General features: G+C 32.0%; 3 protein-coding genes and 3 long non-coding RNA genes across 7 annotated transcripts; 3 read left to right on the top strand and 3 right to left on the bottom strand.

Moving 5' to 3' along the window:
• Positions 1–1129: 1129 nt before the first annotated feature.
• On the bottom strand, positions 1130–3954 carry LOC129313339 (uncharacterized). Its single transcript, XR_008593894.1, has 3 exons — positions 3820–3954; positions 2785–2854; positions 1130–1374 (listed from the first exon to the last, which is right to left on the bottom strand). It is a non-coding gene; the product is annotated as an uncharacterized LOC129313339 (long non-coding RNA).
• An 8009-nt stretch (positions 3955–11963) lies between these two features.
• Positions 11964–14133, top strand: LOC129313338 (uncharacterized). Its single transcript, XR_008593893.1, has 2 exons — positions 11964–12611; positions 13948–14133. It is a non-coding gene; the product is annotated as an uncharacterized LOC129313338 (long non-coding RNA).
• Positions 14134–22855: 8722 nt separating this feature from the next.
• On the top strand, positions 22856–28413 carry LOC129313337 (8-hydroxygeraniol oxidoreductase-like). 2 transcript variants are annotated; one of them, XM_054956333.1, is made up of 7 exons: positions 22856–22989; positions 23177–23319; positions 24340–24377; positions 25449–25854; positions 26817–27059; positions 27198–27353; positions 28200–28413. In XM_054956333.1, exons 1-7 carry the CDS (start codon positions 22956–22958, stop codon positions 28308–28310), a joined length of 1131 nt encoding a protein of 376 aa, XP_054812308.1. In that variant the 5' UTR covers positions 22856–22955; the 3' UTR covers positions 28311–28413. The 2 variants fall into 2 exon arrangements, with proteins under 2 accessions (XP_054812308.1, XP_054812309.1); XM_054956334.1 differs by having other exon boundaries at positions 22863–22989; positions 23163–23319.
• Positions 28414–29011: 598 nt separating this feature from the next.
• Positions 29012–33387, bottom strand: LOC129313885 (uncharacterized). The gene is made up of 5 exons (XM_054957283.1): positions 33153–33387; positions 32670–32825; positions 31464–31562; positions 30452–30738; positions 29012–29623 (listed from the first exon to the last, which is right to left on the bottom strand). Exons 1-5 carry the CDS (start codon positions 33385–33387, stop codon positions 29012–29014), a joined length of 1389 nt encoding a protein of 462 aa, XP_054813258.1.
• A 7530-nt stretch (positions 33388–40917) lies between these two features.
• Positions 40918–42743, bottom strand: LOC129313884 (uncharacterized). Its single transcript, XM_054957282.1, has 3 exons — positions 42522–42743; positions 41598–41796; positions 40918–41210 (listed from the first exon to the last, which is right to left on the bottom strand). Exons 1-3 carry the CDS (start codon positions 42741–42743, stop codon positions 40918–40920), a joined length of 714 nt encoding a protein of 237 aa, XP_054813257.1.
• A 375-nt stretch (positions 42744–43118) lies between these two features.
• On the top strand, positions 43119–45460 carry LOC129313032 (uncharacterized). The gene is made up of 3 exons (XR_008593832.1): positions 43119–43247; positions 43397–43470; positions 45372–45460. It is a non-coding gene; the product is annotated as an uncharacterized LOC129313032 (long non-coding RNA).
• Positions 45461–56911: the final 11451 nt, after the last annotated feature.

Raw genomic sequence — 56911 nt, 5'->3', positions numbered from 1 at the left:
GCCAAGGGGTCATGAGTTTTATACCCACCTTGGCTACCTTTAGATAATTTAATTCTTCATAATTCTCCAACCACCACTGGCTGTGGTCCAGTCGACAATTGGAGCTCTATGGATGGAGGTCTAACGGCTATTGTCACCAGTGAGGCTTTGGTCACTGATGGTGGTGCTCCAGTGATAGTGGCTGGTGGTTTTTTTTTTTAATATGTGAAATGAGGGTATTTTCATTTTTTTTACATTCAACTTATTTTCAATTTAATCTTTGAGGACTGAACTAAAGTTTTCAAATCCTTACGGACCCACTAGAAAATATGTTTATTCCCAGGTCCTTAAATGAAATCCTCCCTCTAATTTTTGTGAGCTCTGTTTTATTCATATGTCTTGTACCTAAATCTGTTTGGTGGCTTCAACTATGTCTGATTAGTTATCCTCATGGACTGTGTGTCCACATCCGTTTTGTAGCTTCAACCACCTCTGGTTAATTACTGACGTGGACTATATATCTACGTTTGTCTTTATGAAATAAGTCGTATTCAGTTATTTATCCTTATGGACTGTGTGTTTATTATTATTACCTATTTTGTTAAGTCATAAAATTTTAAATTTTTAATTAACTTGTATATTTGAAATTTTAATTGTTTCAATTAGTAAGTGTATTATTTTGATTTACATATCAATAACTTGTTTTCTTCAAACATGATAGAATAAAACAATTTCAGTTCACTCTCATTTTATGGATAGTATTAAAATTCATACATTTATTAAGTTTATTATATTAAATTATCACCTTGTCAATTATTGTACATAATTATTTTAGTTTATTATTTTTACTCTTTTAAATTTTATTTTAGGGGTGCTATTCACTTAAAAATGTTTTGATCTCAAATTTATTTATAATAATCCAAAAATTTTAAATAAAATTAAAATATATAATAATATATTTTAATTGTAATTATATTATTTTTGAAAACATATTTAGTGAGAAGAAGAGTTGGTTTAGTGGCTATTATCTAAGAGTCCCATGCATGTACGTACGTATGTATGTATATAGTAAGGGAGAGCAGAAACACAGGAATTCGGTTCTCATTTTCTTAATTCCCTTCTCTCGCTCAGTTTAGAAAATTCCAGATTCAAGCTAGAGGGAGAGTGCTCATTCTCTAGCCCTTTCCATTCAAATCGCCGACGATGCTAGCAGGAGCGGTGGTCCAAGTCGTGAGTCTGGGGTCCTCACTCCATCATTGATTTGTGCATCTTTCTTCACTGCCATCTGATCTCTGCTCCGTCTTCCTCTGTTCTGCACGCCTCTGGTTGAAATTCATCATCTTGTTCCTTGTTCAGTAGCAGCATTTCATTCTCTTAGGTTCCAGCATTGTTGATCTGTCACACCCCCAAAAATAAGGTGGGACTGGCAAGGGATATGGGTACAAAACTCACATTTCTTAAGCCGTGATCAGAGAAACTCTAAAATTAATACATTAAACACACTAATAGGGTAATTAAAAATAATTACATTATTAAATCAGATATTAAATTTTAAAAGAAGTGTGAAGATCCTACCTGTAGTCTATGTGAAACACCTAAGGCTAGGTTCCAACGTAAGTATAAAGTTCAAATTTTCATCAACCTAGAATTTGACTAAGATAATTTTTCCGCTTTCATTCAACAATAAAACTCCTCAATGAATGCCTTGAGTTACAAGTTCCGCTATACCATCTGAGACCCAAATATATTTTTTTTTCAGTGAATAACGTCCCAACAATAAATAATTTAGCATGAATAAAAGGAAAGTTTGAAACAATCATGCAATTTAAAGAGGCAACGGTTTTCATAAAAATTTAATAAACTTCGAAAGTAAAAGGATTCTATAAAGTTTTAAATAAAATCTTTAACTATTAAAATATCATATGAAATATTATCGTCACTTGATTGCAAAGATGCAAATAAATAATTGTAAATAATTTACTACTTAAAGCCAATGGAATATAAAATCATCAATTTCATATTATAGGGACTTATCAAAACAATTAACAAACATGGACACAGTCCACGAGAGTAAATAACCAAACGTGGCTCTTGCCACGAAGACAAACGTGGACACACAGTCCACTGGGATCAATAACCAAATGCAGCCAAAGTCACGAAACAAACGTGAACACACAGTTCACGAGGGTAAGTAACCAAACACGGCTGAAGCCACGAAACAGACGTGAGTACGATGCTCACGAATAACCATCCCTCCGTTCCACGTGTGTTGGCCATCGCACGGGGCTAGCACCTCCTATAAACACCCTGCTAGCTAGGTGTACCATGGCGCGCCAAGGGCTAACGGAACTGCCGTTAGCAACTAGTGTTCTGTATAAAGTTTCTTTTTAAAATTATTTTCAAACATGCGAGAAAATCATCACTTTTAAGATACAGTTCTCATTCTCAAAATCAAACTCGCATAAATACTTTTAAGCATTAAAACTTGCCAGAATCAAATTTCATATCCGATGCTCATGCTTGCATTTATTGAAAAAAAATTTCAATGTCAAACTCGCATGAATCATTCTCTGTATTAATCTAATATTTGATAAAATAAAAATCTCATAATCAAAGTTCAAACTTGACTTAATTGATCAAATAACATTTCGAATTTGGTAAAGTAAATTTCTCAAAATAAAGCAATATTAATCAACAATTATTCAATAATCACATTAATGCTATTAAAATGATTTTCAAAAAAACATAAATTTTAGTAAAGGAAATTTTAATAGAAAAAAATTAGTTGGGACGCTATCCACTTACCTGATATGTTCTCAAACGTAAAATTTACTCCTACTCGACAATCTTGCGTCAATGCTTGATCTTTAAGTTCCTAATATCCAATTAATATCATTATCATTTTCTTATACATGCCTCATCATCTAAAATCTTCAATCCAGAAGTGATTAAAAACAAAAGATAAAACCTTCAACTTCAAACTTTCTCAGACATCACACCAAACACTTCACAATATTCCAAAGATGCATATATATAAATAATTTGGTCTTGAATTACCAACAAAGTCTCTTTTTCTAAAATCTCTAATTTCAAATCTTTCATTGTAAAAAAATATGTGTCTTCCATATTCATAACTTTTTATCGAAACAGCAATTGCGCATAAATTCCAAATGCCTCAACAAGGCTTTTCAACATTCAAATGTTTTATCTGACAATTTCTTACCAATCATATCAACATTATATTTATGAGCAGATTTTTATAAAATACTAAGCTCAATTCACAAGTCAATAACATCCAACTCACTTAGGTCTCTTAAGGAATTCAAAGAAATTTTGTAAAATACCCAATCAAGCAAATTCATCTCACTGGCATTTTATCAAGCATTTCATGGGCACCATTCTACAAGCTTCAAGTCTAAGTTCTTTTATCCAAATCTTATCTTGACCAATTCTTCAATGTCAACCAATCCAAACAAATTAATTTAACTCAAAAATTCTAACCTATACTTATCATAATTTTGCTCTCACCACATAAGTTCAGCTTAAACTCTTCTCTCTCTCTTTTTTTTTTTTTTTTTTAACAGTCACGAACAACAGCAGCAAAATTCAAGAGAAAATTGGCAACTTCAACTTTATCACATTTTACACTTACACGCACGGATTATTCGAAGAGAAGGAGGAGAGATATAAGTTTCTAACATTAGTTGAATTAACACACACAAACAGGGGAGGAAGAGAAAGTTTCGTGTGCACAGGGAATAAAGGTTGCTGCTGAGCACAATAAAATGAGTAGATGGATGACTGATAAAGGAAATAAAGAAAGCAAGCCATTTAACTCACCCATATACTCGTACCAATAATGAGGAAATACAGCCTCGTCGATCTGAAATAGAGGAGCAGAAGAGAAACAGAAGGCACGAGTTAGACGAACCAGCGGTGACTCAATCCCCCACAACAGCCGACGACGTAGAAGAAGAGAAGAGTAGCAGGCAGCAACGGTAGCAACAAGAACAGTCAACAGTAAGGTGTAGGGGAGCAATCGACTCAGCGAAGGGAAGGAAATTTTTGGGCACTCCATCACTCTCTCTCCCCCCATTCACATGCTCTGTTTTTGTTTTTAAATGGCAGGGGGATAAGAACAAAGGGTAAGTCGGTGACTAAGGGCACACACAACAATGAAAAATCGCCTGAAGCTTCGAGATGCACGTTGGGAGACAGAAATGGTGAACCGGATTGAGAGTTAAAGGATCCAATTTTTTTTTTTGTTTTTCCCTGACGTGTGCGTATGACCGAGAGAAGAGATATGAACATTAAGGAAATTGGGAATTTTACAAGAAAAGGCACAAAGAAAATTACAAAAAAGATACAAATGTTTTTCTTATTTTATTTATTTATTTTTTAAAATTTATGGTCATTTCATGTACAGTAGAATCTGAACTTTAGACCTTAAAAATATTATTAGCAGGAGTTTCAATAATTAACCACTCCCCATTTATTATAATACTAATTTAAAATTTAAGATCATTACATGATCAGATGTAAGGGTTCTCAAATATCTTCCTTCTCTGTTCTGTGTGTGTATATGTCGAAGGAGTTGTTGCTGTGATGGTGTGGGACTTCAAAATCTCTGTCTCAAAATCTCTGTCTTGTTGAGCCTATGCGAGTGGATGTGTGACTTGATGATTAAAGTTGCAAAATTTTCTCTTCCACTGCTGCTGTCCGTGACATATATGTGTGTATAGGAAAGGGAAGTTTGATATAAGCTGAAATAAGTGGTTAAAAAGAGAGAGGAGATGATGGTGTGGTTGAGATTTAATTGAATTTGATTGGATTATTAACTACAATACTGATATAGTAAAATTTTTGGGAGAAGGAATCGAAGAGAAAGAAGTTTAGTCTGAGTTAATTAATTAATGCACAAAAGGCACTTGAGAAAATAGGTAAAAGAAGCATGATAAATTTAATTATGGTCTTTGAAAATTATGCATGATAAACAATAGCAAGACCGCCATCATGCAGCCCTCCCTTAGCCCAAAAACACACTACAACCAAAACCAAATTTGGATATGACAATAAGGGATCCATTAAGGTTTTCGGTGTTCAAAAGACTAATAGCATGTTTGTTCAACTAGAATATCTTTCATTAATCTACATGTGTTGGTTTCCCGTTAATCTGTGAGTAAATGGAAGATTTAATAAGGTCAGAGCACTCCTTCACATTTCCACCAGCCACAAATCTTCCATTTGCCTGCAAATCAAAGAGACCCAACCTGGATAGAGGGTTAATGAATGATATTTTAGTAAACAATGTGGCATTGGGTCTTCAACCTACAAAAAACAGGCTGAACAGATAACTCAATTGTAGAATATTTTTCATGTGTGGCATGTTTATGAGTTTCTTAGAGGGGTAAGGACCCAAGGTTTTAATTAGTAAAGAATGAAACGTATGTGCTAATTTGGATTTCTGTCAATTATAGTTGTTGAATTAGAGGCGACTTATCATGATGTCATATATCTTCACTTTCATTAAACTTCCTACTAGGGGAGAAAAGGTACGTTTATATGCTTCTGAAACTAGTTTAGGGCAAAAGGAGATCAGAAAGAAATAATAGCAACACAATGGGAAAACAAGAGCACCAAACCACCACGAGAAAGTCTACATTTCAAATCCACATGAACGAAGGACTACAATTGTTGAATTTACAATCGCTTGTACTATACAATTGAACGTTGACAAGGACACAGGGAACAGAATATTTTACCGTCAATGAAAGAGTTTATAATTTACCACTGTAAGCTTACTTGATTTCTTGGAATTTTGCAGTAACGCACTATCACCTCCGTGCTTGTTAGGATGCCATTTCTACAACATTCCAAGCCCAATCAAGGATAAGTGAGAACTCAAACTTCCAAAATAAAGAAATTTCGTAATGAAAAAGCATAGAGGGAACCACTCCAGGAGCTACTAATGGAGGATAGCTAACCAACCAGTGCAAGCCTTCGATAATTGAATTTGATATTTTCATCAGTTGCATCATAATCAACCTCCAACACTTCACGAAAATCCTTGAAACAATGTAAAGTTCCACATAAAGAGCTCATCATGAATAAAACACTTGAAACAACACTGGCATGAGAAACATGGAATTTTAACTTTAAGGCACAAAGACTATCTACCTCAAAAGACCAAACATAAAGTTTGAAATAGCAAATTATTATTTACATGACAATTTCAACTAAATATAAAGTTTATGATGATAATAATTCAAGCTGTCAAGATATGATATGAATCTAAAAAAGTTAACTATCTAATGCAGAGATTATTTGCTAAAAAGTAATTAAGCTCATCATACATCAGCTAGAATGCTGATCCGTGCATTGCACAGGTGTATTTTAGACCACTAGCTTGTGTGATGCACAAATCTCCTAGATTCTTGACTTGTGAAATCCCACAGCCATGGGTTTCATTGATATAACAAATTACAATTACCAATAAAATATATATTTCAAAAAACTATTATAGACAAATAAAGTACGCAGCTCAAAACGAATCATATCCATCCAATCCTACTACCATTCATAAGCCACTAGCTTCCTACAAAAATTTTATAATGATTGATTTACTGTATTCTGCATATTCATGTTGGTTTACCAGAAAAATTGACCTTTCCAATGAGAAGATTTAATTTAAATCCTAAAATTTCGTATAAGATCATCATTCTTGACTTCTTTCTTCGCTATCAGTTAGCTTGTTTTAGCCACACAAAAAAAAAAAAAAACCTAATGATTAAAAACTCAATCCAAATTGATCAATCTCGGTACTTCATTGTTCAAACTAGCAGTGAAAATAAGGATGGAAATCATCCCTTTGATCTAAAGTTAAATGCACTATCACAGACATGGCCAACAGATGGTTAGAGAGAACTATAAGGGTGCCGGGGTTTGTGAAAATTTAACCCAAAAAAACCCACACACACAGTACAGAGACTCAGAAATGTCTGTTTTGAATGTGTGTGAGAGAAGGGGGGGTTTCAAGAAGCAATGTCCGGCCACCAAAACAACTGCTTTAACACACACAGTCTGTGGATGGGGCAAAATTAATCTCTTTTATACTTTCAACTAGTCTTCACACATGGACTCAATACATCTTCTCAAGTTGGTGCTTTCAACTGTGCAGTTTAAAAAGATAGGCATACGTCAAACGTAAATTTTAAAAAGCTATGCATGATCAAATGTATCTTCATATTCCCTGGAGAAATGAGAAAATAAATAAAAAAAAATTGCAGCAGTTATATATCACTTTAATTGTCAAAAAGTTCCCTTCAAAAGAATAAATTATGAAACTATACGTGTTCTTGGACGCTGTAAGTCTCCACTGAAAAACAGTTTCATTATTTTTTTCCAGTAAACGGCCACAAATGATAAAAGAGATATATTTCCTTTCCAAATTTATAATCAGAAATTAGCTATCAGAATTTTACACTTATTATATTTTGAATGAGAAAAACTGTATTTCTCTAGTGTTTTTGGATTCAGAAACAGTTGTATATTATTAGTGAAAAAAAGAAGAATTTAAAATGACAGCAGCTTTCACATTTATTAAAACAGGATATGAATAAAGGTATGCAGATGAAAAGGGGGAAGCAAATTTCTTCTCTGCTGGAAAAAAAAAATGTTCCACGTTGTTTTGTCTTAAAAAAAAAAAAGTGACAGAAAAAGTTCCACGCTGGCACATTTACATGAGTAATTGAAACTGCTACCATCTGGGATCTGGACTGGATCGTGGTTAATAAATGTTATGTTCCATATGGTATGAACTATTGAATTCCACATGACGACACTTTAAGAAAAGAAAGAAAGCCATATTTTTAGCTGTCATAGTAGAAATGATAACAATGTCACACCCTAAAAATAGAAGGTGATTGATACGAGTATGAATTACCTCACACATTCTCATAAACCTCATTCATTTCATTTTTAAAAATAAATAATCAAAAAATATGAAAAATTTAACATTTCTAATATTAATTGTCATAATAAAGTTTCAACATTTTTGTAAAAATTTTTATAAAATTTTTCCTATAATTAAGATCTTCTGAAAATTCTACAATACAAAAATTTTACAGATTAAAGTATAAATTAGGAGCGCAGTTCTTTCCAGCCAGCAACCAGCATACAAATTAAAATAAAGTTTATCAACAGTCTCTATGGAACTATTAATCTTTCTTTTAAATTAAAATACCTAAGGTTTAAATATTTATATCAAAAAGTAACAGTACCAAACAAAATTTTTACCCAATATAGCTATATTATCCTTCAAAAGTTGGTGGTGGGATCAGCGTCAGCTAATAAATTTGAGATCAAAATAAATATTTTGTCAGTGAATAGCATTCCCAAAGTAGAATTTAAAAGAATTAAAAATAATAATCTCAAATAATAGTGTAAAATAATTGAAAAGATGGTAATTCAACATAAGAAACTTATAAGTCTGTAAATAACAATCATAACTATAAAATGAGAGTAAATTAGAAGTAATTTATTTTATCGTGTTAAAAGAAAATAATTTATTCATGCATAAATCAAAGTGATATACTTGATAACAAAAACCATGGAAATTTTGAAAATACATATTAGTCAACATTTAGAATTCTGAGAACTCAATACAATAGGTAGCAAATGTGGATACACAGTTTACAAGGATAAATAACCAAACGTGACTTATGCCAAGAAAACAAATGTGGACACACAGCCTATGAGGATAAGTAACCAAATGCAGCCGAAGTTATAAAAATAAATATGGACACATAGTCCATAAGGATAATACTAACTAAACGCGACTCAAGTCATAAAATCAAATGCAAATACAAAGCCCACGAATAACAAACATGAGCATAAAACCCACAAGACAAACTAGTTAGTTTTTAACCATAACGCACTATGAGCTAACAAAACTGCCAATAGCAGCAATGTTTTGTTTAGAGTTCTCTTAAAAATCACGTTTCAGACATACGAAAAAAATAATTATTGTTGTAATGAAATTATCATTCTCAACGCCAAACTCGCATGAATTGTTTCAAATCTCAAAATTTGCCAAAATCATACTTTATAACTAATATACCAAACTTGTATTAATTGAGTAGCCAATAAATTTCAAAGTTTAATAACCATACAAGAATGCTTTCATTAATCTTCGAAATATATTCTTGGGAATAAATAAATGCACCTATCATAATTTGTTTATCCTTCATCAATATTCCATAATTTTTAAAATTAATGCAATTTATAAGAATCAAATATTTCAGTAAAACGCTATTAAAAATAAATTAAATGAAATGTTATTCACTTATACGTTGGAATTTAAAATTCTTAAAGGTATCGTCCCTTTAATTCTTGTCAAGGTATCGTTTTTTCTCACACCCTATCAGAATATAAATAAATAAAATTTTAATAGATTTTCAATCTTAAACACAATTTCAAATTGCCCATCATCATCTAAAATTCAAAGCTAAATTTATGATTTAAAATTACTCCAAACATTATTATTCATCTTTATAACTTTCTTTATAAAGCTTTAGCCATACCATTTCATTTCTTTAAGGTAAAATTTTTTATTAGACAATTTATCAAACATTATATAGGCATAATATATCAAGTTAATATTAATATTTTTCTCTTAAATTTCAGCTTCTCTAAACCTTAAAATATTACTAATGCAATCATTTTCAAATAGAGCCCCAATCTGCAACCTAATCATCCTTTCTTGTACAACTACCATTCCCCTTTAAATTAAATTTCTTCTTCGTATGCACGCACGTGCAGCCACAGAGAGCAATAGGGGAGCTAAATTTATGCCAACTTCAACTCTCAAATCACATATATTCCTACCAAGAAGCAATTAAAACTTGAGGCTTCCTCATCTAAGACCTTCATGGCAGAAAACAAAGAGGAGAGGATAAAATAAGCAACTAAACACACGCTACCTTCTGCAAATATAATGTACACACACAGCAGCCCCCACTCTCATGTACAGCAACAGAAAACCACACTTACAAGGACAGCTGAACTGATAATAAAAAGGGATTGAAACTCCTCACCTAAACCCAACCAAAACTGAACGGGGAAGCAAGATGAAACACAGCTCTGTGTAACGAGCTGAGAGGAGGAAAGAAGAGAGAAGATCTGCTGCACGACACCAACGCGAGAAGATCAAGAGAACTCCTGCGAACTCACAGCCACCTGAAGCGGACGAAAGAAAAACGACGAGAAAGCTTGGAGTGTTTGCACAGTTTCACGGACAGCAAGATAAGGGAGAATGACACGAAAACAGGGGAGAACAACCGGTCAATGAATGTCTCCCCACGATGGAATTTCCGGCGTTCTCAAAGTCACCAGCGATCAGTTGAATGGCAAGGATGGCGATAAAGGACGAAAGGCTGGATGAAGAGGGTTCGAAGTTTCTGGTGAAATCTACAACTCTCTTGACCCACACGCTCTGCTGGAGAAAAAGAAAACAGGAGGAAAAAATCATAATGGTGAGAAGGGCAATTTGGTAATTTCGCACAGAAAAAGGGCAAAAAATTAACTCCCCCTCTGGCCTTCATCAGATTCAAACTTGAAATCTGATAAATAAACACTTACTCAGCTGCCACTACATCAACTCTATAACTTATCATATTAATCTCAAAAATTAATATAAAGTATAAACACATTTTAAATAAATTAACTTATATATTTATTTAAAAAAATTATCTAGTTTATTACAAACAACATGAAAGGTGCATCTACTGCCTTTTCCGTCACTATATTTCAGTCTATTTTTCCCGAAATAAACATTTACCATGAGAATATCATAAGGCATAATAAAAAATGCAGTCAAATACAGTGTAGTTAAAGGTGGCACTGCGGCAAGGTGCTGAAGAAGCCCAGTGCCTCTCATCCTCACACCATAAGAGGTGCTGGCTTCAACTAGGCACGTTGGTGATGGTACGTTTGGCACTTCTTGCTGCTGTCAAGGAGAGCACCTCATTCATCTCAATGTATTTGATGTTAAAAGGGATGGGGCAGCTCAGAAGCCCAGGGCATCAATTTTAAAACAGTTATTGGATAAAATAGGAAACAACCCAACCTTAGAAGTCCCACCCACCCTTAATTAGATGTTTAAGAAAAGGGTAAAATAATTGTTCTTATTTTAAATTATTATTCAGGCTATTTATTTTTCGAGTTTGCAAAACAACAATAAATATGATAGTTGTTGTCGTTATTGCAAAATAACAATAAAATGAGGCCACCCCAAGGAACCATATCCAAAGAAATATGATTATTTATGTTTAACTAGTGATATAAGTGACTTATTAGTGCATTTGATGATTATTATGTTTGGATAGATAATTTATATGTCAAACACTGTTTGAAATTTATATTTATCTATTTTTGTTTGTATAGCATACTTATAACATTTTTCTTACCCTAGTCCCATGCTTCACTAGACATGTACAGTTTGAGCGCTTCTTGCCTAAAGCATTTTAGAATCTAGTGCTACTAGGACACCTTTCACCTTTGACTACCTTGGTTACGTAAGAAGTTCGACAGTGCAAATCATCTTAATAAAGGAGAATATTCAAATGGTGACCACGACAATCTCTATTCATGTAAACTCATAAAGGATGAAAGCTTAAACAAACATTTAGTTGGAGGAAAGCCAGTGAATTATAATAAGTAGCTTTAGACATGAATGCAACAAAAGTGTTCCGTTCATCATGAATATGTTGCTAATTGCTGTAGTAATGACATTATGTGTAATAACCTTGATAAAAAAGAAGAGGAAGAAAAAAGAGAATAAATATTTTGGCTAAAGTGTATTTTTATTAATGTTTGGAACAATCATGTGTGGTCAAAATGTCCCGAGTTCGAATCTGTTGAGATCAAAAAGGGAGTTTATTCATTTTTTCCAGCCCGTGAAATTACCAAAACACCCTCACCCTCACCAGATTTATTTTCTCTTTCTTCTCTTCCTTATTCCAGTCTCGGTTTTACAGAGTGCGAGGAAGAGAAAATTCTAGAAGCTGTGTGCGATCTGATATCCGTTTCCTCTGCCATCTCCGACCTCTTCTCTTCCTTCTTTATTCTTTGCTGTCGCCGATGAGAGAGCTGAGATGCCGTGCGTTCGCCGTTGCTGGTCCACCATTCTCACAGCCCGTGTCTGCTCTGCTTCTTGATCCTGAACATCTTTATTCCTCCGTTCTTTCCGCTCGTGAATGATAAGCAAGGAAAAGAGCTGATTTGAAGTTGTAAGAGAACTGATTTATGGGTTGGAGGTTGAATTGATGATGTCTTCTTCTTCCCCTCTTCAGTGGTAGGTTCTGCTCTTCTCTTCCCTGAGCGTGTGTCATCGGCCACTTGAGGTGAGAAGCATTTTTCCTTCTTTCTTCTGCCAGCTGTGAATCATATAGAGCTGGGAAATTGATTTTCTTTAGGTATAAAAAACGTAATTGTGTTAAAGCACTAAAATCTGGAAAGCTGAATTGTTTTAAATATGGATATTAGGAAGTTTGGGGAATGAAATTTGAAGAAAGAAAGTTTGGTAGTAGTCAAGAAATTCATGCGTGCAAGATGCTCGATGAAATGCTTAAGAGGTACGGGTTGTTGGATGATGAATGTTAAATGTGATGATTGTATTATTGGAAATTTAAGTGTTATGGAAGCCAATTTATCTACACAAATTGGATGTAGAGATGCTTGGGAAGAGTATTTTGATTGCTAAATTTGGGGCTAATTTTCTATTTATGTATGTATTCTGGCCTTTGAGGTATTTATAAAAATTTTGATGTACTAACGCAAAAGAAAAAAAAAATTATGGAAGTTGAGGTTTATTTGTGTTATTTTTTTTAAATTTGAAATTGAAGTTTCCAATATTTAGGACTGTTTGTTAAAGGAAATAACAATAGTGTTACTTGGACATCAAGAGTATTGACTACTAGAAGAATAGTTTGAAAGCGAGTTATATATTAAAACTTTTTAAATAAATGGACAGTGTTTTAATTAATTTTTCAATCAAAATTTATCTTTGCAAAAATATTATATTTTTATGTAAACCATTTTATACTAAAATGTGAGTATTGACTATTTTGATAATTAAATCACCTTATTTTGTGAAATTCTCTTTATGCAATTTGATAATTTTAATTAATTTATAAAGGCAAGATTGGACTTTTATTATGAGATTTCATTCCGATAAATATTGAATTGATACAAAAAAATAATTTGCGAGTTTGACGTTGATTTTTTTATTTTTGCTTTGATATGGATGTTTTTCGCATGTTTGAAATTGAACTTAAAAGGAGCTCTATACAAGACATTGGTTGTTAACGATAATTCCGTTAGCCCTTAACGCCTTGGTTAATGACTAACTAGTTTGTTTTCGTGAGCTTTATTCTCACATTTGTTATTTGTGGGATAAACACTTGTGTTTTTTTTTTCATGGCTTCAAATTATATTTGGTTAGTATTACCATCGTGAACTATATATCCACATTTATTTCATAACTTCAGCTATATTTAGTTATTTACCTTCACAAACTGTGTATCCACATTTATTTTCGTGGCATAAGCTACGTTTGATTATTTATCCTCATTGCCTGTGTGTCCATGTTTGTTAATTATTTTGATAAGTCTCTATAATTATAATATGATTATTTGGTGCTTTTATATTCCATTAGTTTTTATTTCGTAAGTTATTTATAAGTATTTATTTCATTTATATACTTTCTTGAAATCAAGTGATAATAACATTTGCTATGATTGTTCAATATTATTTAAAATTTTATAGAGCCATTTTATTTCAAAATTTATTAAATTTTTATGAAAATTATTGTTTCTTTAACTTATATAATTATTTCAAACTTTCCTTTTGATTCATGTTCAATTATTTATTATTGAGACGTTATTCATTAAAAATTATTTTTGATTTCAGATATTTTAGCTAACGCTGCTGACCCCTGAGGACTTTTAGACGTGCTAGGTGAAAAATTTATTGAGATCCCTCCTTTTGATGTAATTACAAACACTTATGTATTTTATTTTAGAAATTATGATTAGATGCTCAACGTTGCCAATAGCTAGGTTTCTATTTTAATATATGTTGTCTGTTAATTAGAAAGATTTGAGCTCCTGATTGATATTATATTTTTTTGTAAAATATGGTATTATAAAATTTTTGGGAGATTCTATTTAGAGGAGAGATTTTGCTGAAATTTTTATAAAAATATTAAAAATTTTATTATAATAATTTTTATTAAGTGTGTCATAATTTTCAGTTCAAATTTAATTATGTTTTAAAATGAAAAAATTTCTTAATTTAAAGCTTAAAGGATATGTAATATAATGTATCTCTTGTGTTGGTCACTCTGGAGGCCGTGACATTATCAAAGTATTGTAGTTACAAACTCCAAAATAGAAGTTGGACATTATTCTGAGCGCCCCCCACCCCAAAAAACAAAAAACAAAACAAAACAAAAAGGAAGGAAATAAAAGTCATTTAAATAAGCTGTATCCATACAAATCAACGTGAACCCCTGTCAAAATTAACTAAGTTGTATGTACACTGGTCAATTAAATGGAACACGATGCGTTACCAATACATCTCCATTTGCACATTCAGCAACTTAGTTAAGATTTACAAGTTACAACAACCTGCCAGAAGCCTAACTGGATTATTCCGTTTACAAGGAATGATGACGTTAGTGTAAGTTTCCTGAAATTCTATTTGCTAAACCCAAATTATTCTACTCCACTAGAAGAATTTCCTTTCAACAAGTCCACACCTGAGCTTCCTTACTCGAAAGAAAGCAGCCAAAAAAAAAAAAATGGCGAACTAGAAAAACTCGTGAATCAAAACATTATATTGTCTAATTTTAATGGAGGCGAAAAGCAGTAACTCAAATGAAAATTAAAGTACACTTTCAACTCAACAGGAAATCGCAGAGCAAGGTTGCAAAAAAAGTAATACCTTTGATTTGGGATCGTCACCGCTTTCCATCTACTAATAATAAGGGTTCGACAAGCGCAGCTTCATTGACATGACTCATCGGATAGAAAAGAAAACCCAGAACGCTAAAGTTGGAACTGTACAAATACAATGCCTCAACCACCAAAACACATGGTGGTTTGAAATAGAAGGAATAATTCCAAATAAAAATGAGAAAGAAACAGGCAAAATGACTACGACGATGAAGAATTAGAAATTGTGCGGTGGAATATTTGATTCCGAGAAGTGAAGAGAAGCAGATTACGCCACAATTTGGCTTTGGGATTGAATTTCACGGGATTTTTGCCTGGAAATATGTTTGGCTGTTCGTATTTATTCGTTGTACCTGTCCGCCACTGCAATTTTGAACCGTAGTTTGGGAAAATATATTAAATCACAGGGGAAAGATAACCGTAGTATTCTTATCATCTTCCATAATGTGTTGTTCTTTTTTTTTTGGGGGGGGGGGGAGGAATCGAACTAATGCCCCAGAAAAAAGAAAATAGCAATTAAGACACGATAAAATTTGAATTGATTCTACAGGTCCAAAGGCAGATGCAAATATGTTTTTAGTGAAAAGACTCATTTGCTCTTAATGATGTGGACCTTGGCTTTTGATTCCTCACTGTACAGTCCCTCCTCTTTTGCAACTCATAGCGGCGGCGCCCCTGCCGACGTGGCCTTCGGAAAGGGTGGAGGAAGTGAGGTTTTTGATTTGTTGAAGGAAGGAGTAGGAGACGTGGTAGTCAATGGCAGGGTCAATGAGGACTGTGGAAGAGGAAGCAGTTGGAGAAATGAGAGCGAGCGTAGTCGGAGAAGTGAAAAATCGATATGCCAGAAACTAACATTTAATTTTTACTAGAATCAAATAGCTATAATCAAAAAAGCAAAGCGAGTATCCTCCGATCGTATATAATGCTTCTGAGTTTGGGTTTTTGTCTTTGTAGGAAAAGATTGTCCAGCTTTCTTATGCGGTAAACGTTCAATGAGAGAATCATCATCATCAACAATTCCGAATTCTCTCTCTCTTTGTAGAGAGAGGAGGGAGAGCGGAACATGCAACGACAGAAGAAAGCAGAGATGCACAGAGAGAGAGAGAGAGAGAGAGAGAGAGGGAGGGAGAGAGAGAGAGAATTCGGGCCCAACAACGGACGTTTACTCTAAAATAATGGTAGGGGGAGTATAGGTGTCAAAATACACTCATCAAAATAAATTTAGGATTCAGATTACCCTTGCCTCGCCTGCAATTTGGAATTCAAATTGTGATTTAACTTTTTATTTAAAAAAATTAATCATTTAATTTTTATAATTTTAATTATTTTTAACTCAATTTCTCAACTTTAACTTATTATAATTTAGTCTTAAAAGTTTTAAATCAATTTTAAATCTTGAACTTATCTTTTATAAATTAGTTTCTAAAATTTTAATCTCTTAAATATTGATTCTTATATTTTAAATAATAAAATTATAAAGATTAATTTTTTAAAATTTTAAAATTTATAATATTTATAAAGGTTAAAAGGGTTTGATAATCTAAAATATTAGTAATAAATTTTAAAATATTTTTAATCTTTAAAATTTTATTTTTTTAAAATATAAGGATTAATATTTAAAAAATTAAAAATTTAAAAATTAAATTATAAAAAATAAAGTTTAAAAATTAATTTAAAATTAAATTAAAAGTTTTAAAATTAAATTATAATTAAATTAAAATTATAAAGATTAAATGATTAATTTTTTTTAATTTAACCTGAAAAGTTATCAACTCTTTAAAAAGGTAATGTTATATAACTGTTATATGAATGAGGTTGAGAATATTTTCAGGTGATGAGGCCCACTTATATGATGATATATGATGATGTGTCTTTCATATATGATTGGCCTGTTCTTCTCTACCCTTTTTCTCTCATCACGGACGATTCATCATTCCTCTCGTCATTGGTTGATCAATCCCCTCTTCTTCCTTTCTTTTTTTTTTTTTTTTAAAAACAACCAGCCCCCTCTTCTTCCCTTTCCTCCAATTCTTTGAAAAACAGTAAAGTAACATGCGTCCTTTCTTCGACCAAACACATCCCACAGTGTGGAGCATGGCCGCTATCCCTTCTTCAACTTTTTCACATAAAAATGTAAATTAAGTTCAATGTTTCATTTTTGTGTATGACACAGGATTTGTTACCACAGCACAGTGCTAGTTCACTAATAAAAAAATTGAATTAGTGAGTAAAGGATTATCTATCTTTTTAAAATGTCAAATTAATGAAAAAATTAGTGAGTTAGTGAGGAAGGCAATGAGAAAATGTCAATCTCTCTTTAAAATAAAATAATTAATGAAAAAAATAGTAAGTGACTATCAATTCTTTTAAAAAATAAGATAATTAATAAAAAAGATAGTGAGAAACTATCATCCCTCTCTAAAATTAAATAATTAGTGAGGGATTAGCAAGGAATTATGTCCCTAACTAATTATTACAAAAAAATGACTTTTAACTAATTATATATTTAATTATTTTTATTTAAAAAATAGAAATCAAATTTAAAAATTATCTAAAACATTCATAATAAAATTATTTAATATTTAATATTTTTTTTTATTTTAAGTAATTTTCCTTATAAAAATATTATTTTTATTAAAAAATATAATATAAAGAGTCATATAAATACAAATATAAATATTTTCAACATATTAATAATTTAAAATAAAATATAATATACATGTGTATTTTTATAATATATTATTTGATATATTTGTATAATTAAATAATATATATTTAATTTCTTACATAATGATTGTAGATGTATTTTAATTCAACTGACAAAGAAGGAAAATATAAAGCTTGAGAAAGGCAAAAGATCAAGGGTTCAAGTTTTGACATTGGTATAAATATAACGAATATATGACATGGCATAAGTCATCACATATGTGGCAGGTGATGAGGCATGAAATGATAGATGACATGACATCAATAGACCAACACATGGTTCGTGATAAGGCACCAGTAATGTGGCATTAGATGACTATTTTTAAATATAAACATATTTAGTGAGATGTTATCATTAAGTTTAGCAATACTGTTTCTTACAATGAAATTAGTGAGGGACATCCCTCACTAAATTTCGCAAGAGATTTATACCATTTAGCTAGGGATTTATTTGTTACTAAATCAATTTTTTTGTAGTGCTTTTGACAAACTACACAACTGGTAAATTTAGTGATTGATATCATCATCGATCTCATCCAACAATGACTTCAACCAGATTGCTTCTGCCATAGCATCGGCCAGCCTGTGATGCTTTTGTTGATGACCTTGTCACAATTTTTTGTCTTCTAGTGGTACAGGTCATTGTGGGATTAGACCCAAGAAACATGCAAAATCCATCAATTGATTTCCTGTTTGGTTTAATGCAAGTCCAATCAAAATCAAGTCCCCAATTAGAGTCAGCAAATTCTTGTAAAGTGAGGTGAGTAATGGGCTTCATTAGAATCCCTTGATTTACTTAATCTGCTAAGTATAAAAAAAACCCCCTGTACACACTCCCAATATGCAAGTAAGGGCGTGTGCAACACATTGTTAAGGGGTTGTTAGGTTTTGACATGTGGTGATTAAAAAATATCCTTAAAGTAAAAATAACTTACTGCATTTTAGTTGGTAATTTGAATTGTCCCATTTAATTATTTACATTTGGACTTCATCTGAAGCTATTTTGACTTATTTTAACTCTTTTATAAAACAATTTGAAAATCAATGGTGTGCACGCGCAAAGAGAAAGAGAGAAACAAACTTCATAAATTCTTTTTAATTAATCACTACTCTCTTGCCAATGGCTAGTTGCCTCTGTGGCAATGGCACCTTCGTGCAAGTGTAAGGTCTTGAGTTTGAACCCTGCTTTGGTACTTGGGTATGTGAGTTATGTTATTGTTAATATAAAAAAAAATTAATCACTCTCTTCTCCACAAGTAGTACATTACTAAAGAAGATTAAATTTCTTTAAAGTATTTTTGCATAGGTAATTGTATGTTATTGTCATATAGAATACACTTCTACATGCATCTTTAATTTGGCAAGTGTAAATTACACGTTGCACCTCAACCTTAAGTAATTGAATTTTTATTTTTGCTTGATAAAGAAGAGAGCAAAGCCCTAGAGATCAAAAGAAATTACACAAGGGGGGATTGAGACCCCAAACTATCAAAGCAACTAAGCTCCTCAAAAAATTCGGAGCCACCTCAAACAAAGAAGAATAGGAAATTCCATCTTTTGCCAGCTAATCAGCAACTTGATCCAGCTTCCTGTCAACATACTGTAGCTTGACTTCCCACTTCCAGTGTAACATAAGTAATTGAATTTGGCAAACGAAGCAATCACCCACGAGTGCGTCGTGTTCTCGGGCCTAAAGCCCATGGTATTTCAACCCATTGAGCTTATGTTGACATTACAGGCTTGGCCCATAAAATATGGAATGCTGGATTCATGCTTATGTGACAAGATAAATTATTGGGCTTCCAAGAAGCTCCAATGAAATCTCTATTCACCCATTTCGCTCTTCTAAAATCTTAATTACTGACGGGCTTTAAATAGTAAAAAGAGCTAGTCTCGTAAAACGTGGTGATTTAAAAATTGAATCGTCTTCAGGAAGATACCTGTAAGCAACTAAAGAAAATAAAATCTTAATTAATCTTATTGACAGCATAAGTATTTTCTTCTTTCAACTATTTGTGCCCCACCCACACACACACACACACACACACACACACACACACACACACACACACACAGTATTTAACTGTTGCAAAATGCAAGGACTAGCTCTAAACCATTAAAGGTTATATATAGATGATTTTAAAACAAATTAACTTATTAGGACAAATTAAAAATTCAGGTAAATTAGTTTATGAAAATATTATAAATTATAGGAACAAAAAAAAAATCTTCAATAAAGGTTCACATGACAAGAATTTAAAATGATTTTTTAATTGCATAATGGAAATTGATATGTTTGATTTATCCATTTTGTCCTTGACTTTCCTAGCATGGTAATTTCAACCTGCATTTGAGTCATCACATTCAGTTTTTTCGTCCGCCTCTCAAAGTTTGAATTCCCTCGAGTTCTTAGTGATGACCAAATCTTTTTAAGATTTACTTCTTTCGTGATATTTTTAATCAAATTTCATAAATTAATAAAAATTAATTATTTAATTAAAAGTAATGTAACATTTCAATTTTGCTTTTAATTATTATAAATAAAAAATAAATATTTTTTAAAATAAATTAATGTGAGTACTTATCTTTTTTTTTCAATTTAATAAGGTATAATGGTCTATTTATTAAAAATATATTAACAACCTCTTATATTTAAGAACAAAAAAATTTATATACATAGAGGCAAAGGGAGTAAGTATAAAAGAAAAATATATATTAAAAGTAGCTCTATAAATTCGGACCCACAGTCACCCCATATTTGAAGGATTCATTTGGATGTATTATGATGTTTAAACGTGAGTAAATTTAAGTTAATATGATAAGATTAGATTTAATCAATAGTATATAATAAAGTAGAAAGATTCATAAATTCAAATATTGAGTTTTTAAGATAAGATATGATATTCTTTAATTTCTTTTCACCCATTTGTTATTTTTCCTTGTTAACAAAGGATATGAATCGATTCGCTCAAGTGCACATAAATCTAAACCAAAAGTTCATCCAAATTACTTCGAGCGTCCAACTAGATCAGAAATCCAACCAAACAACAACTTAAACAAAATCTAGATCTAGCACTCGACATGTCCAACAACATTATTACAACAATAATGATTCATAAAATTTGCAACAGTTCATACATAACATAGAAAATCAGAAACCAAAACAACGATTAATTAACATTAGGAGAATTGCACTAACCCTCAAGAATGAGAAGAAAATAAGGAAGAGAAAAAACTAGGAGAACAAATTATAAGAAGAAGATATTTTCTTGAATAAAAGAATAAATTGACTCCTAAACCATAGATTTAGAAATATCTATGACCATATATAAACTTATTTTTTATGTAACGTTCCATTTAATTTTTAAAAATAGTATAATTTAGCCTCTATCGTTAGTTAAAAATGATTTAAAAGAATATTAAAAATTATAGAAAAATAATTTCAGTAAATGATTCAACAAATATAGTTATGAACCTAAAAAAATTATAGAAAATGATTAAAAAATTTTATTGGTACTTTTTATAATTTTTGAAGTCTTTTTCAGTCATTTTATCTGATCTCTCCATGAGACACACATACATTATATATATATATATATATACTGGTAGGACAAATTTTATCAATTATTTTTATGAAATATAATATTTAAGTATATATGCCACGCTATCCGACCAAGAGTCTTAAATATTGCTGAAGTTATTCTATGGGCCAAAAGATTCGGACATACGCTCAAGATGGTCAAAGTTACATCATTGAAAAATTATGGATATATTTAATTAATTGTTGATTCAACAAGTCATTACGTACAATGGAATTGTTCTTATAAAAATATATATGACTTCAAAGATCAGGAAAAGATATATTATTGTTTCCTCTTGATTAAGTTGCATTCCTAGCTTTTTGATTCTGTTTCTGATAATTTGGAATGACATGTAAGGAAAAGATATTTACTATTATTCAACTTTTTTATAGAAAAAAAAAAGGTGAGTTGGGTGTTGGAGCTCATGAGTCTAAGTAAAAGTATATTTCTAAGCTTAAAGAGCATTTACAAAGATACTTATAAATTTAATAAGATTCTTACATTGACAATAAAATTTGATCTCATAACATTATAAGTCATAAATTAAATCTTTATTAATTAGATCAATTTTATGAAGTTAAACGGGTATGTTGAAAGTCATTTGCCTTAAAATCGTTGTGAAAGCTACGATCGATCTCCCAACAATTAAATAACCGGTTCTTTTCATTGCGTACATACATCGATATGACAATTTATACGCAAATTCAATAAAATAAAATGAACAATAACTTAATAAATTGTATAACGACAATCTCTTTTACCTTGTTAAAATATATTAATCAGGCAATCATGGTTAGGCCAACTAAGGCTTACAACGATATCAGACAAACTGCTACTATTAGATTGAGTTTAACTATAAATAGAAATAATTTTTTTTTCGTATATTACAGGGAGATATTTAATTTTCATTAGAAGAAATATAAAACTTAAAAAAGTGCACAATGTCTATCTATGCATTCGAAAAAATCATGTCAATGAGTAATTATTGATGATTAATTTTAAATTCAGGGGGAACATCCATTTTAAATAATTATGGAATTATCATTTTGTTTAAGCGTAGGCCTAATTAACAATGATGATGAAAACCATGCATGTTTAATCCCTACGTGTTACATGACTATTTTGACCGTTGTCAAGAACGCTGCAATATTTTATCTTTTTCCCGCGCGCCCTTCAGAGGAAAAAAAAAAAACGAAAACATAACAATTATTCTTTTAAAATTAAAATTTATTTCGAAATTTTATAGTGTTAGAAACAATAAAAACACATCTCTAAATTATTTCACCTTCTCAAGTAAAATAAAACAGACATTAGCATTAGTGATGATAATCTATTACATATATCATTCCAAAAACAATATTTAAAAATTTGCTTCATCTTGGGATGACATGTGAAAACGATTGCATCATTAGAAAAATGAAGCCAAGTCAAATTCAGCTACATTTAATTATGGAAATAGCAGCCGGACTCCAACTTGTAAATAATTATATATATTTCGTCCAAAAAAATAAATAATTATATATATAAATATAAAATAACGCTATTCATAATTATATATATAAAGGATTTGGATTTCTTCATTGTGGCACCAGTTCCTTCTCTCCTTATATTCTCTTCTGATTAATCAGGTTCTGCGTTCTTCTTTGGTTAACAAATCGTCGCAGAGACACGGCCAATGAGTGCCTCATCGAAGGTTATAACCTGCAAAGGTATCAACTTTATATTCATGTATTTCATTGTATAGTTCAGATAGCCAATTTTAGTTAATGAGATAAGACTTTTTGTTATTATTGTTTATTGTTGTCTGGACCTTATGATATCTACTTTTGCTTATGGAATTACACATCTGATCTGGACTGTTTAAATTAAATTTACTTGTCAGATTTTGGCTTGTAGGTGCAGTATGTTGGGGAATAGGAGAGGGAGTGAAGGTAGAGGAGATACAAGTAGACCCTCCTAGGGCTTCTGAAATTCGTGTTAAGATGCTTTGTGCAAGTGTTTGCCACACAGACCTCTTCGCCACTATGGGATTCGTACATGTCAGTCACCTGATACCTTTCTTGAACTCTATTATTAACAGTTGAGGTTCCTCTAAGAATATTATTTACATATAAGGATCCTAAAATTTTAAAATTTTCAAAAAAGATTATAGTCCTTAATTGAAATTAAATAATATTTTTTGAGTTAATTTTTTCAATACTCATCTTCCATATTTTCAGTACACATGTATCTTTATCATTTTTAGTATTCATTTTTTTAGTAGTTTTTTTTTTAATATTTTTAGTACTCATCTTTCATATTTTTAGTATTAAGAAACACTTGTTTTAATTCTTTTCTGTATTGAAAGTCTGAAACCAAGAAAGATAAGTATTGAAAATATTTAAGGTGACTATTCAAAAAAAAAATTGAGTACTAAAAATGTTAAAGATAATATAGATGAGTATTGAAAAAAATTTAATCAGAAAAACTTTAATCTCAACTTAAGACGATGGTTTTTTTTTCCTGAAATTTTATGATTTTAAGGTCTTTAATTGTAATTAATATTCCTAAAACGTCCTTAAATGTCATTTCCATTTTTAAATCTATGCAGATTTTTTTCCCATCTATTTAGAGCGTACTTTTAATTTAAGGGAATGGTAACTCGAGAAGTATTTTTCTAATTTAAGAGTTTGCGGATCTCTTAAGAGTTTCAAAAGTTCAAATTGATTAAAGTATAAAAGATAAGGCGTGGCAAAAAGTTGGTATAGATTTTTAAATTTGATTTGAAGTCTACATAATTTTACTAAAATTTAAGAAAATCTAGTAATTTCATATTATTAAAATTAATTTTATATATATGCACACACACATATATCATTCATTTTAAGTTTGAGTTTAATGTAGCCTAGTAGCATGGGAACTCTCTTGTAAGTGAGAAGTTGCGGGTTCAATCTTGCTTGTAACCTCAGGTCGTTAGTACCTGTCCTTATAAAAAAAAAAAAAAAAAGATCAATCATACATCATGCTTTTGTTATTTTCACTAATAATGAGGGTCTGTGCAATTAAATATTGGTGCACAGGCTAATTATCCTCAAGTACTCGGCCACGAAGGCATTGGGTAAGCTCTATGAACTGCTGGTTATTAATTTTAAGTTAAATTTGATTGTTTGCATGTAATTATATATGCAGCTTCCTGTTCACACACACACACACGCACGCACACACACACTATTTTCCTGTTAATTAAATTTCATCTCCTTTATGAAATTAATTAATTTCACTTTTGTCTCTTTATTTTCAAAATAATGTCATCAGAAAAAGTTTCCTAGTCAATTTAGGTGAGAATAATGACAACCAACATGATTTGGCGTGTCATCATGGGTCACACTATTCTTTTCTATCCCAATACACACGCAAGCTTATATATATATATATATATATATATAAGGGGCGAATCTTGCACCTGAAAAGGGGAGGCAGGCTTGACTTTTCTAATAAGGATAAGCTTCAATTTTGTTCAATGGACACTTAGAAAATGAAGTTCAATGGGTTAATATTATGTATCTTAATTTAATGTATAAATTACTCTCCTAATAAAAAATACTAATATTAGATGGGATATTTTATTTATTTTTTAAAAATATAGTTTTATTGTATTAGATAAAAATTTCGTTAGTCTAACTTTATTTGGAATTAAAAAAAGTTTCTGTTAGAACTGGTTTGACCAAAACATTTATTTATTCATTAAATTATGTCATGTATAAGAACTTAACTATATATTTAATGAGATTAAATTTATCATATTCAAATCATAATCCTTCAGAATATTTTGGCCAAGTCTTGCTCTTAATGTAATTTATATACTTTTAGAATTGAGCTAATATATAATTTTCAAAAAATATCCCAGGGTAGGATTCATATATAGTATACTAATATTTGTTTAATTCATCTAGTGTGACAATGCAACATAAACCTAAAGTTCAAAATGATATTTTTTCACTATTAGTACCATGGATGATGTGACATGACAACACTTAACAAATTAATAACGTGAATAAAATATTACATTTTGCTCATAACTTTATAGCTTAGTGGCATGTTAGCTCCGTTGTAAGTGGGAGGTTGTTGGTTCAATTCTACTTGTAACTTTAATTTATAATGATGGTGATGATGTATTAATTGAATGTAGTGTTGTGGAGAGCATTGGGGAGGAAGTGAAGAACGTAAAGGTAGGGGATGTAGTGATTCCATTGTACTTAGGAGAGTGTCAAGAATGTGAGGAATGCATAAAAGGGAAGACCAACCTATGTAGGACATATCCTATAAGGTTGACTGGGTTGATGCCAGACAATACTTCTAGAATGTCTGTGAGAGGTCACAAGGCATATCATCTAATGAGTTGTGCCACATGGTGTGAGTACATGGTGGTTGATGCTAACTATGTTCTCAAAGTCGACCCAACAACCATTGATGCTGCTCATGGCAGCTTCATCTCTTGTGGCTTCTCTACTGGTTTTGGAGCTGCTTGGAAAGAAGCCATGGTTGAACAAGGATCGAGTGTTGCTGTTTTTGGTCTTGGTGCTGTGGGGTTAGGGGTATGCATCTCTCTCTCTATACTCTCTCTCCTCCCTTCTTGATCTTTTTGATCTATTGGTACTAGATAAGTTCTTTGATGAGTAAAAATTTATGAGATAATGGGAGTTAGGTCTCGAAACTTTAATTATTAATAACAATCAGGTCATTGATAAATTATTTTGAAAAATGAGCTGCAAGTATTGATTTAAACAAGTGCAAATTCATGAGTTCCAATTATAGATAAAACATTTAAATTTTAAATTTAACTCTCAAATTGTATCTATAATTCCTGTTTGTAATTGTCTGAATTAATATTTGTAACTCATTTTTTAAAAAAATTTGGTCAAGATTAGATGAGAACTAATTAATTCAAAATTTTGGTACAACTATTTATTGGTAACTCATTAATTCAAAATTTTGGGACCTAATGGTCATTCTCCCAAAATTTATTTGGTACAACTATTTGGCATGTAGTATTAGATGAGAACTTGTTTTACAAGGTCGCTTTATACTAAGTGAATTTATTTAGGGAGAATAACAAATAAAGATCTTTGAAAAATATCAATGACCTTTTATATCTGAAAAATTCAAAATTTACAACTAAATATTCGATATTTACAATTTAATTATCTTTTATTAGCAAGGTTTAATTTGAACCTATGGCCTCATTTAAGAGATATCAAATCCATGCTATTCAACCTACCATTATTCTCACTTTCTGACATAAGAGCATCTATAATATTGTAGGTTATAACCAAACAATTCAAACATATATATACATCTCCTCACTTAGAGACATATGTTGTTACTTGGGTAAAATTTGTGCCTATATGGAAAATTAGTACTCGCAGGGAGATGATAGATTTATAAGAAAAAGTGTGACATCTTTACAGTTGATAATGAAGTTTAAGTGAATTGACGCTAAGTTCGTAGCATATACTCTCTTGATAATGGATATGAGCAGTAATAACAATATATGCAGGCTGTAAGTGGAGCGAAATTGATGGGAGCAACAAAGATAATTGGGATTGACAAAAATGAGAAGAAGAGAGAAAAAGGAGAAGCTTTTGGGATGACAGAGTTTATAAATCCTGACAAGTTATTATCAGATCAAACTGTATCTCAAGCAGTCAAAGAACTAAGTGGTGGAATGGGTGTGGATTATTCCATTGAGTGCACTGGAGCTCCTCTTTTGCTCAATCAAGCCATGGAATCCACTAAAGTGGTATACAAATTAATTTCATAATCCTCCATTTTTCTCAGTTAAATATAATTATATATAGGACTACATAATAGCATTATTTTTCTTATTTAAGTAATTTAGTTTTTTTAAAATGAGTTCATATATTAAAAATATTTACAGGGAGTGGGCAAGACAGTGGTAGTAGGTACAGGAGCTGAATCTGTGCAGCTAAATTGTCGTACCTTTATGTATGGAAGATCATTGAAGGGTTCTGTATTTGGAGGCATCAAACCCATTTCTGATCTTCCTTTTATAGCGCACAAGTGTCACACAAAGGTTAGTATATCAAAAATAAATTCTGGATAAATTCTCCGTATTTATGGTTGATATAGTGACTAAAATATAGAATGAATAGTAAATAAATTTCTTTTGTTTAATTTTGTAGATATTATATGGATTATTTTTTATTTCCAAAAAGACACATGGATTTTTTTTAAAAAATTAATTATGCTAAGAGCTAGCCATGGATTAAAAGTTACACAGACATCTCTTAAAACTAAACGAAAAATTATAAACAAAACTTTCTTGAGTTTTACTAATATACACTCTCATTTCTATTTTTTAAACTTATACAAACTTGTTTTGAAAATAAATAATAAATTATAAAGACCTCCCGTAAGTTTTTCTGGAAATTATACAAACTTCTTATATATCTATTTTGAAGAGAGCATTGTATATATTTTGAAAACGAAAGAATATCTATGTAATTTCAGCAAAACTTGGATATTTTATGTGATTTAATATTTATATTAAAAACATTTGCTTAAGTTTTTTAAAAAAGAGAGGGTGCATATGATTGCATAAGTTTGACAAATAATTCATGAAAAAATTATGTTTGTTTTGAAAATAGATCTGAGAAAAGATCAGTGTAATATATTCTCAAAAATAATCACTGGCTGTACTAAAAAAAAAAAAACCACTGGCCTGGACTTGTCAAAATGGTATTTTTTTTCCAAGGATTACGTGACGTCTTCTTGGAACAGCTTTTGTTATTTAATCAGAAAATTTTCTAAATGAATTATGCCGACTGAAAAGCTTCTACAGTATCAACATTCAGATGCACAAAGTGATTCTGTATTTGTTAAATATAAAACTACTAATAGACTGATTTTCTTATTACAGGAAATTCCAATTCATGAACTTTTTACCCATGAGGTCCACTTGGAAGATATAGGCAAAGCATTTGAGCTAATGAGACATCCAGACTGTGTCAAAGTTGTGATCAAGATGTGATATGATCGATCATGTGTTGTTTTAAGAAGCCAAATTCTATTGTAATTTTTTAACAACTTAAGTTTCAAATAAAGAATGACATGTGGGAATGAGATTGTGACCATGTGTAATTTGTCATTTTACAATAATTATATCATATTGATTTGTACGACAATGTACTCCATATTAAAATTTTACAATCTTCCGACTCTTAGAGGGACCACAATCCTCACCACATCTAAAAGGAGTTTAAAACTGAAATTATCTAATGTTATGTTGAGTACAGTCTGTCTTAAAAGACTAGTCAATATGCTAGGTGGAAGAGCCATTGATATTTGAGTATTTAAATTTCACTTTTATTATGACATTCCTCCACATGGGATTCATATCAGTCACTTTTCAAATAGCAAGGTTGATCCTGTGCTCTATATTAATTAGCTGCATCTTAACAGAATCTTGACTAAAATAGTTTATTAGTTAGCTGCAATTCTCGCAAGAGCTGGGAGAGTAAGTCAAGCTGCATTTCAAATACAATATATATATATATATATATATAAACAGTAGAAATTTAGCCACTGTATTTCTGCAAATAATTTGAATCTGATCTTACAAGGATAGTAATAATAATTACTTTATTCCTTAATTATCACATCAATGTAGCTAACAGGAAACATCACATTTTTTTCAAAAAGGAAAACTGGGATATCAATTACAAATACATTTCATGGCCATGGCTTCACTTTCCTGCTGAAGATACTCCCATAGGTAGAAACAGCAGCGTGAAGAAGAAGCGGGAATTGAGAAAGAACAAAGAGGAAGACTGGAACACTTGCAAGTATAATAATGGGAAGGAGACCCCATGAGTAGTTTGTATGCTTGAGCATGAGACGAATGGTGGAAAGAAAGGCGATCATCATGCTTAAAATTGAGATGAAGAGAAAAGAGAGACCCAAAATCAATTTCGTAGGCAAGGATTTGAGGAATTTTTCTTCAGAGTATTGAGAGGTAAGGATTGCAAGAAACATTAGAACCGAAGTTGATGAAGACAAGAGTGATAATATGGTTGAGAATATGAAAAGCTTGAAAAATGGTTGTTTGATGAATAATGGGTATCCAAAATTTTGGTCATTTCCTCCTGACACCGTAAAAGCCGCAGCAAACATAATGGTCACAATTAGTGCTCCGACAACCGAACAAGAAGATGCTGTGGCCTTTATCCATTTCTCTCCTGCTTTCATCAAATTCTTGTGACTTTCTCTGAATAATTCTTCGGCTGTCATGCCATGCTTGTTTCGAAGTCCCCTAAAAACTGGAGTTATGATAGTCTCCACCTCCTGCATTTATTTCAAACAGTGTTGTGTGTTTCACATTCTTATAAAAACCAGACTAGTATTGTAGCTAGTTCAAGGGTGATGTGGACAATGGTTTGGCCCCATAACACTTAGGATTTTTTTTTTGGGGGGGGGGGTGGGGAAGGTCAAAAAGGAAGTAGCCTCATGAGATTTAATTTCTTTGTAATGCCATTGAATAATTCCAACAATAGATCCATATGCTTCAATTGCATTTTATTTGCAGTCTCTATAGTTTTATTTCATTATTCCAAGTATTTTAATGGTTTGATTAGTCTACAACATTAGTTCTTGTAGTTTTGAAATGCACATAAAGATCATGAGTTGCCACTAACAGAGTTATTTCGTTGTAACTCTTACCAATCATTTTATTGACACGGTAAACATGTGTCAAAATGTATGGAAATAAATTGACTAGGTATGATTAAACATAAAAAATAAAAGGGGAAAATTTTCTTTTAGATTTGGCTTAAATTAAATTCACATCAGCAAAGAGGTTAATAGAGTTATGTACCCGTATATAAGCAACGTTAATTTTGTTGGTGTCAATTCCTTATATTTATTTTTGAAACTATAATTAAGGACTAATACTGGAAACAAATCAAATTAAAGAAATGAGAACAACAGAACAAAACTATATATAGTGACTAAAAGTAAAATGCAATCGAAGTATTTTTCCCATTCTAGAATCTAGAACAAATCGATGTGCCGGTATACGTTGTGAGATGCTTGCATGTAGACAAACTGTAATTAATAATAGATTCTTTCTTATGAAATATTATGACACAAATTAATGCATGGCTTTTTCCTAACCTTGAACCATTGCAGTTCTCTTTGCATTTGCAGTGTTGGTGCGTAGATTCGATTGAGAACGTGATCTGGAGCCTTCGTAGCTACCATATGTAGCAAGGTATTTTCTTCATCATCAAGTCCTGACATTACCAGGACACTCTTGAAACGAAGGCCATGGCTAAGGTTGAAAACCCTAGCTTGTCGAAACTTAACAGCATCTTGGAAACCCGCAGTCACTATTGGATTGAGGAGAATCTGTGGGATTGCTTTTGATATTTGAAAAACGAAGTCAACATTCCCTTCTTTAGCTGCCAGACATAGAGCCTCTTTTAAAACTCCATTTTCCCATGCTTTTTTTTGCTTTCATACAAACTAGGCAAATAAGGTCATCCGCTTGGGCATGCAGCAACTTGAGCTCTTGTAACTGCTTAATTCCTAGATCATAAGTAACACATACACATGCATGCGTGCATCTTTTTATTAGTTTAATTTATGAGCTTGAATGGGTAGAGACGTGTAGGTTAGCATACAAACCTATAAAATTACCAGTGGAGGTGATGAGCTTTTGTAGTAAACCATGCCCTGTTGCAACTTGCAAGAAAAGTTTTAATTAAGATCAAATCTTTTATTCAAACAATTTTTTATATACTGCATAAATGTATTATCCTATTAAAGACAATCTTGTTTAAGACATATTTGAATATTAAATGTGAGTGCCTCTCCCAGTTAATGAAGAGATAACATACTGATAATTAAAGGGAAGAGTTTCACTTATTGTTGAGTAAATTTTCCTATCATGATTTAGATCAATCGTAAATAACATGAAATTGTCACATGCCTTGATGCAACTATAAGATGTTAATTTTACTTAAAAACAATGCAAAATTTACAAGTTTCAATGTCGACAAAGTTTTTTGGTAAGTATAAGGAGTAGGTTTTACCAAACATATAACGGAAATTACCTTCCCTGAGATATTGAGGACAAAGGGTTATATATTAATCCTTTTCGTAAAACAATATTTTTGTAACATACCTGACTCAGTAAGATTTTCTTCTTCTCTTTGACTTCTATTTTCTTGTTGGATTTCTGTACAAACATGATTGATAGCCGTAGTTGAAGATATCTTTATACCTTACATGGTCAAAGAAACAACGAAAATAAAGATCATCTTGTTAAAAAAATTCTACTACTAATAAATAAGAAAACGACGACGACAATAATAAAAATAGTTCTAAATAAGTTTTGGAGTTGATTTACCAAAATGCTCTTATTTAGAAAAATTTAAAAACTCTTCCCATGATTGCCGGCAGGGGTGGAACCAGAACACAAGAGTTGGGGGGGCCAAATTTTAAAAAAAATCATATATACTGATTTTTTTAAAAAAATATATTTGGAATAAAAATTAAATTAAAATACTTTTATAAGATGAAAAAAATCTTAAGATAAGAATCATTTAGAATTTTTTTAATTTTTTTAAAAATAAAAATAAAGTTAAGTCCTAGCATATATTTTATACATATAATATAAACTTAAAAAAATTACATGCTCCATGTATTTAAACTAATATTAACCTGAAAAAACTAATATTATATATCTACCCTTATCTAATAGAATGTCTCATTTTAAAAAATTTATTAATTAACTTCCTTAATTAAGGGTATATTTAAAAAAAATCTTATTGATTGCACATTAAAAAAATTCAAAATATCTTATATTTTTTAACATCTTATTTCATGAAAAATGGCTTATATTTTTAAATGGAAGGAGTATATTTTTGTTTAATATACATACAGTATAAGAAATTATATATACGTGTATAGGGTAGAGTAATATATATATATATATATATATTTAAAGAAGGATGGAACTCCAGACATTTAGGTAAACACAATAGCAATACATGAGAATTGCAATGAAGTTGGCGGGTACCATGGCCCCCTTAAGATACAAGTAGGTCTGTCCCTGATTGCCAGTCACTAGCACCACCATTGTCGGCCGCCCACCGATGGTGACAAGCACTAACAGTTTTGGAAAGAGATTTTTTTAATTTTTTAATTAAGGACATTTTGATAAATGCATGTCAAAATTTTTTTCAAATTAAAACCTATGGGATTTCATTGTTATTTTTACCTACATTTTGTGGGACTTTCTTGTAATTAAAATTTTTATGTGGGATTTCTGTGTGATTTTCCCTCTTATATTTATATATACACACATACTAAGTACAGTAGTACTGACAGTTATAGATCCATCGTTTCCAGAACACAAGTTCACGTGGGCTGATAATAGAAGAGTTCAAGGTAGCGATTCCATAAATTGGCATCCAGTTCCTTGACGAATCGAAATGAACAAAAAGCAGTTCTTCGCGTCGTTGAAGCAAATGCAGAACGATATCTGCACACACACACAATATATATATATAGTCACTGCATGAATGGGAAAACATGTAATATATAAAACACAAAAATCATAATTTTGGATCTCTCTACTTTGTTCAAGTTTTATTATAGGTTTCTGTACTCTTTTTTTTTCAATATTCTATGTCCCTAGACTTTTTTTTTTTGTATTCTAGGTCCCTCTATGAGTAATATTATAAGAACTTAAGGTGTAGATGGAGAAAAGTATAACGACTTAGAACACCAAAAATAAAATACAAAGATTTATAATAAAATACCAACAAAGTACAGAAATTTATAGTTATGTTTTTCCTATAAAAATTACGTAAGGAACCAAAACATAGAGCATGTAAACAAGAACGAAGAAGCCTAGAACCCGGAGAGCCTATGTGGCATTCCAATGGAGTGACGGAATAAAGATAACGTCCCATTTCATGGTGACCGCAATGAAAGGCCATCGTAACAGGAAGGTCATCATCCCTTTGTGGAATGGCAAGTATGATACTATTCTTTTTGACGAGGCTTTTTGCAACTTGAGTGATTCCACTGGCTGCAGCCATTATAAGTGCCGTATCGCCAAAAGAGTCACGAGTTGGAAGGAATTATTAAGGCAGTAATTTTAGCAACTCCTCCACTATGGTGACATGCCCAAACATTGCAGCCACATGAAGTGTTGTGAGGTCAAAATCAGCAATTTTTGCTGTCAAGTGTCAAAGCACTAGGGTTTTGATCCAGGATTGCTTTTGCTCTCCAGTTGTTACCACATATAGCCTTGTTCAAAGCCTCCTGTAATAATCCACACATATGATCAATGTTAGGAATGGAGAGTGACCGCCTAGAAATAGGAGGAGAGGACAAATGGGCAAAACCAGTAGAAAAACACTACATTTTTATTCAAAACTTCAAAACTCGAGTTTATGCGTCATTTTTTTATTATATTTTAATTATTAAGTTTAACTTTATTTGATGTAGGATTTCTCACATTGGCTAAAATCCATTTACACTTAGACAACTTAATAATTAAATATTAGAAAATTAATGCTTCTGAATTTCAACTAGTAAAAATATTGTTCTAATAAGTATGCATATGAAAATTGACAAGTAATGATAACAGTATGACACTAGAAAAGAGCTTTTGTACCAAGTCACTGGACTGTTGTTCCCTGCGTGGCCTTGGTGAGGATTGTTCTGAGTCGGGTTTTAGCCTATCATCTGTACCACCATGGAAAGGGGAAGAGCCACCGAGTGTATAAGGGCGGTGCAGATCCACGCAAGGATCAAAGTCGATTGGTGAGTTTGGTGTCAAGTCACCTGGAAATGTGAACATTTTGGGATACATAATAATGCGTACGCAGATCTTTATGATGCTGTACTGATGATCAACCTGCGTTATATTATTATGTCAAATATGTTTACTAATATTAGGAAATTTAGTGTTTGTGTGTGTCAGAACTCATAATCATAGTGAATGAAATGCATGCATGAACTTACCAGTTGAGCCTTGAGCCTTGGATCGCACAAGCTATGATGACCACACGGAGATTTTGAATAACAAAGATATCATAAGACAGGGGATGTTAAATAGGTCTGGTCATTTGAGCTTTAAAAGGAAAAGGACAAAGAAATTCGTGAAATGTACTCACTGTTTTTTCCTTCAATTTGCTTTGGCCCCCGCAAATGCATAAATTGAACATATGCTTCCTTGTGTTAGTTTCCAACGAATCATCGACCTTTAATTTCTTTTTCAATAGTTCATATTTTCATGAGAATGGCTTTAATTTTCTTCTTTTATATATATATATATATATATCCGTTGATGATATGTTTCGATTATTTATGATTTTATTAAATCTTTAAACTTTTTGGGATAGCCTTTTGCTTTTCTCAGTGATGTATGGTAAATGGTGAAAATATATATAATTTCCATATATCTCCTTGCAAGGTAAATTGCATGTAATTTACATTGTATAGATTAAAGTTAGATGGTTCTAGCTACTATCAAAAGAAAAAAAATGGATGGTTAATATTTTATTAATATTTTAATTCCATAACTTTATATTGAGAAATTTAAAATGTTCGTATTTATAGTATGAAATGATTCATGTATGACATATATGCAAAAAGTCCCAGCCCCTCCTGTGAAACTCTTGATATACTTTATACTTTGCTTTGCTACCACTTAAATTTCTTTAGAAAGAATTTAGCTTACTTGGAAAGCCTATTGACAAGCAAACAGTTTTAACTAGAAGGGTAAATATGTATTTTTATCTCTAAAGTATTCTCCAAAGAGTACCCAACATCTTAAACTATTAATTCAAGCAATTTTATCCTTAAAATAATTAAAATAAAACATTTTTGCTTTTGTTAAATTTCCTAACGATCAACATTGAAGTCTTAGTCGAGAGACCATAAGAAGCTGCATTTGGTTTCTTGGGACAGAGTATGTCGAGGGAAAGATAAGGGTGGACTTAGAATTTGTATTGGCCCAAAAGTTTTTTTAAAAAAATAAAAAACAAAATAAATAAAATAAAGTAATAATAATTAAATTAATTAAATTGAAATTTCTGATGAGACATTTAAATATATTTTTATTAATTTTAGGATAAATATAAGAAGAAAGATGAGGTGGCTTAATGGAAATTCTCCTAGTGTCTAACTTTCTATTTAAGGGATCGAATCTATAAGTTAAAAAGAAATCTATTTTTCTTCAGCCTTATGAAATTGCCCTACTGCCCTAACTTAAAGTATGAGAATTTCTTTTTGTTTTATCCCTCTTCTCTCCTTTCCCGATAAATTTGCATATGAACCATGGAGAGGGAGTTTATCCAGAAGCTTCGTTCTCTCTGGCCGAAAATCTTAGTTCTCTACCTCATCTGTTTGCTACCGTTACCGTTCAAGCTTCTTCCTTCTTGGATTAAAAACGCCGGCGCCGATTGTGCTTTTAGGTTCATGTGGCTGTGGGTGCATTCAGATCTTCTTCTCCCTTCCTCTGCATCTTTGCCTGTGGTTGTGGCGTTCCTGTTCTGTGGGTGTTTTCGAACTTCTTTCCCCTTATTTCTAGCTGTGTGCCGTCAATAGATATTTCTTTTCAAATCATAGAACCACACGTACAGAATCCACAAGAAGGAAAGGATATCCTTTATGATATTTTACTCCTCTGTGCTGCGGTACATGTTTGACTGGGAAGGACAAATTGTGATTCAAACAAGGTGAAATTAACATAAAAGAAGAGAAGAAAAGAAATATCTATTCATGTATTTGTTGCTACGAGAGGGATATAGATGGGAGTTTAAATCTTTTTTTAAGCTTAATTGATTTAGGAGGAGTTGAGCTTGAGAAACCCGCATGTTTTTTTTTCCTTTCATCTTTACTAATTGTTAATTATGGAAAGAAAAAGGACATTTGAGGATGTATCTCAGTTAATAGAATAGGATTTTTGTTTGGAGCAGCATTTTTTTGAGATTCCATTAAATTAGATAAAGCATAACTGATTTAAATGATATTTAGATGAGTTAAGTTTGGGTATTGCAAAAAATCTAATTTTGAAATGATAGTGTGGTTAGTTGAATTCTTGGAAGTGGTATATTGAGAAATTTACAACTATGGTGTTGTTTTATCTTTTGATTTTGAGGATGTTGAAGATATCTGATAAAAATAGGTGATGGAAGTATAATGAATTTAATTGTAGGAGTTTAAAAAGAAAATTGTTTGGCAAGAGGTATTTGATTAAAAGTTTTATTGAATGGATTGGAAATTATGTATACAAAGTGTTTGACACAAGGTATAAGAAAATCATACCTCATTTGAATAATAGTCATTATTAAGTGATATGAGGTAAATTGGTGGTAAGTGTTGATGATTGGAAAATTATTATGATATGAACTTTGGTTTTGGAATTTTGAATACTTGCAATCGGTTGGGATTGTGTTGGTGATAGGATGAAGTTTATATGACTATAGGGAATAAATTGAGGTTTTGTTTATACCTACTCCTATAGGGTGTGTGGAAGATGAGGACTTTGATAAAAAAAATTGATAGGAGAAAATCGTTGAATTTTGAAAAATTAGCAGGTAAGTGAATAGCACCCCATTATTATTTTTAAATAAAAGTAGTCTGGTTTTGAAAATATTACATTTTCATATAAATCATTTTAACAACTATAATGATTATTATGTACTTTGTTAATTAAATTATTTTGGGTTTGGAAATTATAGAATGATGATGAAAGTTAATTAAATTATGGTATGTGCATGTATTTTCTTTATGAAATATATTTTCAAGATTGATAAAGGCATCTATGTTTATTGTACTCTGAAAATTCTTAGTTACTCAACTAATAAAAGCTTGTACATTAGCTATGAAATATTATTCTAGCAAGTTTTGATATTTGAAATGATTCATGCAAGTTTGATATTGAGAATGTAAATTGTATTTCAAAAATGATTCATATTGCATGTTTGAAAATTGATTTTTAGAGGACTTTATACAGAACACTGATTGCTAACAGTAGTTTTGTTAGCCCATGGCGCGCCATGATCAATGACTAGCTAGTTTGATTTTCGTGAGTTTTGTTCTCACGTTTGCTATTCGTGGGTCTCGTACTCGCATTTGTTTTTGTGGCTTCGAGCCGCATTTAGTTAGCATTACCTTCGTGGACTGTGTGTTCACGTTTGTTTCATTGCCTCGGCTGCGTTTGGTTACTTACTCTCGTGGATTGTATATTCATGTTTGTCTTCATGGCATAAGTCGCGTTTGGTTATTTACCCTCATAGACTGTGTGTCCACGTTTGTTACTTGTTCTGTTAAATCCTCAAAATTTTAGATTTTTACGTAACATGTGGTATTTTAAATTTCAATACTTTCAGTTCTTTAATTTATTACTTTGATTTATATGTGGATAATTTGTTTTCTTCAAGTATGATAGAATAAAGCAATTTTCAGTTCACTCTCATTTTACAGTTATAATTAAAATTTACAGATTTATTAGATTTATTATATTGAATTATCATACCTTCAATTAGTTTACTTAATTGTTTGAGTTTATTATTTTTACTCTTTTAAATTATTTTTTTTTTGAAATGTTATTCACTGAAAAATATTTTTGGTCTCAGACTCATTAGCTAAGGTTGGACCTCCTGCTTGTCATTGAGGGGCTTACAACTGTGGTGGATGAATATTTATTGTTGGAAATGCCTTTTCTTTTAATGTAAATATTCAATTATGTGTTTTATTTTAAAATTATGTTTAGGTGCTTCATGTTAACTATAGAAAGAATCCTGATTTTACTTTTCTAAGTTGACTGTCTATTGTTGGGAGTGATGTTCTAAACTGTTGAATACATGTTGTAATATTTTTGTTGTAGAGATTTTGGGAGATCTTATTTATCGAGAAAGTTATGTCAAAATTTCTACAAAAATGTTGAAGCTTTCGTAATAATTAATATTATTAAGGATGCTAGAATTCCAATATAAATCCAACTATGTTTTAAAAATAGAATAATTTCTCGATTTGAGGCTTAAGGGATATGTGATGTAGTTCACATCTCATGCCGGTCACTTTCATTTTTGGGACGTGATAGGATTAAAAGGCTTACTGCCCAGAATCAAGCATTCCTAATGAAGAAAAGTTGGGGACTGATTCATCAAAAATAGACGCTATGGGCTAGGATATTTAGAACTAAGTACAAGTGTCGTGAGGATTTAATTCCAACTGTTCAACGCTCCAAACCTGGCTCAAGGCTTTGGAGTGGTATTAAAAAAACCCGGGATTTGTTTGAGACGGGTCTTGAGAAAATCGCTCTGACAAGCGGTGGAGAATCTGTACGTTGGAAGTTAGAAAAGAATGGTTTTTTCGCCGTCAAGTCAGCCTACTCCTTGGTATGTGATAATGTGAATATGATTCGACTACTTCTATCCTATGGAGGATGATGTGGAATTTGAAGGTGCCTCAGAGGTGTAAAACTTTTTTATGCTTAGCGTTACAGGAGCGTCTTATAACAAATGAATTAAGAAGAAGTAGAGGAATGTGTGATAGCTCTGCATGTTCGGCCTGCGAATCAGGGGTGGAAGATGTAATTCATGTCCTACGTGATTGCCCAGTGTCTCAGGAAATTTGGTACCGAAATGTCCGACCTGATCTGTTGCAACCTTTCTTTGAACTTGGTCTCCAGGATTGGTTTAAATGGAATTTTAGCAGTAATGTGGGGATTACTTCAGATGAATGGGCCCCATGGTTCTCTATTGTGTTCTGGCTCATTTGGAGAAGGAGAAATGAACGAATCTTTCAGAATGAAAATGTGAATCTAGTAGCACATGCGAGAGGAATTGTGAGATGCATGACAACTGTAAGAGGTGCTTCTCAACGCTCTGTTTTATCAATTAACCCACCCTCCATTGCTAAAATTTTTATAGATGGCGCCTTCTCAAGAATCTCTGGAGCTGTGGGTTGTGGAGGGGTCTTCAAAGATCAGCATGGAGATTTGGAAGGGGGTTTTATCCTTAGACTGACAAATGGTGATGCTCTATCGGCTGAAATCTGGGCTATCATTATGGGATTGAAATGTGCGTGGGATAAAGGCTTAAGAGAGTGCATGTTGCTGTGTGATAGTGTTGAAGCAATCTCTGCTATCACAGTAGGAAATATCGATCTACATGAACATCATGATTTGATTTTGGAGGCTCGGGCCATCTTGCAAAGAGACTGGAATGTCAGAATTCAATTTATTCCAAGAGATGGTAATCTTGATGCTGATTGGTGTGCTAAGATGGTATTGAACTCTGCCCCTGGACTTCACTTTCTTCAACATGAGGAGATTTTCAGTGACGCTTTCTTTGACCCCTCCTTGAGCTAGTGTACCTTTTTTTTTTTTTTAGCTTTGTTTTGTTTTTCCTTGTTTATCCCAAAAAAACAAAAAAACATTGAAGTCTTAGTCAATGCAATACTAAAACTTACATATATTTTTGTATTTTGAATATAGAAGTGAATATATAATTAGTTAATTAATTTTATTTAACTTAATCTTAAAGTTAAACATATTGTATTTAAATAATAAATTCTCAATTTTTTAAAAAACTGCCCCCATTTAATACAAGCACAAGAGATTTGTATGATGCACTGATCAATTTGCATTGCACATTATTTTTCAAAGTATTAATATTTAATAATTTTCGGCAAATTGTCGCGGGAACCCTGTGGCTTGGTGGTGGAGGTGTTTTGCTTTCACAAGTCAAGCCACGAGAGTTTGAACCCAGGCACTCTCAATCTCATACACACGAAATAATTTTTGAGAAATTCAGCATGTGTATATATTTAAAAACAACTTTAAAAAAATACATTAATCACTTGTACCTCGAGAAAAAATAACAAGCATGTTAGTAAGAGTTAAAGTCACTATAAATTAATTGCACAAAAAAATGAAATTATAAACATATTGCATTAAACTAAGGTGAGAACAAAAATATGAAATTCGGCATGTGTATATATTTAAAAACAACTTTAAAAAAAATACATTAATCACTTGTACCTCGAGAAAAAATAACAAGCATGTTAGTAAGAGTTAAAGTCACTATAAATTAATTGCACAAAAAAAATGAAATTACAAACATATTGCATTAAACTAAAGTGAGAACAAAAATATGAAAGTGAGAATTACACAAAAGTCTCACACAATACATTTAAATACTGTAAGATCTGTTAACAGTTAAGTCTCACACAATAGTTTGAGGGGCCTGAAAATAATTCTTTCAACATGAAATATACATGTCGACTTTGAGCATTTTGGATCACACAAGCCATAGACCATACTGACAACAATTAATATGAAGTTGTTATAAAAAAAAGTTGATTGGGTCCAAAAAAAAGACCAAATTTAATGTGGCCCAATAAAGGATTCGGTCCAATAAATGGAGAGTCATCCTATGAAAAGTATTAAAATCACATCTCTCACCAACATAAGTTGAGTCTATAGTAAAAGGAGTTGGTCTTCATAATATAATAAATTAAGGTTTAAGTGTCATGAAAAATCATACCCAATACTATTGTCTATGAATAGGATCAAGAGGGCAGCAAGACATCAATTACGAGAAATCGTCTTATGGCCACATCTCCACTTTCTCGTCAAAGATATCCCCGTACGTAGTAGTAGCAGTATGAAGAAGAAGAGGGAATTGTGACAGCACAAAGTGGAAGATTGGAACACTTGCAAATATAATAACGGGAAGGAGACCCCATGAGTAGTTTGCACGGTCCAGTATGAGACGAATGGTGGAAAGAAAGGCTATCATCATGCTTGCAATGGAGATGAAAAGAAAACAGAGGCCCACAATCAATTTTGTAGGCAAGGATTTCAGGATTTTTTCTTCTGAATATTGAGAGGTGAGAATTGCTAGAAACATTAGAACCGAAGTTGAAGAAGAGAAGAGCGACAAAATAGTTGAGAATATGAAAACCTTGAAAAATAGCTGGGCGATAAATAATGCAAAACAGTTTCCCTGCTCATCCAAGAGATGAGATCTAAACTGTCCAGATTTTAATTTAGACGGTCCAAATTTAAAATATTATTTAATATTAATTTATTGAAATAAAAAATTATAAAAATAAAAATTATAAAAAAATTTAATATTTTATAATTTTTATTTTAATAAATTAATATAAAATAATATTTTAAATCTGGACCGTCCAAAAAATATGGATGATCTGTGCTCATTCAAGAGAGTAGGGAAACCATTCCCTAAATAATGGCATGGGTATCCAAAAGTTTGATCATTTCCACCTGGCACAGTAAAAGCCGCAGCAAACAAAATGGTCACGCTTAGGGCACCGACAACAAAACATGAAGATGCCGTGCTCTTTATCCATTTCTCTCCTTCCTTCATCAATTCTTTGTGACTTTCTCTAAATAATTCTTCTGCTCTCATGCCATCCTTGCTCCGAAATTCCCAAAAAATTGGAGGCATTAAACTCTGCACCTCCTGCATTTATTTCAAGAAGCATTAAGTATTTCATGTTCCCACCAAAATACCATAGCCAGTTCAACAGTGGAGAGGACTATAGTTTGGCCCATATATAACCCTTAGAATTGAGAGAAAATGGTCAGCAAAGAAACTGGAAATTTGCTTCAAAACTGTAATTCATTCATTGCTTTGAGGTACTGCCTTGATCCCTATAAGACATTTCTAACCATCTCTCAAGAATTTAAAAAAGGCGCCTTGTAAGGAGAGGATGTCCAGCTGATTTATAAACCACATTCCACCAATGTGACCTCTTGACGTGGTGGGACTCATGACATAGCCTACCCCTTAAGAGTTGGTGTCTGCGACGGCTCACACTCCATGACGCTTCACTCAACCTTTGGCCAGTTAGCCCCTCCGTGGGTAGCCCTTTTCACGAACAGCGACTCTCAATGAAAGCACCAATATCATAATCACAACCCATCTAGGTATAACTCACTCCCAAAAGGCGCCTCGTAAAGAGAAGGTGCCCAGCTGACTTATAAATCATATTCCACCAATGTGGCCTTTCGATGTAAGACTCATGACAGTGATTAGTTAATACCCCATTAAATATCTTATATTAAAGGTTATCAATTTTTTCTAGAAGTACCATATAATAAAGGACTAGGGAAGTACTTATTAATAATAGATTTGATCTTATAAAATATTATTACTCAAAAATTAATGCATGTTTCTTTTCTTACCTTGAACCATTGCAGTTCTCTGCATTTGCAGCGTTGGTCATAGATGCAATTAAAAACGTGATCAGGAGCCTGTGTAGCTGCCTTATGTAGAAAGGTATTTCCTGTATCTACATATGCTAACAAGGCACGCTTGAAGCGGTGCCCATGGATAAGATTGAAAACCCTAGCTTGTCGATAATTAAGAGCATGGCTGAAACATAAAGTCAATGTTCGAGTGACCATAATTTCTGAGATTATTTTAGATACTCGAAACACGAACTTAAGATTCCCTTCTTTAGCTGCAAGACATAATGTAATAACCTTACATTTTTAAAAAAAAAAAATTGAACAAAATTTTGCCCAAGAGATATTTTATTTAAAAAAGGTTTTTTTTTTAGCAAATTTGATTTTTATTTTAAATTTTATAAGAATTTGGGTCTTTTTTTGTAATTTTCTTCGGGTCTTTGTTGTAATTTCTTTGTGCTTGGTTTTGTAATTTTCCCCAAACTCTTTGATCAGATCATATTTCTTCGCGTGGAAGTAAGAAAACAGAGGATTCCATTTTGCTTCTTCACCGACTTTGAGCTCTCTTCTCTCATCACTGTCGAACTCTCTCTTCTCACTTTCAGCTTGCTTTTCCTCTCATCTTTGGTTGCATCTGATTGTGCCCGTGCGTTTCGGCAGCTGGGACTGTGAGTTACCAGAATCTGCTCCTTCTTTGCTGTCATCTCTTGCTTATCCGTCCAGGTAGAGCGTTCGCGTATGTATGAGTGTGTTTAGCTTCAATCTTTCTTGCTTTCTATCTTCTGAACGTTTTGTATGGGTGTATGATAAGCTAAATTCCTCTCTTTTCCTGGTCACGATTTCTGGTTTCCTTTTCCTTATTCGAGTTGCAGAACAGAGATTGCTTCCTTCATCAGTTTCGACCACGTGCTCATCCTGAACCATTATCGTTGCACTTTAGTTTGAGGTAAATCTTTGGTCCTCTCTTCTCCCTCTTCGATGACAGCATCAACACTGAATCATTCCTTCTTTTCTCCAGCCGTAGGGTGCAGCCTCTGTTTTTTACTGTTGTAATATTTTTAGTTAGGTTCAAGGAGAAATTTCGATTGATGCTGGAAATGGTTTTATGGTGATATTGAGTAGATATATAATTGTAGAATTTAACGTTGGGAGTTGTGGAACTTACTTGGATGTACTGATTTCATAACTTAATGAATAGAGAATGTCCTCGAAGTGTTTGTGGGTATGCTTGAAAAAGAAGATATTAATGGAAAGAAAGTTGTTGAATTGTATGGGTGTTTATCTCGTAAATTTGTCAATGACAAATATATGCCCTCAAGGTACTTATAAAAATGTGTGAGGAAAGAACTTAGTGAATTATGGGTTGTTAAAACTTTCATGTTATAACTTGGAGAGGTATTTATAATTTTGGTTTAAGTTATTAACTGAAAATTTTAAAATATTAAAGTGAGAAAAAGGATTACATAGGATGCTTGTTTTACATTTTTAGTCCAAAAAAGTTTGAAAATAATTGATATGATTTATTATGATTTATGAATGAGTACGAGTCATGAGGAAGTATGAGTTTAAATTGAAAAATGTCAAATGAGTTAACTATATCAAGTGTAATTGAAACAAAATTTATTAGAGTATTATCTTTAATATTGTTTGGATTAAATTCACATGCCTAGTTAGTGAATGGAAAACTTCTTGATAAATGATTTTAGAATTACGATTTATTTATTAGGAAATCATGAACACCATTAGAATTAAAGTGAAAAATTAAGAGGAGCACGCTGTAGAATTTTAAAAAACTATCAGGTGAGTAGGTAGCGTTTCGAATAAATCTCTAGTAAAGTGATTATAAAATTTTTTATTTAAATTTTACTATTAATCCTTTATAAATTGTACAAGTATCATTATTAATCCTATTTTTGTTCTAATAGTTGCCTTATTAATGAAAATGTCTTGATTTTACGGATGAGTTAAATTGTTGATAAGTAATGGGTGAAACGTACATATGATTAATTAATGATGTACATTTTTTTAGTAGTTTGATTATTGGATTTTATGTTGAAATAAAATTTTAACATAATGACACATGTATGGAGGAAATAATGATCAATTTGGACAATAGGAAATGATTGTTGAATAGTATTTGATAGAGAAAATTTTAAAAATGTTTTCTCGCTCCATACATGCTTGATTTTATTGAGGAGGACTGAGTTCAGAACGCTGGATGCTAACAGTAGTCCTGGTAGCCCTTGGCGCGATATGATATACTTAGCTAGCAAGGTGTTTATAGGAGGTGCTAGCCTTGTGCGATGACCAATGCATATGAAATGGAGGGACCGTTATTCGTGAGTATCGTACTCACGCTTGTTTTTGTGGGCTTCATATCTACGCTTGGTTCGTGGCTCCTGCTGTGCTTGTTTCGTGGCTTTTGACTGCGCTTGATTGATTACTTACCTTCGTAGACTGTGTGTCCACGTTTGATTGGTGATTAACCCTCATGGACTATGTGTCCACACTTGTTATTTATTCTAATAAAGTTCTCCTAAAATTTTGAATTAAAATTTATTATTTTTCTAGTAATTTTGTGAAAGTACTTTATTAAACTGTCCTAATATTGGAAATCTTTATATTTTATGAGTAGTAAAAAATTTTAATACATATATGTGATTCTATTAGCATTGTTTAATTTTACAATCATATTATGGAGAAAAATCATTACTTATTTCTAACTTAAGGATATAATTCATTTTTTTATTAAGTCATTTGAAATTAAATTTATTATTTATTATCTTCATATTTTTTTTATTATAATTTTGATTAGAACGCTACTCATCGATAATTTTTTGGTTTCAGATATTGTAGCTGATTCTGTGCCTCCAACAAATCATAGAGGGCCCCTTTTGTTTTTGGAAAAGAGGAAGCATATTGCAATTATTGTTTTGGTAATACTATATATTATATTTTGTAATCATAACTTAATGCTACACACACACTATAATTAAGTCCTAGTCTTATTTTGTTATTATCTAAATTACTGAAATGGAATTAATCTCCTTGTTGGTTTGGTTAGTAGGTTTTGTTGTTGTTGTGAAAATTTTGAAAGGTCCAAATTAGAAGGGAGATTATGTCAAAATTTTTACAAAACCTTTAAAGCTTTACGATCTTTCCTATTAATATATAACTTATATATATCAATATCTTAACTTAATTTCTGATTATTTAAGCTTATTGAATATGAGTTCTTCTCATATTTCATACCGATCATACCTTTAATATCAGGATGTGACATATAAAGCCTCCTCCAAAAACTCTCTTCTCGTATGCCTTCCTTGCTTTCTTGCAAACTAGTTCAAGAAGTTCTTCTGCTTGTGCTGCAACAACTTGAGCTCTTGTATTTTCTTAACTCCTCCCAGATTGATACGTAACGCACATTCATCTTTTTTGTTATGAGAATTAAGAGTGCGCTTGAAAAAGTATCCAATTCGTTGAAGAGATGTCAAAGTGAGAATACGTACCCATAAAATTATCAAAGTTAATGAAACTTTGTAGTAAACCATGCCCTGTTGCAACATGCATGAGAAGTTTCAATTAAATATATCATAAGAAAATTAATGTGATTTCATCATAACTTACGTTTTTAAATTCAGTACTTATCCCCCTATGTTTCAGGTAGCATTGAAAATCTTATAAAAAAAATCCTGATTTCATTCATATTAATCTTATTAGGAGCGGTCCTTAGTTGTCATTATTTCAAGTTTCTTAATTAAAACCAAATCTTGTGTATTTTTTCCTCTGAACAAATGTTCAAATAGAAGTATTCTTTTGAAGAGCTTTTTTTTGTCAACCTATTGAAGAGCTAACAAAGTTGTTTTGAATTAATCTGTAAAATATTAACCTTAGGGTTGCACAGGGATTGGGTGAAACCAATTAAGTTAATGTATTAAAAAACAATTATATATATATATATATGTAATGATCCTAAAATTTAACTTGAATTAAAATTTATAATTATATGATTTAATTTAATTTTATTAGTTTTTGGAGTAGACATAACAATGGATTGGTAGCTTAGTGGTAATGTAACACTCCAGAAATTGAGTAAAATTGAAATAAATGATAGTGTTTTGTGATGACCAGAAAATTCAAGAATTTTAAATAATGCAATAAATTTTATTTAAACATCAAAAGAGGAGTTGGTGTAAATTCAAAAAATTTAAGATAAAATAATTAACTAATTAATTAATTTTGCTCTTGGTATTTTGACTTAAATTTTAATAACTCTAGAATTTTAGTAGAATTAAAATTTATGATAAGAAATTTTGATTGTATTTTATTTAAAGTTTTAACTCCGCCTATGTTTATAGCCGGTCCCAAGCCCGGGTAAAGGAGGAGGGTTGTGTTAGGCCATCAACAGCCAATGTAAAAATTTGTTGAATCTATCATGAACATGGACAATAGACGTTATAATGTTAATGCTAGGTCGTTGCCCGTAAGTAACGCGCTGCATGGCTCGAGTACAGTGATAAGTGAGTTAGAGCCGCTGCATCGGCGCCCGGATGTAGTGTTAAATGAGCAAGGGCTACCGCGTCATTCTGGACGCACGCGGCTAAAGAAGTTAGTCCATAAGAGCAAAATTAGATTTGGTACTTGGAATGTTGGGACATTAAATTGTAAATCTGTAGAGGTTGTAGGGGTTATGATTCAAAGGAAAATCAATATCCTTTGCTTGCAAGAAACAAAATGGCGTGGAGAAGAAGCTAAGGATATTCAAGGTTTCAAACTTTGGTATACAGGAAAAGTAAGTGCACGCAATGGAGTAGGCATCATTATAGATAAGGAGTGGAAGAAGAACGTTGTAGAAGTTAGCAGAATTGGAGACAGAATTATTTCTTTAAAAATGATAATTGGACGTGAGACTGTTAATATTGTTAGCGCTTATGCGCCGCAAGTCGGGACAGAAGCCAGTCTTAAGGAATTATTTTGGGAGGATCTGGAGGGGTTGATTCGACACATACCACAGAGTGAAAAGATTTTTATTGGAGGAGACTTTAATGGGCATGTCGGGAGGGAAGCTGGTCAGTATGCGAGGGTGCATGGTGGTTTTGGTTTTGGAGAGCTAAACAATGAAGGGCAAACTCTTCTTGATTTCTCATTGGCGTATGATTTTAAGATTGCCAATACTTGTTTCAAGAAGAGAGATGAGCATCTCATCACCTACAAAAGTGGAGCCTCAAGGTCGCAGATTGATTTTCTTTTGGTTAGGAACACAGATAGAAAACTTTGTAAAAATTGTAAGGTGATCCCTGGAGATGATGCTGTAACGACACAACATAGGGTCCTAGTCCTTGATGTGTGTATTATGAGTAAAATCCAAAAACGTCGACAAGTAGTAACACCAAGGATTAGGTGGTGGCAATTAAAAGGTGAGAAGCAAGATATTTTCAAGCGAAATCTTTTGGATAAAGGAATTTGGGATTCTCAGGGAAGTGCTAACATCATATGGGAGGATATGGCTAAAAAGATACGGGAGGTTGCAAAAGTAGTTTTGGGAGAATCGAAAGGTCCTGGTCCGAGAGATAAGGAGTCTTGGTGGTGGAATAATAGTGTACAGGACAAAATCAAGTATAAGAAGAACTGTTTTAAAGCCATACATTTGTGTAACAATGAGGAAAATTGGGAGAGGTACCGTATGGCTAAGAAGGAAACTAAGAGAGCTGTGGGTGAAGCTCGTTCTAAAGCTTTTGAAGAATTTTATAAGAACCTTGAGACGAAGGAAGGAGAGCAAAATATTTATAAGATTGCCAAGAGTAGGGAAAGAAAATCAAGAGATCTAGAACAGGTAAGGTGTATTAAGGATGAAGAGGGAAGAATTTTAGTTACAGATGATGAAATTAAAAATAGATGGGAGACTTATTTTTCTAAACTTTTCAATGATGGAGAGGATTCATCTAGTAACTTGGAGGATTTAGTAATTGGTGAAGGAGAACAAAATTTGTCATTCTATCGAAAACATACGTGATAAGGAGGTAAAGGAAGCTCTTAAGAAAATGGCAAATGGTAGAGCTAACGGACCTGATTGTATATCTATCGAAGCGTGGAAATGTTTAGGTGAAGAAGGGGTGAGATGGTTAACTAAGTTATTTAATGTGATTTTACGGTCCAAGAAAATGCCTGATGAGTGGAGGAGAAGTACATTAATTCCTATTTATAAAAATAAAGGAGATATTCAGAATTGTACTAACTATAGAGGGATTAAACTCATGAGCCACACAATGAAATTGTGGGAGAAAGTAATTGAGCATAGGTTGAGATTGGAGACAAGTATTTCTGAGAATCAATTTGGTTTTATGCCAGGTAGATCAACTACAGAGGCGATTTATCTACTAAGGGGATTAATGGAAAAGTATCGTTGTAAAGATAAAGATCTACACATGGTTTTTATTGATTTGGAAAAAGCTTATGACCGTATACCAAGAGAAGTGCTTTGGAAAGCGTTGGAAAAAAAGGGAGTACGGATTGCTTATATTAAAGCCATACAAGATATGTATGAGGGGGTAAAAACTAGTATAAGAACGCCTAGTGGTCAAACAAAGGATTTTCCTATAAAGATTGGGCTACATCAGGGATCATCTCTGAGTCCTTATTTGTTCAACTTGATTTTAAATGTTTTGACGGAACATATTCAAGAGGAAATCCCGAAATGTATGCTCTTCGCGGATGATATAGTTCTTATAGCAGAGACAAGAGAAGAGGTTAATTGCAAACTTGAGTTATGGAGGAGGACATTGGAGTCGAAAGGTTTTCGTCTGAGTAGAAGTAAGACGGAATATTTATATTGTAAATTTGATAAAGGACTATTCGAAAATAATTTGGAAGTAAAATTGGGAGATCAAATTATACCTCAAGTGGAAAAGTTTAGATATTTGGGAGCCATTATCCAAAATGATGGCGAAATCAGTGGAGATATTTCACATAGAATTCAAGCTGGGTGGTTTAATTGGAGAAAAGCTAAAGGAGTTATTTGTGACCGTAAGGTGCCTAATAAACTTAAAGGAAAGTTTTATCGTACTGCTATCAGACCGGCAATGTTATATAGTAGTGAATGCTGGGCTCTAACGGGACAGCAAGAGCATAAAGTTGGAGTAGCAGAGATGAGAATGTTACGATGGATGTGCGGACATACACGTAAAGATAAAATTCGAAATGAGCACATACGTGAAAAAGTGAGGGTGGCACCTATTGAGGAAAAAATGGTAGAAAATCGGTTGAGATGGTTTGGGCATGTACAAAGAAGACCAAGGGAGGCACCAGTGAGAAGAGTGAAACATATAACTTTGAGTCCGATTAAGAGAGGTAGAGGAAGGCCTAAGAGAACACTCTTGGAAGTTGTTGAACGTGATCTCTTAATTAATAATATTTCTAAAAGCTTAATAAATGATAGAGCACAATGGCGTCTTGCAATCCATGTAGCCGACCCCACCTAGTGGGATAAAGGCTTGTTTGTTGTTGTTGTGTTGTTGTTGTTTATTTTATTTAAAGTTTTAGAGTAAATTGTAATAACTTATGAATTTAAGTAAGATTAAAATTGATGATAAATTATTTGATTGTATTTTATTAATTTTGAAACAAGTAAGACAAGAGAGGATGTTGGGTGTAGTGGAAATTCTGCTAATAACATCTATTGGGTCATGATCTGAATTTTTGCAGATGTTAGAGAGGTGTTTTATATGTTTCAGCCTTTAGTGAGATTACTATATTGCCCCTTGTGAAAAAAAAAAAAAAAAGAAGAAGATAAACCGAGACAACGCGATCGGGAAACTTCTTTGCCCCATTCTCATTCCAGTCATGACCGAGAGAGGTGGAGAGAGATGTGAGCGACAGATTTGATCCTCAGTTCGCCATTCTTCTTTTCCTATCTGTTCATCGCCGGCGACCGTGTGAGCACCGGTGTCTTCCTCCTCCTCCTCTGTCCGAGCAGCGGCTTGGATGGGGCAGAAATCTCCTCCCCTGTTCTGTCTGTTGCTAAGGTGTCCCTTCAGCAATCTCTCCTTCAGCCACTCTTCCTTCTTCTGTGCTTGTTTTTGTCCAAGTGTGCGATGGACCTTCTTCCTTCTTCCATGGTTCTTGCTTCCGCCGTCGCTGGTTGCAGGTGAGGAGCTTCAAACTCCCTTCTTCTTGCTGGTCATGTTGCTGTGCGTGTGTGTGTAAATTCAAAGATTTGGATTTTCCCCTTGCTTGCTGCTACGTATGTTCGAATAGAGGAAGAGGGGGCAAGCTGGATTTCTTTTTTCTTTTTTTTTTTTCGGACTTTTGGAGTTTGGTTGGTGTAGTGTGGATTTAAATTTATTTTGAATTCGGTTGAAAGAACAAAATTTAGTAAGATTGATTAAGCTAAATATTGATGTTAAGAAATTTTGTAAAAGATATCAAAAATGAAGGGACTTGATATTTGTTTGAATTTAAATGCACATGATATGTTTGATAAAATGTTTGAAAAAAAAATTGAAATTAGAAATAGAGATTTTAAAGAGAATATTTTTATTAATAATTTAAGTACTAAATTGTTATTTATGTATTGATTTTTGGAATACCTATCGAATTTTGTAGTAATGTGAGGAGGAAGTTTGTTGAATTTGTAGGAGGTCGAATAAAATTTTATTGTATATTATAAGGAGATTAGAAAAGGAATGAACTTGTTATTATGATTTAAGCAATGGTGCGTGCAAGATGATTGATAAAGTATCTATTAGAATAAGTTTTGTTTGGCTGTGAACTTTTGTATATTTTATTAATTTTTATAAGGATATATTTGGTTTAGGTGTTGATTATTCATGGATTTAACTTGAGTTTTGTGAAGATTTTTTTATTATTGTAAAGCTATTGTGAGATGAATTAGCTTTTGGGAAATTGCATGGTTGATTATAAATGATAATGTTGTTTTTAGGACTTGATTTTGAGAATACACCTAAAGTGTTCGACAAAATGCATGATAGAAGAACTTTAAAATTTTAACGTAATTAAGGGTGGTGTATACACACAAGTTTAGTCTCTCTCTCTCTCTCTCTCTCTCTCTCTCTCTCTCTCTCTCTCTCTCTCTCTCTCCCACACAAATAGAGAGATTCATACATACATACATTAAGTTTAGTAGAGATTGAAGGAATCAAGACATAACTTACATTTAGTTGAAAACTTAAGTGATCATGGTGGTGTTGATATTGTAAAAGAGTTATTATTAAACTTAAATAAAAGATGATTGAATTATCTTTTATGTTGAACAGGGTGTTTAGAAGAAGAAAGATTTGACTCTAAAGAATGAATTTGCAGTTGGTAACATTACAAGTAAATGAATAGCATCTCAAATGACTTGTTAGTAAATTTATTTTCTTCATAATAATGTTTAAGTACATTCATGACTATTTATATCAATATATTTTAAATTTTGTTATCAACTATCACAAGTAAAAATATTTTATCGTACATTGTTTTATGAGAAAAGTTAAAATTATTTTACAATTGAGTATCTACCATTATTTAATATATTAGCAATGTTTGAGTTTATGGTTTAAGGAATGATTTATTGTTATGACTCATGCATGCTTGATTTTAAAGTGTGAGACTGAATCAAAATGTTAGTTGCTAATGCGGTTCCATTAGCTCTTGGAGCGCCATGACATACCTAGCTAGCAGAGTGTGTGTGTAGGAGGTGCTAGCGTCGTGTGCAGGCCAATGCATGTGGAGCGGAGGGATGAATATTCGTAAGCATTGTACTCACGCTTGTTTCATGACTTCTAGCCACACTTGACTGTTTACTTACCTTCGTGGACTATGTATCCATGCTTATTTATTATTTATCTTGTGAATTGTGTGTTTACGCTTGTTATCCGTTCTGATAAAGTCCTCTTAAAGAATAATTTAAATTTTTTATTTTAAATGAATTTTATTAAACAAGTTGATTTTCATGAATTGATTTCTTTATAAAAGATGTGCGTTTTTCCTAACTGTTTGATACAAGCTTGGGAGTTATAAAGTGGAATTTGATTGTTGTGTTATCATCATATGAGGATGTTTTTAGATTAAATACTTAAATAAAATTATTTGATTTGAGTTATGTACTCCTACTATTCTAAATGACTATTTAATTAAATTCATATTTATTTCATTTATAATTCTTTCTTTTAATTTCCTTTAATGTTAATTTGGACGTTATTTATTGAAAAAAACATTTTTTATCTCAGATGGTATAGCTGAATTGTGTCTCGAGGTATCTATTAAAGAGTTTTATTGTTAAATTGAAGTAGAAGAATTATTTAGATAAATTTTAAATTGATGAAAAGTTGAACTTTGTACTTTGTTAAGAGTTTGGCTTTAAGCTCTTCACGTAAATTACAGGTAGGACCCCTACATTTCTTTAAGATTGAATATTTAATTTAATATTAAAAAATTTTAATCATTCTATTAATGTGTTTAAAGTATTAACTTAAAAGTTTTTTTAATTAAAATTAAAAAATGTGAGTTTTGTGTTCATATCTCGATCACATTTAATTTTTGGAGTGTGACAATATATATATTATATATATATTCTGTATACCCCGGGCCCAAAAGGCTTTGACCTCTATTTCTGTCTGTAGCATATATACATACCTGGCTCATTTAAATTTTGCTTTTGCTCTCTGACTTCTGTCTTCTTGCTGGATGTCCGCGCAGACAATAGCGGGGGTTCGAAGTACACTGACATCTTAAATGGATGAAAGTAAATTAATTTCCCCAGGTAAAATAATACATAAATAATAAATGAGATAAAAGAAGGATGTAACATTTATATAATTTAATATTATAAGTTCTATTGATAATTATATTGCAAATAGCAAAACGACTTACCATTATTTTTAGTCGTCACTTTACTATATTCAGTTGTTAACAGATCTAATAATATTTAATTATATTATGAGGAATTTTAATGTAATCTTCCTTTAATTTATTTCTTTTTTATAAGACCTAATCTTCATTATCTACTGCATGTATTGTTTTTTTTAAAATAAAAATAACCCCTATTACTTGCCCCAGCTTTGGTTAATGGAGATGCTCCCACGTTGATTACAAGATAGAAAAAGAAGAGAGATGCATCAAAGGTATTTTTAGCAAGAAAACGTAAATTGTTCACATTTTATCATTTTATAAGTTTTAACTAAAACAATCCTTCATAATAGGTATAAAATCAATGATCCTATCACTGTCCCAATACATGTTGGCAGCATACTAGAACCTGAAAAATGGAGAGAAAATAACAAAATCTACAAACGATAATGAAAAAGAAGATAACATTTGAAATACTCCAAAGTTGTATATAGTTAAGTACAAGTGATACTGACAGTTATAGATCCATCGTTTCCAAGAACACAAGTTCACTCGGGCTGAGAATAGCAGTGTCCAAAGTTGCGATCCCATGAATTCGCATCCACTCCTTTTCCGAAAGTTCATCATCGGTAGGCACAAAAAGTGTAATAACCCTGAAAAAAATATATATATATAAATTAATTAAAAAAATTAATTAATAAATTAACTAATAATATTAAAAATTAATAAAAATATATTTTGATTGTATTTTATAAATTTTGGGTAGTTATAATTTATAAATTGAAATGGTTGCTCAATTGAGAATTTTTCTAGTCTTTATTTGTTGGTTTATACAGTAGAATTTTATTTTGTTTTAGCATTCCAAAATTACTGACAAGCCCTTTAAAACGGAGAGAGAGAACAATCTGGAATTAAAAAACGCACGCACACTTTCATTCTCTTCTCCATCTCCTTTACCGACTTCTTAGAGCCAGTGGCACAGAGAGAGAGAGGGAGAGAGAGCGCTCCGATCACACCTCTGTTCTCCTGCCTCCCTTCTCTATCTTCAGCCGTCGCCGGTGTGCTTGCAAATGGCGTTCGTCTGCAGCAGGGAGTCTGTCACGGTCCCGATTCTTCTCCTCCCTGCGTTGCCGTCGGGTCTTCTTCTTCTCCTCCTCCTTCTGCATGTCAGACCTCTTCCTTCTTCCTTAGATGCTGCGTTGTGCTGTGCTGGTGTTGGGAGGGACCTTCAACTTCTTGCCTTTGTTTCTCCTCTTCGTGCAGCTCGCCAAAGTCTCTCCCTGTTCTGCGCCGTCACTGTTCTGGAGATTAAAGGTCGGGTATCGTCGCAAGAAGATTATATTGGAAGCGAAATATATTTTGAAATCCCTGAGATAAGTGAATAAGACCCCCATTAGTTTAACCATAAAAGTAGTTTGTTATTAAAATATTATATTTTATATAAATTATTTTTTAACAACTGTTATGAATATTGAATACTTTATTGATTAAATTATTTTAATTTTAAAAATTATATAATAACGATAAAGATAATTAAATTATGATATGTGTATGTATTTGTAAAAAAATATATTTTTAAGATTGATGAAGAAATTTTTGTTTATTGGACTCTGAAATTTCTTGACTATTCAATTGATACAAATTTATATATTAACTATGAAGTATTATTTTAATAAGTTTTAAGATTTAAAACAATTCATGCGAGTTTATTATTAAAAATGAATTTTTTTTAGAAATGATTATTTATTTCTCGCATGTTTGAAATGTGTTTTTTAAGAGGATTTTAAATAGACACCTGCTGCTAATAGCAGTTCTGTTAGTCTCTAGCACGCTGCTGTAGTTAATAACTAGTTAGTTTCTTCCGTAAGTTTTGTTCTCACGTTTGTTATTCGTGAGTTTCATACCGGCATTTGATTTTTGTGGCTTGGGCTGCATTTGGTTAGTATTACCCTTGTTAACTATTTGTTCACGTTTGTTTTGTAGTTTTGACTACGTTTGGTTACTTATCCTTATGAACTGTGTGTTTATATTGTCTTCGTACCATCAACCGTGTTTAGTTATTTTATCCTCGTGAACTGTGTGTCCACGTTTGTTACCTATTCTGTTAAGTCTTCAAATTTCTAAATTTTATTAATTTGGGTATTTAAAATTTCATTGCTTTCAATGGTAAGTGCACTACTTCGATTTACATATGAGTAATTTTTTTCTTCAAGCTTGATAAAACAATTTTAGTCCACTCTCAATTTATAATTATGATTATGATTTACAGATTTATTAAGTTTGTTATATTGAATTATTATCTTTTCAATTATTTTACATAATTGTTTGAGATATTATTTTTACTCTAAATTTTATTTTTGGGGATGCTATTCACTAGATAATATTTTTGTCTCAAATTTATTAGCTAATGTTAAATCTCCTGCGAATCATTGAAGAGTTTATCACCAACGAGGGAGAGGAGAAAACTGTAGATTAAACTACCTTTTTATGTAAAATTTGAATTGTAAAATTGTATTCTATAAATTAATTTTAGGAGCTCTACATAGGCTATAGTTAGGATCCTTATTTGGATGTAGAATCCGTCTGCTGGTTGGGAGGAGCTAAGCTCCTGATTACTATGATATTTGTTTGGGAATTTATGTTGTAGAAATTCAGGAGATCTATTATGGATAGGAGATTTTGCTAGAATTTCATAAAAATATTAAGGTTTATTTAAATGAAAAAAGTATTTGAAAAAAAAAGAGAAAAGAAAAATTTCTTGAATCAAGCTTAAGGGATGTGTGTTTAGGTACATATCCTTTGCCGATCATTCTCATATTTTGGAACGTGGACAAAAGCAATTATGGGCATTGTTTAAGCAAATCCAAAGCAATATTTACACAATATTAAAATCGTCACACCATGCCAGCATTGACAAAAAGGGTTACAAAAAAAGAGAGAAAGGTGAAAAAAGGTACCAAAACATCATGCACATAAACAAGAAAAAGAAACCTCAAACCCTGATGGCTTGTGAGGTATTACGGTGGAGTTTTTAGAATAAAGATAACGTCCCATTTCTTGGTAAGAAAAATGAAAGGCCCTTTATAAGAGGAAGATTATCACATGCGTTTGGAAAGACAACAATGTCTCTGTTCTTTTCTATGAGGCATTTTGCAACTTGAATGCTTCCAGTGTTTGTAGCCAATGCAAGTGCCGTATTGCCATAAGAATCATCGGTTCCAAGGAATTCTGGAGGGCACCAATTTTAGCAACTCCTCAACTACGTTGATATGCCCAAAACATTGCAGATTTGTAGCCATATGAAGTGCTGTTCTTGCCTGAAGCTGTTATTTTTGCAGTTAAAGCATTAGGGTTTGATCTATGATACTTTCGCACCTCTCTAATTGTTACAACATAAAGCATCATTCAAATTCCCTTCCATCCACTTCGTCGCCTGTAATCTGCACCATTTATGCAAGCATCAATGCGTATTGCTAAATAAAGTTATTTAAAGCAAGTCTAGGCCATATTTTTCAAGCTTCGTATAATGCAAAAGACAA

The sequence above is a fragment of the Prosopis cineraria genome, unplaced genomic scaffold (assembly GCF_029017545.1).
Source record: "Prosopis cineraria cultivar Desert tree isolate PC_DT_omini unplaced genomic scaffold, ASM2901754v1 PC6, whole genome shotgun sequence".
NCBI classification, from domain to species: domain Eukaryota; kingdom Viridiplantae; phylum Streptophyta; class Magnoliopsida; order Fabales; family Fabaceae; genus Prosopis; species Prosopis cineraria.
This window is presented reverse-complemented; position numbering and strand designations above follow the sequence as displayed.

Excerpts from the sequence above, each read along its gene's own strand:
- LOC129313337 (XM_054956333.1), top strand. The coding sequence starts at position 22,956 with ATGAGTGCCTCATCGAAGGTTATAACCTGCAAAG. Across the intron at positions 22,990-23,176 it reads GAAGGTTATAACCTGCAAAG|GTGCAGTATGTTGGGGAATA; the intron begins GTATCAACTTTA and ends TTTGGCTTGTAG. Across the intron at positions 27,060-27,197 it reads CCATGGAATCCACTAAAGTG|GGAGTGGGCAAGACAGTGGT; the intron begins GTATACAAATTA and ends AAATATTTACAG.
- LOC129313885 (XM_054957283.1), bottom strand. The coding sequence starts at position 33,387 with ATGGCTGCAGCCAGTGGAATCACTCAAGTTGCAAAAAGCCTCGTCAAA. Across the intron at positions 31,563-32,669 it reads GAAACGATGGATCTATAACT|GTATAAAGATATCTTCAACT; the intron begins GTCAGTACTACT and ends TGACCATGTAAG. Across the intron at positions 30,739-31,463 it reads AGAAAATCTTACTGAGTCAG|CTAAAGAAGGGAATGTTGAC; the intron begins GTATGTTACAAA and ends TATGTCTGGCAG.
- LOC129313884 (XM_054957282.1), bottom strand. The coding sequence starts at position 42,743 with ATGGTCACTCGAACATTGACTTTATGTTTCAGCCATGCTCTTAATTAT. Across the intron at positions 41,797-42,521 it reads GAGAACTGCAATGGTTCAAG|GAGGTGCAGAGTTTAATGCC; the intron begins GTAAGAAAAGAA and ends AAATAAATGCAG. Across the intron at positions 41,211-41,597 it reads TGCGGCTTTTACTGTGCCAG|CAATTCTCACCTCTCAATAT; the intron begins GTGGAAATGATC and ends TAATGTTTCTAG.